A 63,656-nucleotide genomic window follows, 5' to 3' on the forward strand; every position below is an offset into this window, starting at 1 on the left:
TTAGTGGAATGAGACAGATCCACGTTGTCAGGTTTGTTTTAAATGTTTCTTTTGATTGTTGAACCCATATATAGACAAACTCCTAGCAACCAAGACTGACAGATTTGAATGACAAGAGGTCACTATGCTCCGAAAATGGCTGGAATGTTTAAATTAAGAAAATACAAGTTATCTATATTTTTGATGTGCTGAATGCATAATCTTGTTGGCTATGTATAATCATGGCATCATTCAATATCTATTAGCATATTGAAAATGCATGCAAAATGCATTTTGAATATGCCTAGGTTATATTTTATATTATGTGGAAAATATTATTTTGTTATACAGTCTGTCAGTTGGGTTTAGTATCATGGAGTATGACATATCTCGCTCCGTGTCTGCTGCAGGAAGATGATTAGCAGCAGGAACTCACTGTACAATTCTTGGCCTTTGTAGTATGTAAATAAAATGATTGACAGCAGCACTGAGATAGAGAGAGTGAAACTTTGTTACAAGTGCATTGCATTTCCCAAAAGTGTTGACACTTCAACATTACAAACAGTCATTTTACTTGTATTTTGTCTTCAAATAGACATAGATCGCATTTAATCACCAATGGGTTTAAGAAAATGTCACATATATGTTTTGTTGAATGATAGAAACTATTTGGGGGGAGCGGGGAATTTGACGTTTTAACAAAAAATTGTGTTGTGCCTGGCACTGGAATGTAAAGGGAGTTAAGCATGAATTTCTTGGGTCCGCTCATTTGCTTACTCATTAGAGTAGGCATTGGTGGGGCTCAGTGCCGTTTTTTTCATGAATGCCCCAAGATGTGGCATAACACAGGTGGAAAGAAGGAAAATCAACTAGAGACAGAAGCCCCATCTCTCCTGCTGCCACTTGCAAAGTTCAATGAGGAGTGCAGGAGAGTGTGCCCGGAACAGCACCAGGCATACCTAAAAATGAGGTGCCAACCTGGTGAAGCTACAACACAGGACTAGCTGCATGCTAAACAATGGAAGCAGCATGCAATGGACAGAGCTGAGCAATCTCTACACCAACGAATCAGATCAAAGCTCTGCAGTCCTGCCACATCCAGTAATGAGTGGTGGTGGACAATTAAACAACTAATGGGAGGAGGAGGCTCTACAAACATCCCATCCTCAATGATAGGGGAGCTCAGAAGGTCAATGCAAAAGACAAGGCTGAAGCATTTGCAACCATCTTCAGCCAGAAGTGCCAAGTGGATGATCCAACTAGGCCTCCTCCTGAGGTCCACAGCATCACAGATACCAGTCTTTAGGGGAGGTGATGGTGTAGTGGTAATGTCACTGGACAAGTAATCCAGAGGCTCTGGTTAATGTGCTGGGGACATGGGTTTGAATCCCACCATGGCAGATGATGAAATTTGAATTCAATTAATAAATCTGAAATTAAAACAGCCGGTCTAATGGTGACCATGAAACCATTGTTGATTGTTGTAAAAACCCATCCCGTTCACTAATGACCTTTAGGAAAGGAAATCTGCCACCCTTACCTGGTCTGGCCTACATGTGACTCCAGACCCACAGCAATGCGGTTCACTCATAAATGCCCTCTGAAATGGCCCAGCAAGGGATAGGAAATAAATGCTGGCCTTGCCAGCGATGCCCACATCCCACAAAGTAATTTTTAAAGAAGTCTATAGCCAACTCGATTCAATCCATGTGATAAGAAATGCTGAAGGCACTAGATACAGCAAAGTCTATGGGCCCTGACAATATCCTGGCTGTAGTACTGAAGACTTGTGCTCCAGAACTAGCCAAGCCCCTAGCATAGATCTTTCAGTGCAGATACTACACTGGCATCTACCCTGACAATGTGGAATTTTGCCCAGGTATGTCCTGTCCACAAAAAGCAGGACAAATCTGATCTGGCTAATTACTGCCCCATCAGTAGAAGGAGTCATTGACAGTCCTATCAAGCAGCAGTTATGCAGCAAAAACCTGCTCATTAGTGCTCAGTTTGGGTTCCACCAGGGCCATTTGGCTCCAGACCTCAGTATAGCTTTGGTCCAAACATGGACAAAAGAGTTGAATTCCAAAGATGAGATGAGAGTGACTGCCCTTGATATCAAAGCAGCATTTAACTGAATGTGGCATCAAGGAACCATGGCAAAATTGAAGTCATTGGAAATCAGGGACAAACTCTCCATTGGTTGGAGTCATACTTAGTTGAAAGGAAGATGGTTGTAGTTATTGGATATACATCTAAGCCCATCACTGCAGGAGTTCCTCAGGGTATTGTCCTAGGCTCAACCATCTTCAGCTGCTTCATCAATAGCCTTCCCTCTATCATAAGGTCAGAAGTGGGGATGTTCGCTGATGATTGTATGATGTTCAGTACCATTCACAACTCCTCAGATACTGAAGAAGCCCATGTCCACATGCAGCAAGACTTGGACAACATTCAGGCTTGGGCTAATAAGTGACAAATAACATTCGCACCACACAAGTGCCAGACAATGACCATCTCCAACAAGAGAGAATCTAATATGAACATACGAACATACAAACTTATGAATTAGAAGCAGGAGTAGGCCATTCACCCCTTGAGCCTGCTGCGCCATGCAACAAGATCATGGCTGATCTGATTGTAACCTCAACTCCACATTCTCACCGACCCCCAGTAACCTTTCACCCCCTTGCTTATCAAGAATCTATCTACCTCTGCCTTAAAAATGTTCAAAGACTCTGCTTCCACCGCCTTTTGAGGAAGAGAGTTCCAAAGACTCACGACCCTCTGAGAGAAAAAATTTCTCCTCATCTCTAAATTAAATGGGCAACGTCTTATACTTAAACCTTGACTGCTAGTTCTAGATTCTCCCACAAGAGGAAACATCCTTTCCACATCCACCTTGTCAAGAATCCTCAGGATCTTATATGTTTCAATCAAGTCACCTCTTGCTCTTTTAAACTCCAGCAGATACAAGCCTAGCCTGTCCAACCTTCCCTCATAAGACAATATGCCCCTCTCCCCTCAACGTTCAACAGCATTACCATCGCTGAATCCCCCACCATCAACATCCTGACTAGGCATCATTATCATTGACCAGAAACTGAACTGGACCAGCTATATAAATACTGTGGCTACAAGAGCAGGTCGAAGGCAAGGAATTCTGTGGTGTGTAACTCACTTTCTGACTCCTCAATGCCTGTCTATCATCTACAAGGCACAAGTGTGATGGAATACTCTTCACTTGTTTGAATTAGTGCGGCTCCAACAACACTCAGGAAGCTTGACACTATTCAGGGCAAAGCAGTCCGCTTGATCGGCACCCCATCCACCACCTTAAACATTCACTTCCACCACCACCAGTGCAAAGTGGCAGCAGTGTGTACCATCTACAAGATGCACTGCAGCAACTCACCAAGGCTCCTTCAACAACACCTTCCAAACCTGCGACCTCTACCACCTAGAAGGAAAAGGACAGCAGACGCATGGAAACACCACCACCTGCAAGTTCCCCTCCAAGCCACACACCATCCTGACTTGGAACTATATCACCCTTCCTTCAGTGTCACTGAGTCAAAAACCTGGAACTCCCTCCCTAACAGCACTGTGGTGTACTTATGCCAGATGGACTGCAGCAGTTCAAGAAGGCAGCTCACCACCACCTTCTCAAGGGCAACTAGGGATGGGCAATGAATGCTGGCCTTGCCAGTGACACTCACATCCCATGAAAGAATAAAAAAAAGCGGTGGCAATCCCAGTGAGAACTAGAAAAAGGAAATCCTGGTCAAGGCAGTGAGGCCATGGTAGGCCTTGTCTCCCCATTTTTGTTGCAATCTTTACTGATTTTGAGCAGGGTTGTGGAGAAAAATCATTCCACCCTGCCCACTCACCACCCCCAACCTAACCAGGGTCTAAATAGCTAATGTGCTAATGTAAGGACAAGTGATGTATTGTTCAGTATTTACCAATCTATGTAATGCTGTGATGTTATGTTCTCACTAATTGCACAGTATTTTGAAACAAGTCCAACATATTTCTGGAAAGTGTGGAAAGAATTTTGGTAAAATAAAAATGCTTACAGGGGAATTGACACAAAACATCATCACAGGAACCAGCTGAAAAATGTACCAAGTCAGGAAAGAGAGATGACTCCTTTTGATGACTGTTCTAACAGTAGATAATTATTAAACAATGATCAAGTAGTGATAACTATCAATTACTTTATACTTTACTAAGCAAAGCTTTTTTTACTTACTCCTGTTTGAACATGTTATCTCAAACAATATTTTGGGAACAAGCTTCATATGCAGTTGTTGGCTATTTACATATGGATTGCAGTAATCGGTTTCCTTGTCAAGTTAAAATACAGATGTGAGAATTGCATGAACGACGTGAACTCAGGAAGATGAATAAAAGCAAAGGGTCATTAGGCTAATCTGATATTCCTCTTTCTTCCATTTTAATGGAGACATTAACCCATTTCAAATAAATTGGCTAGAGTCTTCATTAAAATAATAGTGGAATGTCATATAAACATGTTAAGCCTTCGTCTACTGTTATTGCTAATAGTAATTTCAAGAGTTTTATTTTAATATTATGAGTGAACCTCTTTAAATGAACTATAGTGACTTGAGCCAATGATGAATAGGGGCAGAAATTCAAATTAACCCAATCTTTAAAAGTTAGGTTGGTGAACGGAAACATTTAACTTGAGCATGTTAACCAATTTGTTAAAAACTGTGTAGCATCATTTCTATCCCATAGTGGTTCAAATATATTAAACAATCTTTAAATACTTATTTTACTGAAATTAATTAACATCAAGGTAGTTTTTCCTCTGAATTATCAGGGTATAAGAGCTTAGCACGGTTGTAGCACTTACTGCAAGTACAGGTGCAAAATATCCACATTTACACCTACTCAGCCAAAGCCGATTGCTGAAGAGAAAAATAAGTCCAGCTAAATCAGAAGTAATGAGCAGGCAGACACTTAATCCAGTAATTTAAAACATATGCATGATTTCCTCAGCACTGCTTTCAAACTGCCTGTTCTTTATCTGGTTTGCTTCTTGCTCTGATTGCCCATTCCTTACTCGGGTAAAGTGATGAGCTAATAGTCTGGCTGGGATTAAGATGTTAGAAAATTCAGAGTGTTTACCTGTGTTCTATAGTAGGTGCCATTACATCAATGTATTGTGCCATTAGTTAATCCTAGCCTTCAAAATGGGTTTGCAACATCACTTCACAGTACAGTGACTAAATACAGGGAATGAAGTACTGAGCAAGATGAACTAAGTTCATTCTTTAGTCAATACAGAGTTCATTTGGAGGGGATAAATTCTACAATTGGCCTCAGTACCATGGGCTACAAAGGGCAAAATCAGGCATGATTTCTTTTCCAGATTGTTATCCTGTGATCCTTCCTAGAAATTCAATAGCACAGCGGCCGTTTCTCTGTAGGTTTCAATATGGCATCTGGCAAGTGTACGTTCAGTCCGTGATGGAAATGGGTCACATGCCGTATGGATTGGGATGCCCACCTGAAACAGGTGTTAGGTCCATTGCTTATGTAAATTGGGAGCCAAATATGGGTTTTAGGAACCCTATTTTAAAATTGGGTCTTGCTTACATACAGCGGGTGGAAAAGCAGTAGGCACTGCAGGCTGCCACATTGCGGGCAGAAGAAAATCACAAAAAAGGGTTTTGGATTAGCATGAAATGTGTGTTCATCCTCTCTGCTCCTTCACTGTTAATCCAGAATCTGCCACAAAATGGGAAACAAACAGGAGGGAATTTTATGCTTGTGTCTCTAGCCAGATCAATATTGTGTTTCACACTTCAAGCACTTCAGATCAACCTTATCTGTAAATATCGCCCACCTCCATTTCTACATCAGCCCACCTGTTGCTAAATCCCTCATTTACGCTTTTTTTCACTTCAAGACTCGGTTAATCCAGTTATGGCCTGACCTCAATCTGTCATAAACTTCAGTAGCTGTCTCATCTGCTTTTTACTTCAAGCCAAATATGATACAGACCAAGCTCTTTGAACACACTTTTCATATACCAGTAGCCTATCAAATTACAGAGAGGGAGTCCAATTGTAACATTTATTCACTCATGAGATGTGGGCGTCACTGGCCAGGCCAGCATTTATTGCTCATCCCTAATTGCCCTTGAGAAGGTGGTGGTGAGCTGCCTTCTTGAACCCTGCAGTCCATGTGGGGTAGGCATACCCATAGTGCTGTTAGGAAGGGAGTTCCAGGATTTTGACCCAGCGACAGTGAAGGAATGGCAATATAGTTCCAAGTCAGGATGGTGTGTGACTTGGACGGGAACTTGTAGGTGGTGATGTTCCCGTGCATCTGCTGCACTTGTCCTTCAAGGTGGTAGAGGTTGCGGGTTTGGAAGGTGCTGTCTAAGGAGCCTTGGTGCGTTGCTGCAGTGCATCTTGTAAATGGTACACACTGCTGCCACTGTGCGTCGGTGGTGGAGGGAGTGAATGTGGATGGTGTGCCAATCAAACAGGCTGCTTTATCCTGGATGGTGTCGAGCTTCTTGAGTGTTGTTGGAGCTGCACCCATCCAGGCAAGTGGAGACTATTCCATCACACTCCTGACTTGTGCCTTGTAGATGGTGGACAGGCTTTGGGTGTCAGGAGGTGAGTTACTAGCAGCAGGAGTCCAAGCCTCTGACCTGCTCTTGTAGCCACGGTATTTATATGGCTACTCCAGTTCAGTTTCTGGTCAATGGTGGCCCCTAGGATGTTGATAGTGGGGGATTCAGCAATGGTAATGCCGTTGAAAGTCAAGGGGAGATGGTTAGATTCTCTCTTGTTGGAGATAGTCATTGCCTGGCACTTGTGCGGCGCAAATGTCACTTGCCACTTATCAGCCCAAGCCTGGATATTGTCCAGGTCTTGCTGCTTTTCCACACGGGCTGCTTCAGTATTTGAGGAGTCGTGAATGGTGCTGAACATTGTGCAATCATTAGCAAACATCCCTACTTCTGACTTTATGATTGAAGGAAAGTCATTGATGAAGCAGCTGAAGATAGTTGGGCCTGGGACACTACCCTGAGGAACTCCTGCAGTGATGTCCTGGAGCTCAGATGATTGACCTCCAACCACCACAGCCATCTTCCTTTGCGCTAGGTATGACTCTAACCAGCAGAGAGTTTTCCCCCGATTCCCATTGACTCCAGTTTTGCTAGGGCTCCTTGATGCCATACTCAGTCAAATGCTGCCTTGATGTCAAGGGCAGTCACTCTCACCTCACCTCTTGAGTTCATCTCTTTTGTCCATGTTTGAACCAAGGCTATAATGAGGTCAGGAGCTGAGTGGCCCCGGCGGAACCCAAACTGGCATCACTGAGCAGGTTATTGCTGAGCAAGTGCTGCTTGATGGCACTGTTGATGACACCTTCCATCACTTTGCTAATGATTGAGAGTAGACTGATGGGGCAGTAACTAGCTGGGGTGGACTTGTCCTGCCTTTTGTGTAGAGGACATACCTGGGCAATTTTCCACATTGCCGGGTAGAAGCCAGTGTTGTAACTGTACCCAAACAGCTTGGTTAGGGGCGCAGCAAGTTCTGGAGCACAGGTCTTCAGTACTATTGCCGGAATATTGCCTGTCCCTTGAGTTGCCACATTCATGTATTCAAGACATTAGTCCAAGTCCAGCTCAATCACAATGTTGTCATTCTCACAAAATCTCGACTTTACTCCAGAAAGTTGGTTTATTCAGTTGGGCGTTCCCTTGCCACTAAGTAAGAAGTTTGTGGATTCAAGACCAATTCAGAATTTGATGCATTAGGTTGATACTTCAGTCTAGTTATAGGGAGTTTAGGGGCTGTCCTTCAGGTGACACATGAAACCAAGGAACTGTCTCCTAGTTTAGGTAGATGTTCAGGATTCCATGATACTTTTTGAAGACAAAGCAGAACATTTTCCCAGTGTCCTGGCTAAGATTCCTACCTCAATCAGCTGTTTTGTGATCCTGCTGTGCACAAAATGGTCACCATAGCTGTTGCATAACAACAGTAATTTATTTTTGGGACATTTGTGAATGATGCTGTAAAGTCTCAGATAAATGCAAATTTGTCCTTTCTTTTAACAAGGAGTGTGTCCTGGCAGAAGCTGGCCAAGTTTTAACCTCGCAGAAGGGTCAACTGCAATCATACCTACACATAACTTGATAAGTGAATTTAAGGCTTTAGTCATCTTGGATGGATAACCCCTTGAAAAATTCCTCTGTGTGTTTTGAATATTTCCTTGAAGTGATTACATGAGTGAATTATTAGGCTACATTATTCAGCCTCTGTCTTACGCCATATTCAATGCAACTCATTAAATAAACATTTTTGAAATATAATCTGGACATTTTTAAAATATAGTTAGATGTTTCAAAACACCAGCTACATCACCTAACTGCAGATGAGTCGAAAACATATTATGATTGTGAGTAAATTGGATCCAGGTGTGAGTATTATTCTATTCACTTCTTTGGCATCAAATTTCTACTTTTCATCTAGTTGAGTTGTTTTTGCAATAATTCTTGCACCGTATCCTTCAACTTAGTAGTTTGAACTTTTATTCACTCAGTATTAGCCAATGTTTATTTAACAGCATGAAATACTCAGTATATAGTATACAGTGAAAAGTTAAAAATACTTCTCACAAACATTTAGGTCTCCAACTTTCCGAATAAAGTGCCTGTCACAGATTTAATGAAGCTTTCTTTCATTCTGAACCGTTACTGTTCAGTATTGCATTCTGCCCTCCTTATGCACAAATACATGGGTGGTCATAACTAAGTCACTTAGCCTTGATAGCTAGATATTTATGAGGCCCTTACCCGATTCTGGTAAGTTTGTGCTTTACCTATACATACTTAGACATAGTCTAATTACTGCCCTATTTTTAAAGTCATGGGACAAACTGAACATGCAAATTGCCTCCAGTGATTGGCACTGCAACCTCTGAGGTTTTCTGCTCCCAAGCAACCAGTCTCTCTTCTCTTTTCCAACAAAATAGAGACTTCAAACCCCATAAAGTTGAAGGCTGTCTGTTTTGCTTTCTCGGCCATGGCTGCCACTTTTAGTTGTGTTCCTTCCTCCAGTGTTGTCAAGCAAACAGAAACAGGTTTCATATCATGCTGCTGCAGTGGGTCTCTATTTCTGTCATACTGATTGCCTGCCCTCCTTCCTTGTTCAGGACGCATCTATAACTTAAATCCCACCTCCCCAAGCTTTTTTGCCCCCTTCCCCCAAGACAATTCTAGCGTTACAAGCTGATTTACACAGGCTCACTCCACCAAATATTCAAATGAACTGACCCACAACTTCTGCACTGCAGCAGGTTAATGGGAAAAGTCCAGTTACACTGTATTTCTGGCAGCATGATGGCACCCCTGGCATTTCTTGATTATGTGTGTTTGACTGACTATAAGGCTAATGACTTCCTTGGAAGCATTCATTCCTAGTATATCATGTATTCAGTGGCACGACATGAAAGAAGGCATGCCAGGGTAATCCTTGGAAACAGCACCTGATTGAATGTATCTGCTAAGATACCACCAATAATATCTTTTTTTTTTAGTTTAGAGATACAGCACTGAAACAGGCCCTTCGGCCCACCGAGTCTGTGCCGACCATCAACCACCCATTTATACTAATCCTACACTAATCCCATATTCCTACCACATCCCCACCAGTCCCTATATTTCCCGACCACCTACCTATACTAGGGGCAATTTATAATGGCCAATTAACCTATCAACCTGCAAGTCTTTGGCATGTGGGAGGAAACCGGAGCACCCGGAGGAAACCCACGCAGACACAGGGAGAACTTGCAAACTCCACACAGGCAGTACCCAGAATTGAACCCGGGTCGCTGGAGCTGTGAGGCTGCAGTGCTAACCACTGTGCCGCCCTCTGTGGAGTTCTTGGCACCAATCTGGCGATGACTACAGGGATGCTGACTTTGCAGGTTTTGGGCAACATAGAACCAGACATAGAACTGTGCCATCTGGAACAAGGACACCTGCAGCCAACAGGCAGCATAGGCTGACACAGTCAGTGACAGCACTGGTCAGCAGAGGCCTCAAAACTGTCTCCACTTCCTTCCAGTCATGGTGCAATGCTGACCAATGGGAATGGTGCCATAGTGTGGCAAGTAGGAGCATCATCTTGAAACTGGCTTATGCAGTACAAGCTCTACTTCAACGATGATCAAACAAGGGTTAATTCTCCACCATTGTCAATGCAAGAACCACCTCTGTTTCATGGGTCAGATGTTCGGGCGCATAGCTGGTACCTGCCGACTTATGCTGCTGGAAATTCCAGTGTTCTGCTACGCTGGGAGCAGACAGAAGTGAGTGCTGCCTAGGCATACCTCTCCTTGACCCAGTCGTGAGCTTATTAGCTCCCTGAGCAAGAGGCCAATAAGTGAAAAAATGCTTTTAAAACTTTACTTCTTTGGAATTCTAGGCCATTTGCAGCATCCAATCATTTCCTAACTGATTCCAAGAATTTTGCATCCAGTACTCTATCCAGGAATCCATTTCAATTACTGATCACCCTTCGTGAACTTCCAGGAGAAACTATGAAATCAGAATAGCATAGATGTATTACAGAGCAAGCTAGGAGATGGTGGCACAGTGATAAGGTCACTGGACTAATAATCCAGAGGCCCAGGCTGATGCCCTGGGGACAGGGGTTCAAATCTCACCCTGGCAAATGGTGGAATTTAAATTTAACAAATTAATATAAATTCAATTAATTAGTTAATAAAACATCTGGAATTGAAAGCTAGTCTCAGTAATGGTGCCTTGAAACTATCATCGATTGTTCTAAAAACCAAACTGCATCACTAATGCCCTTTAGGGAAGAAAATCAGCCATCCTTTCCCGGTCTGGCTGACATGTGACTCCAGACCCACAGCAACATGGTTGACTCTTAACTGTGAAATGGCCTAGCAAGCCACTCAGTTGTCAAGGGCAATTAGGAATGTGCAACAAATGCTGGTCTTGCCTGTGACACCCATGTCCCATGAAAGAATAAATAAAATAGCTAAGTACATGAGGGAGAAAGGAACAGAAGTATATAGTGATAGGTTGAGATACAGTATTGTGGGAGGGGGCTCACCTGGAGCATATATACTGAATGGTGTGTTTCTGTGCTGTAGATTCTATTGAAAGAATCTCCTGTGGAGCTGCCCAACTCAGAACAAAGAAAATTTCCCTTAAGAGTGCAGTAGTAATGCTCTCGGTATAGGTATGGGAATCAGCAGCATCTGGACCTTATGAAGCTCTTCATAGTGATAAATGCATGCATGAATGTGTGTCAGATTGTTTATAAATTGGGAAAACTGCATTAAGATGTCACCAGGATACAAGATGGAACAATACTCCCCAAATAAGGAGTGCACAACAGACATAGCAAATGTAATATTTTATAGAGCTAATTAAAAGTGAAGGATGGATGGCCTGTGGCCAGCTGCTCTGTATTGAACAACAACAAATCAAATTGGCAAAGGTAGACATGAAGATGAGTTTGTAGAATGCTTTCGTGACAGTTTTCTAGAACAATATCTGGTGGCACCAACTAGGGATAAAGCTATTTTAGATCTAGTTTTGTGCAATGAAGCAGGTTTAATTAGTAATCTCAGCCTAAAAAATCCTTTGATCACTTTTTCCCAAAGTACAACTGAATTCCATATTAAGTTCGAAAGTGAAACTCCAGGCCAAAACAAGAACCTTAAAACCAATTACATAGGTATGAGTGGAAAGCTGGCTAAGGTTGATTGGGTAAATAGACTAAAAGATATGGTGGTAAATAAACAGTGGGAAATAATTAAAGAAATAATTCACAATGTTCAACAAAAATACATTCCAATAACAAAAACTCAGCAAGATCCACCTGTTAAGGATAGTATGAGTACAAAGTTAGGTGGGAATATTAGCTGTGAGGAGGACACAAAGAGGCTGCTAAGAGACATAGACAGGTTAAGTGAGTGGGCAATAAGATTGCAGGTGGAGTATAAAGTGGGGAAGTGTGAGGTTATTCACTTTGGTAGTAAGAACAGAAAAACAGATTTTTTTTTAAAAAGGTGTGTAACTTTTAAATGTTGATATTCAGTGAGACATGGGTGTACTCATACAAGGGACACAGGAAGTTAGCATGTAGGTACAGCAAGCAATTAGACTTTATTGTAAGGGGATTGGAGAACAAGAAGCAAGTCTTGCTACAATTGTAAAGGGCTTTGGTGAGACCACACCTGGAGTACTGTGCACAGTTTTGGTCTCCATATTTAAGGATGTACTTGCCCTGAAGCAAAGGTTCACTAGAGTAGCCCCTAGGATGAGAAGCTGAGTAAATTGAGTCTATACTTTGAGTTTAGAAGAGAGGTGATCTCATTGAAACATACCAGATTGTGGAGGGGCTTTACAGGGTAGACACTAAAAGGTTGTTTTCCCCCACGCCAGATGGGGAATTTAGAACACGGGCACAGCCTCAGGCTAAGGGATCAATCATTTAGGACTGAGATGAGGAGAAATTTCATCACTCAGAGGGTTGTGAATGTTTGGAAATGTTTACCCCAGAGTGTTGTGGATGCTCCATCATTGAGTATATTCAAGTCTGAGATTGGTACATTTTAGAACTCTCAGGAAATAAAGGGATATGGGGAACGCGCAGGAAAATGGTGTTGAGGTAGATCAGCCATGATCGTATTGAACGGCGGAGCAGTCCCAAGGGGCCAAATGGTCGTCTCCTGCTCCTATTTCTTATGTTCTTGATTAACAAACAGATGTGATAGGTCTATGCTGATTTATCTTCTCTATTCAGGCAATGTAATGCAGTATTCAAAGCCTGGTCGAGATTCAACACAACTTGCCAAAGGGAGTTGGAGAGTCTAAAATCAAAATTACATTAGAAGGTATTGTCTCGTCATGAGTATCCAATTCTCTACTGCTGCCAAGGCTGTTTATTATTTGTACAGCTAATGTTGCCTTATCCAAATTAATTGCTAATACTTTTAGATGTGATTCAATAACCAAGATTTCTATAAACATTCTTTGTTTGTAAACTGTTACAGCTCCTTCTGAGCAGAAAATGTCCTAAAGACACTTTTCAAACTAATACATAATAGATAATTTTGAACTAAACTTACAGCCACGTGGGTGACATTTATCAGAAAAGGGCAAGTTGTGAAATGGTGTTAACACTTTTCATTGGGTGAGCTCTATAGTGGTGGTCTGGAAACATTGTTTGAGATGTCTTTTAAACAAACAATCAACTGCTGAAGTTTACTGAACTTCATACTGAAGTGTTCCAGCAGCTGTATATTCCTGGTAGCGACATTTCAGAGGCAGAAACTGGTCTTTATCCCTTGCAGAAAAGTTAACTCTGCAAAAGGCTTGGGTCCAGAACATTCAGTGAAATAAATGAAGTTAACTAAAAAAAAAATCAAATGCCAAAGGAAATAATTTTGTAATGAAATGATTGCAGTCTTGTACACTAAAAATTATTTAAAAACTTTAAAAGGTGTTTAGATTTAAATGTTGCATACATGCATATAAGCATGTGTGAATGTGCCTGTGTCATGCACACATGGATGGTGGCCGAGGCGGAAGAGCGGGGATGCAACTCTTTGCCAGCAATAGTAGTTTGTTCTTGCTTCTAATTTCAGACAGAATTGAAATAAATGTTGCCATATAAGGCTCCCATCAGAACATTGAATTCACAGCAGTTAACTAGGACTGAGTCAGCAGTATAATGCTAGTTAAGAAATTACAGACACACTGAATATATACGAACAACAATGTGAAAACCTAGTAGCTAAATTGGAATTTGTTAGAAGGGGTACTGAGCCCCATAAGGCCCTGCATAATCTTTGACCTTGTCTTGGACCATTTTGCACCACCAATTTTGCATTGTGATCATTCAGTAAATTTCATCGGTTTTTTTTATCCCCTTTAAAAGCAGAGAAAGGCGTGAAAACACATGTGGAGATGCAGTTTGTGAAAGGGTAGGTCTAATTGATATTCACTAGAGTCAATGTGTTATGGCTCTTTGCTTTTCCTTTTGAAGTAATGAATAAAGCCCAAATCCTTTTAATTGGTGCCATGTTCTTCAAATTGCTGCCTTTTAAAATTAAAAGCAAACATTGAAGGAGTAATTAAGTCTATTGATGATCCTGGCAAAAGAAAAATGTATAAACAGATTGTCAAGGGACACAAGAGTTCAGCCCCTGCAGCATATGCTCCCCCTCGAATGACTACCAGCTCTTCCTGCTCCCATTACTTTCTTTACCCTTCACTCAGACTCTATATTTTATGAAAAATCATATTTCCCTCAAAAAACAGAAAACATTTAAATATAAATATGAAAGTAAAAGCCTGTGTATCTTCGCATGGCACTGTTGACCAGTAGTACCCTTGCAAGAAGTGGCATTATAAAGTACCCAGTCATTCAGAATCGTTTACCCTTTTATTAATAATTCTAAATACCTACAGGTCAAGAATCAGGTAGCAGTAATGTTGCTATCAATGGATCCAAAAATCCATGATCCCACTCCAGTAAGTGCAGTGAAGCAGGAGTGTAATCCACTGATCTAGAGATCCTGATTGTATCAGTTTCTAGTGTTAGGAAATTTATATAAAACAGGCACATTTTCAGCACCTACTAGAGGGGGGTACAAAATATTTAAGATTAGAAAAGCAAATGGAATCAACCCCCATTATGTGCTGATTTTTTGGAAGTTCCCAGGTCATTACTCCTGTATTTTTCTGGCATACAGTATGTTGGCTGCTCCAAAAGGTGGATTAACAGAAAATCTCCCTGGTGACACCATCCTGCCAGCTCCTTACATAGCATTCATCTAAGGTGCACATGGAACTTCTGCTACCTTGCTCCCAGCAGGAAATCTCTGGGTTCAATCTGCTGTGTTCAAGACAACCAGGCCTATATGTGGCCTGACCAGCAATCTTTAGAAAGGACCTCTGCAAGCCAACACCAAAATAGGAAGGAAAGTGCTCCTCCTGCTTCCACATTAAAACTACAGGCATCTGCTGTCATCCCTTGCCCCACTCCCCACTTAGCTGGTCGCTTCTTTAAAACGCTGTTTCTTTTTCTTAGTTATTTTTATGATCAGAAACATTTTTTCTTTCCCCTTACTTCCCAGTGGATTTTTGGTTTTGTGCTGCATCAATATCATTGGTGTATCACTCCCAAGCAAAGTACCCTTTCTCCACTGCTGAATTTCCAATTCTCAGCACTGGACCAGGTATAAGCATGTGGTTAATTAACTCTGACTCCAATGTCAGAGCTCACCAAAGCATCTCACAAACTTCCTCCCAGTGGTCCATTCAACACAGAAAAACTCATCCCCAACATCATAAAGTCAAAATTTTTATTCATGTAAAGTGTAAATGTTGAAAAAGTGACTTTAAATTGTTTTCTCCAATATTCACAACTCATTGTAACTTTTTTGCCTGGATCACACTATTCTGGGTAGTGGAAAAATGAGCAAAACTGCAAATTGCATGATGCTTCTTACACAAAAATTCTTTACAGAAACAAAAAAATTCCCTGGCTTTCACATCACACAGGTTATCCTGGTGGATCGTGTAGTTTCACAGGAGTAGGGGAGAAGAACTCTCATCATTCAATGAACAAGAAAAATTTGATAACAGGGCAGCTGGAAGTTTCAGGATTAAAGTACATTTCCAATTGAAACCCAAACCAGAAGAGGAGATCTAAATTCTTGGCAGTTTTTTTCTATCATTCAGTAACTACTTTTATGCACAATTTTACACACTTCTTTCAGAGTTGCATTTTTTTTATATGTTTGTTTTAAATATTATTGCCTGCTGCATATTGTCATCTGAATGAAGAAAAATGACAAAGATTGCCTGAAGTAACCTGAGCAATTTGGCCAATTTTGAGATACTTGTTGATAGTAAATGGCAGCTTTGGGAAAAATGATTAATTTTAATGTACTTAATTGTTTCCTGCTTATTCATTCTTCAGTGGTCCAAATTCACTGAAAATTTGTGACAAAATCAAAACAGGTCAATTACAATCAGTATAATATTTGGTAATTGAGCAGGTAGATAATTGCAACCAATCATTAATTTTTACCCTATTGATGCAAGCTCTTGACATGTGACAATTTTTCAGTGTGAAAGACGGCACTAGCCACAAAACCTTTGATACAGATAAGCTCTTAAATACATCTTTACTGCAGGGCATCTTCATATAGGGATGTGTCAGCAATATTACCCATGCAGTAGATTTGAAAAAACAGTTGGGATCAAGTCCCACTCAAGAACTTTGGCACATAATCATGACTGATATAATCTAGTACTGCATGGTTGGACGTGCTTTCAGATGAAAGATTAAACCAAGGGCCCTTCTGCCTGCTTAGGTGAATGTAAAGGATCCCATGGTATTATTCAAAGAAAAGCAGGAGCTCCACTAGTGTTCCACTAACATTTATTCCTTAACCAACACCAATGAAAAACAGATTTCTGCCAATTAGTTTAGTTTAGAGATACAGCACTGAAACAGGCCTTTCGGCCCACCGAGTCTGTGCTGACCATCAACCACCCATTTATACTAATGCTACACGAATCCCATATTCCTACCACATCCCCACCTGTCCCTATATTTCCCTACCACCTACCTACACTAGGGGCAATTGCTAATGGCCAATTTACCTATCAACCTGCAAGTCTTTGGCATGTGGGAGGAAACCAGAGCACCCGGAGGAACCCCACGCAAACACAGGGAGAACTTGCAAACTCCACACAGGCAGTACCCAGATTTGAACCCGGGTCACTGGAGCTGTGAGGCTGCGGTGCTAACCACTGCACCTCATTACTGTTTGTGGGATCTTGCTGTGTGCAAATTTACCACCAGGTTTGCCTATATAACAGTTACTGAACTGGGGCATCCTGAAGTTATGAAAGGTAGTATAGAATTGGAATTTATTCACTAATATTAATCAAAATAACTTATTTAGGGTTGTGTGGCAGCTTACACGTCAGAATCCCAATGTACTGTTCCACAGAGGAAAAAAGTATGGGTTTGTAGCAGTGATATCCTCACAGGATGGATAGCCAAGATACATCCGACAAAGAGAGATTAAACAAACTAGGGTTGCATCCCCTGGAATTTAGAAGGTTAAGGGATGATTTGATCAAAGTTTTCAAGATATTAAGGGGAACAGATAGAGAGAAACTATTTCCACTAGTTGGGGAGGCTAGGATTAAGGGACTTGGTCAAAAAATTAGAGCCAGACCTTTCAGGAGTGAAATCTGGAATCACTCCTTCTCGCAAATGGTGATAGAAGTTTGAAACTCTCTTCCGCAAACGGCAACTGAAGTTAGATCAATTGCTAATTTTAAAACGGAGATAGATTTTTGCTAGGCAAAGGTATAAAGGAATATGGGGAAAAGGGGTATATAGAGTTAGGTTGCAGATCAGCCATAATCTCATTGAATTGCAGAACAGGCTTGAGGAGTTAAATGGCCTCCTCCTGTTCCTATGTTCCTCCTTAAAAAGAAATTAGAAGGGAAGATGAAGAAATGCAAAAGAGAAAAGACCAATAAAACAAATACAACTAAAATAATACAAAAAAGTAGACATTTTAAGAGTTTCAGTTCTTACAGCTGGGCAGTATTATAAGCCTCTAATGAACTTATGTTTTTGTAATCACAGAGCTTACTAGGAAAGTAACAGTTTGGAGAGGATTAAAATTAGCTCACATCATTGTGGAAAAAGTGCTTTACAATCCTGCATGGGAACATCCTTTTAAAATCCCCTGCAACATACACAACTGGTTGACAATCCCGCAAAGGATGCAATCGTAACATGACAAGCAATCATGTACTTTTACTCTGGTGCTTCTATCTTCTGTAGCGATACCTTTTGAAGTGGAACCATAGTTGAAATATTCCATTGGCAAACTGACACCTGAAACCATGCCGGTGAGAGTACTCCCACTCACGGTTCACAATTTTAAAAGCAATATCTTCATACGGAGGGCCTGCATGGAAGCGGAGAATTGCAAAGTCTTTGTTGTCCACACATGGTTCAAGGAAATATTGTGGGGTTGCCCTCTTGTCAATAAGGTCTGGGTAAAATATGTTGAATTTGTAACCTTGGACAATTTTAGGAGGAGGGTTGTCAAAATCATAATGGGTTTGGTTGTACTTGTTCCACTCAAAGCCTGTATGGACACGGTTGAAGAACCGTGGCTTCCTTGGACGGTACTTGTCAGCCCAGAGGTACACTTTGCCAGTTAAGGGCATCTCCACACTGAACTGAGCTTCGTCGGTTCCCATCCCCTCCTTGGCTTTGCGTACAAATGCATCTTCAGCACTCTCACTGGCATCACCTACACAAAACAAAACAGACACTGAAAGCAGATGATAATTCAATCTGACAGAGAATACATTTCCTACTTGAAGAAACTATGGGCTGGTTTTTCAAATTCCGGTGGGGTCAGGACTGGGGTGCAGAAGAGATTTAAAAATTGCGGCCCCGGAGGGAGTCTCTGGATCCCAATGCCTTCGGGACAGACTACAATTTTTAAAAAGGGCGGGGGAGGATGGTGGGAACAAGGAACCTGCTCACCTCTAATTAACAGCCCGTTAAGCTCCTAGAGCAGCATGTTAAAGGGCTGGGGAGATCGGGACAGAAATTTTCAATTTGGATTCCGGAGAAGCTGAACAGTCTGGTGCACGTTTATGCACAGCTGTTGGGTTCACAGCGGGATGAAGGGAAACTTTTTCTTCCAGGTTAAAAATCAGGGGGTCCCTTGGGGATCTTGTGCTGGATCATGCACATCGCCTTAGATTTGGATGTTTTCACACTGTCTTGTGTTTTATGCTGCTGGCCCTCAAAGGAGCTTCCTGCTCTCTTCAGCAAGGCAGCAGCAGGTCCCAGCATGGCTGTTGTCTGCCTTTGCCTCTTGCGCTCTGCAGGCAGCTCCTGCCTCCTGGAAATGCTCGGCGCCACTAACTGGGTGCCGAGCTCGTCTTCTGCCCAATTAGGGCATTAACATTTCAAAATAACATTGCGTGACGATGCAGTTGAGGCAGGAGGACAGGACCCGGAAATTATCCAGGCGTCAGCTTCCTGACTCCGTTTTGAAAATCTGGCCCTATAGATCATAATTATAGCTAAAATTAATTTAAAGTACAGATTCTGAATATTTAATCTATCTATATAGTCATGACATGTAGCACATTAAAATATAACTGGATGCTTGGGGACAAAAGAACAGCTCGTGCATACATTAGTCAAATCATTGTTGGGCACGTCTTCGATCATTATTGTACTTTTCCTCTCGTTTCCCATTCAGAATTTGAGGGATACAGTTGGCATTGTAGTCAGTGAGAAATAAATTACTGGTAAACAAATGGGTTGGGAGGGCATCTTTACTAATGGGATTGCGCTGTAGGTGGTGGTCTGTAAATAGGGAGGCTGCTGGAGTGGAATGTGAGCACAAAGTTGACCCTGTTGTTGCTGTGAGAGCAGATGCGCTAAAAAATGGAATGGACAAAGTCAAGGGTCTTGTCATCCATTATCGAGGGAAAACCTTGGGCAAGGAAGAGGGACATTTCAGAAGCTCTCCTGCAGAAAGACAGAAATAAATAAATAAAAATTGAATTGCTGTTTGCAGTTATGAAAATTATTAGAGAATGGCTGTGGTGTGAAGTAACAGTTCACAAAAAAAACAAAAACTTTCAGAATTTGTAAGAATTCTTAGTCAACAGATCCTTCTCTTACCCGTCACTTGCAACTGTTGCCTTGCCATCATTAATTTTTGCAGATCCTCTTCAGCATCTACTATGTGGGTGTCCATAGGCAGTTCATGAGGGCTGAGTAACTTTGGACTGTATTTGCCAGCATCGTAATCATCCAAGCTCTGTTGGATAAGATCCTCCTCAGTGAGCACTGCTTCTCCTTCAGTTTCAGGCTCTGCATTCTCCTCCTCTTCATTTGGTTCAGAAGCTCCTGAAGCAGAAGTGCCTGGTACTTCCTTGTCTTCGCCTCCTGACCTACAGGATACAAATAATATCAGAACTTCACTCTTTAAAAGTGATGGTTAGTAGGCCTCAAAACTATAAAGTTGGAAAAATGTTCAAAATTATTATTGAACATGAGAGCACCATAATGATTTGGTTAATTAAGGAAACAATGTTATCCACATCTTTTCTAAAACAGGCTGAAACGGATTTGATTCTTCTTGTGGGATATTCTTGTCAATCTAGTTGACCTGTTACAGCTGTTGATACAAGTGTTATTCTACAGTGTGGAAGACTACCTCAAGGAGATACTCAACACAGAAGTAGCTGGGTCGCTGTGCTATTAATTATAAAAAGCCAGCTGTCTTGAATCCACTGGAGAATTACAGTACACATTTTAGCAGATCAAAGAGCATAAAATCCAAATATCAAGAAAATTTTTTATTTTCTAGAGGCAACCTGGGTGTTCCAATCTCGTCTTTCTGCAGGAGACAAAGCAGAGAGAGGCCAGAGGGAAGTGGCGAGGTTAGAGGGAGAGTACGCAGAGGAGACAGGACATGAAGCTAAGTGAAACAGTAAGTGAAGGAAAATATGTAAAGGGGAGAAAAAACAAAAGGGAATTACAAGGAAAGAGACTTTTCTGGGCCTCTGGAATAGCCACATACAGCACAATATCTCCAAGTGCAAGGATACATACTTGTCCTTAGGTAAATGTGGCTCTCTCTTTTGACCTGCAAAGAAGGGCTCACTTTCAACTCCTTGATTTTGCTTCAGTTTGCAGAGATTCTGATGTAATTCATTTTGGCTTGTTTCATCAATTCTAAATACAAAATAATATTTGGATAAATTGAAACTGCAGAGTATGAAGAAAACACATTTTAATTACAATTTGAGTTTTTGTTCATCTATTATGTTATATTCAGGATACATTAGCCACTTTCTATTACTAGTTGTAGATAGATGCTGCAATGATGGAGAGGCCAATATTTTTTCCATATAGCAAAAGTGAGATTCAACATCATGGGGAGGGTTTAAACTAGTTTGGCAGGGGGATGGGGACCTGAGGGTAGACTCAGTTGGGACAAAATCAGAAATGAAAATGGAAGGTAGAAAGTTATTGGATGAGTCTGGAAGGCAGAGGAAACAAAGGTTAGAAAATAAGAGTGTTTGGCTGTGCTCAATGCAAGGAATATAGCAAATAAAGCAGATGAGCTGAGGGCACAGATAGACACATGGCAGTATGATATCATAGCGATTACAGAAATATGGCTTATGGAGGGACAGGAATGGCAGCTCAACGTTCCTGGTTACAGGGTTTTCAGACACAATAGGGAGGGGGATAAGAAAGGAGAGGGAGTGGCAATTTTGGTCAAGAAAACTATTACAGCTGTGAAGAGGGATGATATGTTGGAAGGTTGATCAAATGAGGCCATATGGATTGAGCTAAGGAACAAAAAAGCGGCAATCACACTGCTGGGATTGTACTATAGACCCCCAAACAGTTAGAGAAAGATAGAACAGCAGATATGTAGGCAAATCGCTGAGAAGTGCAAGAACAATAGGGCAGTAATAGTAGGGGATTTTAGCTAGCCCAATATTAACTGGGATAGTTATAGTGTAAAAGGAATTGAGGGAGCAGAATTCTTGAGGTGCATTCAGGAGAACATTTTTGGCCAATATGTAGCAAGTCCAACAAGAAAGGGCTTAGTTCTAGGAAATGAAGATGGGCAGGTGGAAGGGATGGCAGTGGGAGAGCATTTTGGTGGTAGTGATCATAATTCTGTCAGTTGTAACATATTATGGGAAAGGACAGAGACAGGAGTTAGAGTTCTCAATTGGGGCAAGACCAATTTTACTAAACCGAGGAGTGATTTAGCAAAGTGGACTGGAAACAGCTACTTGAAGGTAAATCAGTGTCAGAACAGTGGGAGGCATTCAAAGGGGAGATTCAAGGGGTTCAGAGTAAACATGTTCCCACAAAGAAAAAGGGTGAGATGGCCAAATCTAGAGCCCCATAGATGTCAAGGAGCCTACAGGGCCACCCCTTCCATCTGCCCATCTTCATTTCCTAGAACTAAGCCCTTTCTTGTTGGACTTGCTACATACTGGCCAAAAATGTTCTCCTGAATGCACCTCAAGAATTCTGCTCCCTCAATACCTTTTACACTATAACTATCCCAGTTAATATTGGGCTAGTTAAAATCCGCTACTATTACTGCCCTATAAGGCAGAAAAGAAAAGCTTATGTCCGACGCAGAGAACTCAATACTACAGAAAGCTGAGAGGAGTATAGAAAGTGGAGGGGTGAAATCAAAAAGGAAATTAGGAAAGCAAAGAGAGGGTATGAAAGAATATTGGCAAGCAAAATCAAGGTGAACCCAAAGATGTTTTATCAATACATTAAGAGTAAGAAGATAACTAAGGAGAAAGTAGAGCCCATAAAAGACGAAAAAGGTAACCTATGTGTAGCGGCGGAAGATATTGGTATGGTTCTTAATGAATACTTTGCGTCTGTCTTCACAAAACAGGGGGGCCAATGCAGATATTGTAGTTAAGGAGGAAGAGTGTGAACTATTGGATGTGATAAACATAGGGAGAGAGGAAGTATTAATGGGACTAGCATCCTTGAAAGTTGATAAACCACCAGTGCCAGATGAAATATACCCTAGTCTGTTAAAGAAGCAAGAGAGGAAATAGCAGAAGATCTGACCATCATTTTCCAGTCCTCACTGGATATGGGTGTGGTGCTGGAGGATTAGAGAATTGCTAACGTTGTACCTCTGTTTAAAAAGGGAGGGACCGAATAATTACAGGCCTGTCAGTCTAACCTCAGTAGTGGGCAAATTGTTGGAATTTATTCTGAAAGACAGGATAAACTGTCACTTGGAAAGGCACAGTTTAATCAAGGATAGTCAGCATGGACTTGTTAAGGGAAGATCTTGTTTGATCAATTTGATCAAAGTTTTTTGAAGAATTAACAAAGATAGATGAGGATAGTGCAGTTGATGTGGTCTACATGGATTTTAGCAAGCCTTTTGACAGGTCCCACATGGCAGACTGATTGAAAAAATAAAATCCCATGGGATCCAGGGAAATACAGCAAGGTGGATAAATATTGGCTCAGTGGCAGGGAACAAAGGGTAATTGTTGACGGGTGTTTTAGCGACTGGAGGGCTGTTTCCAGTGGCATTCTACAGGGCTCAGTACTAGGTCCCCTGCTTTTTTTTTAGTATACATTAAAAATTTGGACATAAGTATAGGGGGCATGATCAATAAGTTTGCAGATGACACAAAGATTGGCCGTGTGGTAGATAACAAGGAGGATAGCTGTAGGCTGCAGGAAGATATTGAAGGTCTGGTCAGATAGGCAGAAAAATGGCAAATGGAGAAGTATGAGGTGATGCATTTGGGGAGGTCACACAAGGCAAAAGATTACACAATTAATGGGAGAATACTGAGAGGTGTAGAGGAAGTGAGGGACCTTGGAGTGAATGTCCACAGATCCCTGAGGTAGCAAGACAGGTCAATAAGGTGGTTAGGAAGGCATACGGAATTCTTTATTAGCTGAGGTATAGAATATAAGAGCAGGGAGGTTATGTTGGTCACCTCATTAAAGAAAGGATGTAATCGCACTAGAGAGGGTACAGAGGAGATTTACGAGGATGTTGCCAGGACTGGAAAAATGCAGCTATGAGGAAAGATTGGATAGGCTGAGGTTGCTCTCCTCGGAACAGAGAAGGTTGAGGGGAGATTTGATTGAGATGTACAAAATTGTGAGGGGCCTGGGTAGAGTGGAGGTGAAGGGTCTATTCACCTTAGCAGAGAGGTCAGTGACGAGGGGGCATAGATTTAAAGTGATTGGTAGAAAAATTAGAGGGGACGAATGAAGAAAAACTTTTCCACCCAGAGGGTGGTGGGGGTCTGGAACTCATTGCCTGAAAGGGTAGTTGAGGCAGAGACCCTCAACTCATTCAAAAGGAGTCTGAATATGCACCTCAAGTGCCGTAATCTGCAGGGCTACGGAACAAATGCTGGAAGGTGGGATTAGAATAGGTGGATCGTTTATCGGCTGGCACAGACACGATGGGCCAAGTGGCCTCTTTCTTTGCCTTAAACATTCTATGATTCTATGAACACTCCCAATACACAAAGCTTTCCCACAATGCGTCTCCACTTCAGTCTCAAAAGAACTCATGACAAGTTAATGGCCTTGAATGCCCTACAAAATGTGCGATAACCGATCCACACTACACTTGAATAGTCCATCATCCAGTGTTCAACTATTAGCCGGGTCATAGAGACGTTGCAGCGGTGCAAGGTCCTATTGTGCTGAAATAACATTTAATTTGGAATTAATGTTAAAGCAATTTAGTTGAAATCAGCATCAGGCATAGCCCTGTTATTGCATATCATTTCAGTTATTTTATGTTTTAATAGTCCAATCTCTGTACTCAATTGGTCACAGTGATTTGTAGACTTCTATGACACAGCACTCTAAAAATCACTGTGACCAATCCAATAGAGACTGCCAAAACATAAAATAACTTAAAGATATCATACAAAATGTAATTTTCCAGTCACAAGGAAGAGATTTAAAAAAATCCTCATCTCTACATGGAGTATTCCTTTAACCTTATCAAATATCCTTACCTGAGAGGAAGGCGCTCTGCATTAGAACTGCCAAATGAGGACAGGTTGCTGCTATCGTTACTGAAATATTACACAAGCAAAAATGATTAAGATACAATTTATAAAAACAAGTATTTTCTGCAAATACACCTGGTGAGATCATTCACCTGAAAATGGCCTATAGGTAACAGTTATGAAGCATAACAATTTCTGCAATATACATAATTAGAATAAAAGATCTTTACTAACATGAATTATCAAATCATCCTGCTGCTCCCTAAGCATCCTGAAGACTATTCTCCAGAATAATACACAGGCTGCAGGATGATACAAGGCAGTAAATAACACATTAGGTGGTTCAGCCGACATCACAAACCATGACAACAAAGCCTGATCAGTTCATCTACATCTGAAACCCAAGATGTTTTACTGCCATCAATACATTTTAAATTGTCTGTGGGAGGAGTTTATTCTTTTTCAGACACTTTTTGTGTTGAGTAGTATGCATAATTGACTGCAATGAATGACATGAAAATAGCATTTACAAGCATCACTGATATTTAACCACAAAATTGCAAACTGACTATTGTGTAACAATGCTAACATTTACAGTGTGACAGCTTCTAAAGAATGCTTCTATTTTAAGTAATCAGATTAGTGCATGATTCAAGATGGCAGAAAATAGGTGACATTAACAGCTCTCATCCTCTGTAATAACCACACGTCGGATAAAACCTCAAACTTCAAGTGCACATACTTGTCCTTGGGAGACTCCGGTTCTCTCTTTAGAATGGGAAACAAGGGTTCGCTTTCCACTCCCTGCTCTTGCTTCAGTTTGTAAAGTTTCTGCCGCAACACATCCTGGTGCCTTTCACGTAGCCTGAGGGAAACACCACAAATACAAACTAAGTATCAATTCATCCAAATAAAGTAACAACATAGAGGACGCAAACAAAAAAATCTGTAACCTGTTCATGTCTCACTGGGTAAAGAACATATTAAATAGGAGCAGCAGCAGGCCATACGGCCCTTTGTGGCTGCTCCACCATTCAATAAGTTCATGGCTGATCTTTAACCCCTGCTCCAATGACTCCCCACTCCCCCCACCATCTCCACATTTCTTGCTGCCTTTACAGTCCATTATGGATCTCTGCCCTGAATTTGCTTAATGACTGAGCATCCACAGCCCTATGGGATAGAGAAATCCAAAGATTCACAACCCTCTGAGTGAAGAAATTTCTCCTCATCTTAGTTTTAAATGGCTGACCCCTTATCCTGAGACTACGGCCTCTAGATCTAGACTCTATAGCCAGAGAACAAAATCCTTTCAGCAGCTATCCTGTCAAGTCCTCTCAGAATCTTATGCGTTTCAATGAGGTCACCTCTCATTCTCCTAAACTTCAGACAGTACAGGCCCATTACTTAATCTCTCTCAAAGGAAACCCGCTCATCCAGGAATCAATCTCTTGAACCTTCGCTGCATTCCTCGAAGGCAAGTACCTCCTTCCTTAGATACAGAGACCAAAACCGTACACAGTTAATCTCACCCAAGCCCAGTACAATTGCAGTAAGACGTCCTTACTCTTGTACTCCAACCCTCTTGGAATAAAGAGGAACATACTATTTTCCTTCCTAATTGCTTGCCACACCTGTATGCTAACGTTCTGACTTTTGTGTACAAGGACACCCAAATCCCTCAGATCACCAACATTAAGGACATTTAAAAAAAAACCCAATTTGCTATTCCTCCCACCAACATGAATAACCTCACATTTCCCCACATTTTAGTCCATTGGTCACCTTCTTGTCCACTTACTAATCTGTCTATATCCCTTTGCAGTCTTTGTGTCCTCCTCACAGCTTGCTTTCCCACCTAGCTCCGCATCATCAGCAAACTTGGGATACATTATACTTGGTCCCCTAAGTCATTAATGTAGATTGTACAATGTCCTAACGGCACCCCACTCATAACAGCCTTCCAACCTGAAAATGAGCTGGATATTCCTACGCTCCATTTTCTATCCTTGAACCAATCCTCTATCCATACGAATATAATACCCCCAAACCCACGAGCACTTACCTTGAGTAATAACCTTTCATGTGGCACCTTACCAAATGCCTTCTGAAATTCCAAATATACTACTTCCACTGGTTGCCCTTTATCTACCCAGGGGAGGCAGTGGCGTAGTGGTATTATCACTGGACTAGTAACCCAGATCTGGAGACATGGGTTTGAATCCCACCACAGCAGGTGGAATTTTAATTTAATTAATAAATCTGGAATTTGGGCGGCACAGTGGCGCAGTGGTTAGCACCGCAGCCTCACAGCTCCAGGGACCCGGGTTCAATTCTGGGTACTGCTTGTGCGGAGTTTGCAAGTTCTCCCTGTGACCGCGTGGGTTTTCGTCGGGTGCTCCGGTTTCCTCCCAACACCTTGCAGGTGATAGGTAAATTGGCCACTGTAAATTGCCCTAGTGTAGGTAGGTGGTAGGGAATATGGGATTACTGTAGGGTTAGTATAAATGGGCGATTCTTGGCCAGCACAGACTCGGTGGGCCAAAGGGCCTGTTTCAGTGCTGTATCTCTAAATAAAAATAAATAAACTAAATAAAAAAATAAATAAAATAAAAGCTAGTCTAATGATGGCCATGAAACCATGGTCAATTGTTGTAAAAACCCATCTGGTTCACTAATGTCCTTTGGGGAAAGAAATCTGCTGTCCTTACCTGATCTGGCCTACATGTGACTCCAGACCCACAGCAATGTGGTTAACTCTTACATGCCCTCTGAAATGGCCTAGCAAGCCACTCAGTTGTACCTAACCACTACAAAGTCAATAAAAAGGAATGAAACTGGACGGACCACACGGCATCGACCTAGGCACCAGAAACGACAACGGCAAACCCAGCACTAACGACCCTGCAAAGTCCTCCTTACTAACATCTGGGGGTTTATGCCAAAGTTGGGAGAGCTGTCCACAGACTAGTCAGGCAACAGCCTGACAGTCATACTCACTGAATAATACCTTACAGACAATGTCCCAGACACTGCAATCACTATCCCTGGGTATGTCCTGTCCCACAGATCCAGCAGAGGTGGCGGGACAGTGGTCTACAGTAGGGAGGGAGTTGCCCTGGGAGTCCTCAACATTGACTCCGGACCCCATGAAGTCTCATGGCATCAGGTCAAACATGGGCAAGGTAACCTCCTACTGATTACCACCTACCGCCCTCCCTCAGCTGATGAGTCAGTACTCCTCCATGTTGAACACCACTTGGAGGAAGCACTGAGGGTGGCAAGGGCACAAAATGTACTCTGGGTGGGGGACTTCAATGTCCATCGCCAAGAGTGGCTCAGTAGCACCACTACTGACCGAGCTGGCCGAGTAATAAAGGACATATCTGCTAGATTGGGTCTACGGCAGGTGGTGGGGGAACCAACACAAGGGAAAAACATACTTGACCTTGTCCTCACCAATCTGCCTGCCGCAGATGCTTCTGTCCATGACTGTATTGGTAGGGATGACCACCGCACAGTCCTTGTGGAGACGAAGTCCCACCTTCACATTGAGGATACTGTCCATCGTGTTGTGTGGCACTATCACCATGCTAAATGGGATAGATTTCGAACAGATCTAGCAATGCAAAACTGGGCATCCATGAGGTGCTGTGGGCCATCAGCAGAAGCAGAATTGTACTCGACCACAATCTGTAACCTCATGACCCGGCATACACACCACTCTACCATTACCATCAAGCCAGGAGACCAACCCTGGTTCAATGAAGAGTGCAGGAGGGCATGCCAGGAGCACCACCAGGCATACCGCAAAATGAAGTGTCAAACTGGTGAAGCTACAACACAGGACTATCTGCATGCCAAACTGCATAAGCAGCATGTAATAGACAGCGCTAAGCGATCCCATAACCAACTGATCAGATCTAAGCTCTGCAGTCCTGCCACATCCAGTTGTGAATGGTGGTGGACAATTAAACAAATAACTGGAGGAGGTGGCTCCACAAATATCCCCATCCTCAATGATGGGGGAGCCCAACACATCAGTGCGAAAGATAAGGCAGAATCATTTGCAACAATCTTCAGCCAGAAGTGCCGAGTTGATGATCCATCTCGGCCCCCTCCTGAAGTTCCCAGCACTACAGATGCCAGACTTCAGCCAATTCGATTCACTCCGCATGATATCAAGAAACGACTGAAGGCACTGGATACTGCAAAGGCTATGGGTCCTGACAATATTCCGGCAATAGTACAAAAGACCTGTGCTCCAGAACTTGCCGCGTCCCTAGCCAAGCTGTTCCAGTATAGCTACAACACTGGCATCTACCCAGCAATGTGGAAAATTGCCCAGGTATGTCCTCTACACAAAAAGCAGGACAAGTCCAACCCAGCGAATTACCCGCCCCATCAGTCTACTCTCAATCATCAGCAAAGTGATGGAAGGTGTCATCAACAGTGCCATCAAGCAGCACCTGCTTAGTAATAACCTGCTCAGTGATGCTCAGTTTGGGTTCCGCCAGGGCCACTCAGCTCCTGACCTCATTACAGCCTTGGTTCAAACATGGACAAAAGAGCTGAACTCAAGGTGAGGTGAGAGTGACTACCCTTGACATCAAGGCAGCATTTGACCGAGTATGGCATCAAGGAGCCCTAGCAAAACTGGAGTCAACGGGAATCAGGGGTAAAACTCTCCGCTGGTTGGAGTCATACCTAGTGCAAAGGAAGATGGTTGTGGTTGTTGGAGGTCAATCATCTGAGCTCCAGGACATCACTGCAGGAGTTCCTCAGGGTAGTGTCCTAGGCCCAACCACCTTCAGCTGCTTCATCAATAACTTTCCTTCAATCATAAGGTCAGAAGTGGGTATGTTCGCTGATGATTGCACATTGTTCAGCACCATTTGCGACTCCTCAAATACTGAAGCAGTCTGTGTAGAAATGCAGCAAGACCTGGACAATATCCAGGCTTGGGCTGATAAGTGGCAAGTAACATTCGCTCAGCATCAAACTGAGCATCACACGAGTGCCAGGCAATGATCATCTCCAACAAGAGAGAATCTAACCATCTCCCACTGACATTCGATGGCATTACCATCTCTGAATCCCCCACAATCAATATCCTAGGGGCTACCATTGACCACAAATTGAACTGGAGTAGCCATATAAATACCGTGGCTACAAGAGCAGGTCAGAGTCTAGGAATCTTGCGGCGAGTAACTCACCTCCTGACTCCCCAAAGCCTGTCCACCATCTACAAGGCACAAGTCAGGAGTGTGATGGAATAGCCTCCAGTTGCCTGGATGGATGCAGCTCCAACAACACTCAAGAAGCTCGACACCATCCAGAACAAAGAAGCCCACTTGATTGGCACCCCATCTACAAACATTCACTCCCTCCACCACCGACGCACAGTGGCAGCTGTGTGTACCATCTACAAGATGCAATGCAGCAACGCACCAAGGCTCCTCCTTCCAAACCCTCGACCTCTACCACCTCGAAGGACAACAGCAGCAGATGCATGGGAACACCATCACCTGCAAGTTCCTGTCCAAGTCACACACCATCCTGACTTGGAACTATATCGCCGTTCCTTCATTGTCGCTGGGTCAAAATCCTGGAACTCCCTTCCTAACAGCACTGTGGGTATACCTACCTCACATGGACTGCAGCGGTTCAAGAAGGCAGCTCACCACCACCTTCCCAAGGGCAATTAGGGATGGGTAATAAATGCTGGCATAGCCAGTGACCCCCACATCCCATGAATGAATTAAAAAAAAACCCTGCTAGTTTTATTCTCAAAAAACTCCTGATAGATTTGTCAACGACAATTTCCCTTTTGTAAAACCATGATGACCCTGTCTAATGATATTATCATTTTCTAAGTGCCTGTTATCACTCCCTTAATAAAAAATTCTAGCATTTTTTCTGATGACTGATGCCAGGCTAGCTGGCCTGTAACTCCCTGTTTTCTCTTTCCCTCCTTTTGTGAATAGCTGCATTACATTTGTTACATTCCAACTGTGGGACCATTCCAGAACCTAGAGAATTTTTGAAGGCCACAATCAGTGCCTCCACTTAAAGGCCTGCTACCCGACCCGAACCTGACGTTACCCAACGACACGTGACGGGTTTGGGTTGGGTCGGGTTGACTTACGGGTCCAGCATTCGGGCTCGGGTCGGACATGCTCTATCACAGGTAAGTAGCTCCATTGTTAATTTAATTTTTGGACTAGAAAGGTGGTTTTGTTACAGTTATTTTTCAGCAACAAAGTGAAAATCGGAAGGTAAGTTAACTGATGTTCAGGTCAAGTCGGGTGCGGGAAAAAAACAGAAGGACGGGCTCAGGTCAGATGTGGTTCTGTTGGGCTCGGGTCGGGTTTTTTTTTGCAGACCCGAGCAGGCCTTTATATCCACTATGTCTGCAGCCTATAAATACACAATTTAGTGCACACTGAGTAAAACCAAAGTAATTGGGGACAGGGCAGATAAATGCAATTAAAGGCTATTTACTTGCCTTCGGCCTGTAGAGGCTGAACGCCAACACAACAGGTTGGGCTGAATAGCAGGTTTTAACCTCCGTTTAGGACATCCAATGGTCAACTAGACTGTCGACCATTTCCGTCTAAGTTCACCTGTGAAAAGTGACGGCTTGGGCAACATTCCAGAAACATAAATTATTCATGGCAATTACACGTCAATGTGAATCCATATCTTTGGGGGTGGGGGATGTGGTAGGAGCTTCATTGCCTACATGCTCTTTCTATTCACATGATTACATGCTCCTATTATGCGCCATTCAATATTTTGGCAAATAGCAGCCAATGACATCAATACTCCAAGTACACAGAGCTCCCCCACAAGCACCTCCATTACCAGCATAGAAAAGCACATTTGAATGAACCAATGGGAAAGTTTCACATCCATAATCCATATTCCCTCTAAACTGCAAGTGTGCATGGCCACACAGCAATCCAGAAAATTATGCACGACGTAAATGGGCTGCACACAACAAAGAAGAATTAGAAAGAACATTTCTCATAATGAATTCCTTTTTACTGCCCACTACTCCTTGTGCTCAGTCTTACCTGGCTCTGGCCATATAGGCCTTGAGCTGTTGCAATAAAGATTCCCAATAGCCAATGTCCAGATTTGAACCACCGGTCTTGATCTTTGCTTCGATGTTCTGGTACAACGCTTGAAGCTGGTTGTAGGTTTTCCCTTTAAATACCGACTGGACATCAGTGCTCACAGAAGTGTTGATTCCCTCTCGTCTCTCTCCTTAACAAGAATTTAAAAAAAGACTATTTAAAAATAGAAACAGTATTCCTACAGTCACTCTTTGCTTTGATCAAAACTGCACACAGCCAATACTAAAGCAAGGAATATGTCTGCACATTACTATTAAAATTCCTAAACAGGTGCTTACTCAATGTGCTATTATCTATCAGTTTTCACATCACAAGGCCTTGCATAACATATCAAAACTAATTCTTTTGTTACTGCACTATTTGTTTTCAATCCTATGCTGAAGATGTTTCTATACCACAGGTGCAGGACAAAACTTGAGGACTCAATTATCTGTTAATTTTCAATATCCAACTGTCCTTGATGGCAGAGAGAGAGTCCACTGTATAAAATGAAGATGGCTTTCACATGACACTGCATCTTGCAAGGCCCATGAACACATTTAGAGAGAAGGGAGTATCATTGGATCAGTGACAGTAAACACCATCAATTGAATATTTTAAGTGCTGATACTATAGTATGCAGATACCTTGCGATTCATAAAACTGTTGTATCTGCTGCTTATTGCCCTATCAGCAGTTCAGCGTGCCCGAGCCAAAGAAAACCACAAATGTAATTAAGTACTGTGTGAGCTGTGGCGTCGTTCAGACAAAAAGCAAGAAAATGTCCACTCCTACTACTTCTCTTCTATTTTTATGCAAATCTCCTCTCAATTTATTTCACTAACATATGTATAATTTATCACAAGTTCTATTCCAATTTTTCATCTGTCTGTAAGTCTCACCCTCTCCATACGCCTCATGTTCTTTTATAAATTTAATTTGCATATCTTACCTTTATTTAAAGGCCAAGGAATGAACTAAGATTACATCCAATATTCAGCAGGTCAGAAGTGAGCATTGTAATCAGATAGGAGGCATGCAGGGACAAATTGAACAGTCAGTGTTTCCAAAAGTCGGTAACAGGCTGTAAACTCTTTGACTTGTCTTTAAAACACAGTGCTCTGGACAAACAGCAACTTCAGGGGGCTGCAGCTGAGATGGTGGCTCAAGAATTCACAGAGCTGAGATGTGAATTTTGCATGGAGCTGGAGTTCAGGAATGCAACTCAGGGTGGTCACTGCCATTCAGCCCCTATTGAAGGGGGTTCTGTTAGGCCAATTATGAAACGGGCTCAAACCTGCTAGGGTCTGGGTCCAGGAGCTCAGGCCTGCAGCCCTAGAGTTGCAGTACCTTATACTATGTTTCCCCTGCCAAAATTCTGGGGATGAGCTGTACTACTTACTACACCTTTCACAGCCAGCACATTGCAGTAGCAACAGTCTTGCTAGAGATTAAGATCAAGAGATAGTAAACAAATCCATTTGTATTAAGTTCCATTTTTACATTAACCTCTATTGCTGAAAACCTAAACCTGGAATTAACTTCTATTGCTGAAAACCTAAACCTGGAATTCAGCAAATGATTAATACAATTTCTGTCCAGAGGTCACAAGCAGCCTGCTCTGTGCCAGGTTAAACACTGTTTACATTTACAGCTCAAGTCATCCGTAACTAACCATATTACATTCTATGCATTGCTAACCCTAAATGCCAGTGTGTCAGTCTTGGAGCCATGGAAGTCAGAACAGAAAGATAAATGTTTAGATAGACTAGAATATGTTGATACACACTTATCTGGACTGTTACCGAAAGTAGATAAAGGAATATGGAATGCAGATGTCTATGGAGTAATGCAGCTAAAGGGATAAAATCCTAGCCATAAATTATAAGGAACAGGGGTAGGAGGAGGAGGGGGAAAGAGAGAGAGAGCGAGCAAGAGAAGGGAAGGTTGAGCTCAACAAAGCTCTGCGAAACATCACCATATGTTCTGGGGGTGTTGTCAGTGAATACATTAACAAACAGTGTTTGACTCTGTATCCAAGAACTCAGCCTTGGCATACAAGCACAGGACCAGGGCCTTTATATTACAACAAAAATACATATCCCAACAAGTGCTCAAAAAAAAAATCTGCCTGGCTTTTGCTGCCCAATTACAACAGAACCTTTCACTGAGTGAACACTGAACAGTACTGGAGGGTGACATTAAGTCTTTTTTTCTCTGTTTGTTTGGCTCTCTCCATCCTCAAGCTTTCTATTTATTCCTAGTAGTCTCTCTTGACTGTTTTGTACAGGCTCTTTCTTTTTGTAGCCATGCTTTGCGTAGCAGCTGTTGGCTGCTATACATGGTTTTTGCCATTTGAGTCTAAACTGGAAGCACTGATGTAGAGACAAATAAACAAACAAGAGCATGTACCTGGACGCTGGAAAGATAGACAAGAACAGGACCTGGACGCTGGAAAGATAGACAAGGGTAGGAACTGCAATTCTGACCCTGTTACCCTAACTTTGGTTCTACTTGGGCCAATCAGCTCCTAGTGCCAGTTTGATGCAGAAACCTCCACACATTCGACTCCAGCCTGAGAAACATCAAAAGCCCTGGGCATTAAACGGCATTTCTTGGTCTCAGAGTATCCTTGCCTCCGTTGGTCCTCATACTGTGCTATGCTGCCTGATCTTCCCACCTGTCACTTAGTATCCAGGTCACTCTAGGTTTTTTATTAACTTTTTGGCTCAAGTACCTTAGGCTTTTCCTTTCTTGAGTTCCAAAGATTCAGGATTTGGGGTACAGTTTCTCTGGATGCAGGAGTGCAAGAGATAGAAAGATCAGAGTTGTAAAATGGAGAGTAAATGCGTCAGGAACTTCATATAGATGAGATGAGATATAGGTTGGGGCAGGCAGACAGTTTGAGCTGGGAGTTCACCATGTGGCTGTAGTTGGGCAAGATACAGGTTGGAGAGAGCAAAGAGGGAGAGAGTGAGGGGCTAGGAGCTCATATATATTGAAGAAAGATTCCACAGCATGAGTATGTAAATCCAAATTGGGGAAAATGGCAGATTTTTAAATGTAAAATATGCTTACTCTGAAGGGGCAAATAATTACTAACAGAAAAATTAGTGTAAACTTTCATAAAGCAACAATGCATGGTCAAGGAATAAAAAACTACTTTGGGAGCTGCTCGACAGGAATTGGGTTTTGCTGATGGACAAATAAGATCACAGAAACTGAGATTTAGTTAACAGACCGAATTACACAGAAGTATTTCTTTATAAAAAAAGATTTTCATTTTGGTAGAAGAAAAGCAAATGGAATTTTTCTTTTATTGCAAGAAATGTTTGACAGCAATCCTACGCTGCAGAGGGAAATGCCTCAGACAGACTGGGCTGCCATCACCCTGGAATACATAACTTGTCCTGTGGATAATTCTTAATTTGTTCAATAAACGTGTTACAGCCTTACTTGCTATAGGTTTCAACTGGCTTTAAAGCCAACTTTTGAAGCTGGATGTCAAGCAATTGGAGTTAGTTTGCAGCCAATTAAGGCTTTTTTTTCCACTTGGATCCCAAAATGAGTGGTGGGACTTGCAGTGCAGAAGCAAACAAACAATAAGCAAGTTAAAGTCACTTTTAAGGAAAAACATTAAAAATAGCATAAGGTTTGAGATAAATATTGAAAATAAAGTTATAATGAGAGAATGAGAAGAGTGAAACTATTTAAGTTTTAAAAAAAAACAAACAATCTTGTCTAGGTGGCTTTTCACACAAGCGTTTAGAATACAAGTGCTGTGACACAAATGAATAATAAAATTCTTAACTGTCCCTCTTTTGAATATTCTCTACTACTTTTCAATTACCTGGCCCTTTTCCTGAAGCTTCCAGCTTTTTCAAGTTACTTATTTCATCCTCAGTAATGGTAGTCATATCTCTCCAAAAGTCAGCATTCTTCCCCTGTTCCAACTCCATGTAAACCTTAGCAGAAAGAAAAAAAAGTCACGATCCCTCAAGAATCTTCAACTTATTCATTGTTAGACCGTGCATAATGTTAATGTTTCTATTTCTAAATGATACAATAGTTTAATTACTGGAGCTTTTTCCTTTGAGATTTGTTGATACAAAATGTTCAAAACATTAACACACAACAGATAGTCTATTTAGTATTTCCACAGCAGCCAAACCACAAAGGGATACAGCCATCATTAAAACCATTTATGTTACCACTTTACGCAATAAATCTGTCCATATTTTCCTTATCAATTTTCTCATCTTGCCTAAAAGTCCTGGCTTTTTGTTGGGAGTACAGTTCCACTGGCATTGGTCAGTTTCCAGTTCCTGGCACAAGCAATTAATATTAATGTGTAAGCCCTGGTGAGGAATGTTAAATGGCAGCCAACCACAGCACACCTCTCAACTGAACTGAAACCTGCCTTTGTTAATGTTTACACACTTTCACTTCCAACAGGAAATGCCAGACAATGATTCTGGTTAATCTTCCTCTCAAACTTTCTCCAACCTGAGCACAGCACAGGGGTAGAACCTGGAATCTTCCAAATGTAAGGCTCAGCAACTCTCGATAAACTTACAGCAACCAGGAGGGGAGACCAATTTGCCTTTATTGCACATTGTGAACATGGTTCATTAGAAAGGCATGTGAGACATCATTTATATCTTGGCTGTGGCACTGACTATAGTTCATATATAAAGCTAGTCCAACAGTAAATACAAATCATATCCTGTAAGTCTCCATTAAAAAAAATGCCTTTGCCATTATAGTTTGACAAACTTTAGATATGGGTTGTGCAAGAACACAATATTGTACTAATTCTGGCTTCAAGATTAACAACTTGCTTTAATACAACCTTTAACATAGAAAAACATCCTGAGGCACTTCATTCATTTCTGATTATGTCTCTGGACACCAAGCCAAAGGAAGTGGGGTTATCAAAAGCTTGGTTAAAGAGGTAGTTTTAAGGAGGTCTCAAAGCAGGAGAGAGTGAGAAAAGCATGGAAATCCTAGGTGGCTGAAGGCATGACTGTCAATGGCAGGGCAAAGAGTGGAGGGATGCACCAAAATTTAAAAAGAGAATAGATCCATCTTTTAGAATCATAAAATCTTACAGCACAGAAGGATCCCATTCAGTCCATTGTGCCTGTGTTGCCTCTGAAAGAGTGGTCCGATTTAGTTCCACATCCCAGCTTCCCCCACCCCTCCCACCCCCCACCGCAAAACCCTGCATTAATTAGTTCTCTTCAAGTACATATCCGATTGCCTTTTGAAAGTTCCTATAGAATCTGCTTCATCACTCTTTCAGGTAGTGTTCCAGATCATCATAATCCACGGCGCAAAATAATTTCTCATTTCTGTCTAGTTATATTGTCAATTATTCTAAATCTGTGACCCCTGGTTATTGAACCACTTGCTACAGGAAACACTTTCTCCCTATCAAAATCCCTCAATTTTGTGCACCTCTATTAGGTCTCGCTTTAACCCTCTCTGGTGTAGGGAGAGCAATCCCAGCTTCTCCAATCGCTCCACATAACTGAAGTCCCTAAACCCTAGTATCATCTCGGTAAACTTCTTCTGTACGGCTTGACATTCTTCCTAAAATGTGGTGCCCAGAGATGGATGCTTCAGCTGAGGCTAATCAGTGATTTGTAAAGGTTTAGCATGACTTCCTTATTTTTGTATTCAGTATCCCTATCTACAAAGCCAAATAAACCATATGCTTTCTTAACTGCCATATCAACTTGCTGTACCACTTTCATATACATCCCAGGATGCTCTTCTCCTGCACTCACTCAAAATAGTACCATTTAGATTATACTGTCTCTCTACGTTGTTCCTTTCAAAGTGGATCACTTCACCCTTACCCACATTAAATTGTTATGTGTCTGCCAATTTCAATAGTCTATGTCCTCCGAAGTCCACTACTGTCCTGCTCACTATTTACTATATTGCCAAGTTTGTACCTGTTGCAAGGTTCAAAACTGTACTCCCTATACCCAAGTATAGGCCATTTATATATAAATTAATTGCATGTGCTTCTATTTTTCAAATAAGGCTGTTATGTGATACTTCATCAAATGCTCTATGAAAGTTCATACACCTTGACAGTGGTCATCTGCCTTCATCAACCCTTTCTTTTACTTCACAGAACTCAAGCAGAACTCCTCGACAGTGGTCTCTAGTGGTTTTCTATTTTTTTAAAAATTCATTCATGGTATGTGGGTGTCGCTGGCCAGGCCAGCATTTATTGCCCATCCCTAACTGCCCTTGAGAAGGTGGTGGTGAGCTGCCTTCTTGAACCGCTGCAGTCCACGTGGGGTAGGTACACCCACAGTGCTGTTAGGAAGGGAGATCCAGGATTTAGACCCAGCGACAGTGAAGGAATGGCGATATAGTTCCAAGTCAGGATGGTGTGTGACTTGGAGGGAACTTGCAGGTGGTGGTGTTCCCATGCATTTGCTGCCCTTGTCCTTCTAGTTGGTAGAGGTCGCGGGTTTGGAAGGTGTCGTCTAAGCAGCGTTGGTGCGTTGCTGCAGTGCATCTTGAAGATAGTACACACTGCTGCCACTGTGCGTCAGTGGTGGAGGGAGTGAATGTTTGTAGATGGGGTGCCAATCAAGCGGGCTGCTTTGTCCTGGATGGTGTCGAGCTTCTTGAGTGTTGTTGGAGCTGCACCCACCCAGGCAGATGGAGGCTATTCCATCACACTCCTGACTTGTGCCTTGTAGATGGTGGACAGTCTTTGGGGAGTCAGGAGGTGAGTTACTCGGCACAGGATTCCTAGCCTCTGACCTGCTCTTGTAGCCACGGTATTTATATAGCTACTCCAGTTCAATTTCTGGTCAATGGTAGCCCCTAGGATGTTGATAGTGGGGGATTCAGCAATGGTAATGCCATTGAATGTCAAGGGGAGATGATTAGATTCTCTCTTGTTGGAGATGGTCATTGCCTGGCACTTGTGTGGTGCGAACGTTACTTGCCACTTATCAGCCCAAGCCTGAATATTGTTCAAGTTTTGCTGCATTTCTACACTGACTGCTTTAGTATCTGAGGAGTCACGAATGGTGAATATTATGCAATCATTAGCGAACATCCCCACTTCTGACCTAATGACTGAAGGAAAATCATTGATGAAGCAGCTGAAGATTGTTGGGCTGAGGACACTACCCTGAGGAACTCCTGCAGTGATGTCCTGGAGCTCAGGTGATTGACCTCCAACAACCACAACCATCTTCCTTTGCACTAGGTATGACTCCAACCAGCGGAGAGTTTTACCCCTGATTCCCATTGACTCCAGTTTTGCTAGGGCTCCTTGATGCCATACTCGGTCAAATGCTGCCTTGATGTCAAGGGCAGTCACTCTCACCTCACCTCTGGAGTTCAGCTCTTTTGTCCAGGTTTAAACCAAGGCTGTAATGAGGTCAGGAGCTGAGTGGCCCTGGCAGAACCCAAACTGAGCATCACTGAGCAGGTTATTGCTAAGCAAGTGCTGCCTGATGGCACTGTTGATGACATCTTCCATCACTTTACTGATGATCGAGAGTAGGCTGATGGGGCGGTAATTGGCCGGGTTGGACTTATCCTGCTTTTTGCGTACAGGGCATACCTGGGCAATTTTCCACATTGCTGGGTAGATGCCAGTGTTGTAGCTCAACTGGAACAGCTTGGCTAGGGACGCGGCAAGTTCTGGAGCACAGGTCTTCAGTATTATTGCCGGAATATTGTCAGGGCCCATAGCTCCTTTGCAGTATCCAGTGCCTTCAGTCGTTTCTTGATATCTCGCAGAGTGAATCAAATTGGCTGAAGTCTGGCATCTGTGATGCTGGGGACTTCAGGAGGAGGCCGAGATCGATCATCAACTCGACACTTCTGGCTGAAGATTGCTGCAAATGATTCTGCCTTATCTTTCGCACTGATGTGTTGGGCTCCCCCATCATTGAGGATGGGGATATTTGTGGAGCCACCTCCTCCAGTTAGTTGTTTAATTGTCCACCACCATTCATGGCTGGATGTGACAAGACTGCAGAGCTTAGATCTGATCAGTTGGTTATGGGATCGCTTAGCTCTGTCTATTGCATGCTGCTTATGCAGTTTGGCACACAGACAGTCCTGTGTTGTAGCTTCACCAGGTTGACACCTCATTTTGAGGTATGCCTGGTGTTGTTCCTGGCATGCTCTCCTGCACTCTTCACTGAACCAGGGTTATCTCCTGTCTTGATAGTAATGGTACAGCAGGGGATATGCCGGGTCATGAGGTTAGATTGTGGTTGAGTACAATTTTGCTGCTGCTGATGGCTCACAGCGCCTCATGGATGCTTAGTTTTGCACTGTTAGATCTGTTCGAAATCTATCCCATTTAGCACGGTGGTAGTGCCACACAACACGAAGGAGGGTATCCTCAATGTGAAGGCGGGACTTTGTCTCCACAAGCACTGTGCAGTGGTCACTCCTACCAATACTGTCATGGACAGATGCATCTGCCGCAGGCAGACTGGTGAGGATGAGGTCAAGTATTTTTTCCCCTCTTGTTGGTTCTCTCACTACCTGCCGCATACCCAGTCTAGCAGATATGTCCTTTAGGATTCGGCCAGCTCGGTCAGTAGTGGTGCTACCAAGCCACTCTTGGTGATGGACATTGAAGTCCCCCATCCAGAGTGCATTCTGTGCCCTTGCCACCCTCAGTGCTTCCTCCAAGTGCTGTTCAACATGGAGGAGTACTGACTTATCACTGACATTAGACTGATTGGCCTGTAGTTAACAGGTTTATCCCTCTCCCCTTTTTTGAATCGGTGTCAACCGTGGCTCAGTTAGCAGCACTCTTGGCGCTGAGTCACAAGCTTCAGGTTCAAGTCCCATTCCAAAGTTTGAGCACAAAAATCAAGGCTAACACTCCAATGCAGTACTGAGGGAGCACTGCAATGTTCAAAGTGCCATCTTTTAGATTAGACATTGAACCAAGGCCCCATCTGCTTGCTCAGGAGACTGTAAAAGATCCCATTTCGAAGGAGAGCACGTGAATTATCCCCAGTGTCCTGGCCAATATTTAACGTCACAAAAATAGACTAGCTGGTCATTATCACATTGCTGTTTGAGAGAGTTTGTGCATGCATACTAGCTGCTATGTTTCCTGTATTACAACAACGACTACACTTCAAAAAGTACTTCATTGGCAGTAAAGCACCTTGAGATGTCTGGTGGTCGTGAAAGGCACTATATAAAAGCAAGTCTTTCTTTCTATTTCCAATCCTCCAGTCCCCTGGCAGCATTCCCATATTCAAAGAAAATTGAAAGAATGTGGTCAGAGCTTCTGCTTGCTCCACCCTACCCACGTGGTACACATCCTATCTGGATCAGGTGACCTGTAAACTCTGAGTCTTACCAACCTATATAGCACCTCCTTTCTATACTGCCTCCTCCGAGATTAACTTTGTGCTCTTCTTTTGGTGAAGACAGGTGCAAAGTACTCATTTAGTACCTCAGGTCACATCATCTGCCTTCACAAGACGATTCACTTTTTTGTCCCAAATCAGTCCCATGATTCCTTTAACTATCCCTTTACTATTTATATATTTATAGAAGATTTCTGGGCTCCCTTTTATGTTGCTGCTCATCTTTCCTCATACTCTCTCTTTTCCCTTCTTGTATCCTTTTACAATTACCCCTGCACTCTCTGTATTCTGCCTGGTTTTTAATTGCATTTCGTTCCTGACATTTGTATAAACCTGCTTTTTCATTTTATTTCAACTTCTATTTCTTTTGTCATCCAGGGAACTCTAGATTCTGGATGCCCTATCTTTCCTCCTTACGTGAATATTCTTGGTTTGTATCTGAACTCAGCCCTGAAGGCCTGCCATTGCTCATTTAATGTTTTTCTGGCTAATCATTGTTTCCGGTCCATCTGTACTAGATCCCTTCCTAAATCAGTGAAATTGGCTTTCTTCCAATTGGGTATTGTCACCATTCATATTTTTCTTTGTCTCTTTTTGTAACTACTTTAAAACAAATTATATTATGATCACTATTACCCACATATTTCCCTCTGAAACACACTACAATTTCCTCACTTCTTTCCCTAAAACTAGATCCAGCACTGCTTCCTTCCTCATTGGGCTAGAAACATACTGATTGAGGATGTCCTCCTGTACATATTTTAGGAATTCTTCACCCTCCTTGCCCTTTACACTGTTTTTCCCCCTAGTCTGGATTAGGGTAGTTGAAGTCCCTACTAGTACTGTTCTATTTCTCTGACATTTCCCTACAGGATTTTCTCCTCTATCATCTTCTCACTATTTGGGGAGGTCTATAATAAACAGCCAGCAAAGTAACAGCTCTTTTTCTATTCCTTAGCTTGAACCAAATAGATTAATAGCAAAACACTGCAGAAGCTGGATACCTGAAATAAAAACAAGAAATGCTGGAAATACTGATGAAATTCTGATGAAGGGTCACTGACCTGAAACATTAACTCTGCTTCTCTCTTGAACCAAATAGATTCAGTCTTTGAACCCCTCTACTAGATTGTCCCTTGTAGAACTGGATTATCCTTGATAAATAACTATCCCTCCTGAATACATTGCAACCCGGAAAGTTTAGTTCCCGTTCCTGCCCATTTTTAAGTCAGGCCTTCATAGCCAGTATATCATAACTCCACATGGCAACTTCTATCTGTAGATCAACCTTATTTGTAATACTCCACGCAATAACATACAGGCATTCCAACACCATGACAATCAGCTTTGCTTTCTTTCTCCATCTAATTCTTGTGCTTTCTACACTATTCTTTATTCTGTTGCTGTACATCCCTCCTAGTTTTTTTTTTAAATGCACCTTGTCTGTCCTCTCTCCTGCCAAGTCCTGATGTCCCCTCTCCCACCATTGCAAAATTAGTTTAAAATCTCCCCCCATCGGACTAGTTAACCTCCCTGTGAGGACATTGGTCCCAGGCCTATTCAGGTGCAATGCGTCCAGCTTCTACAAGTCCCTCCTGACTCAGAACTAGTCCCAATGCCACACGAGTCTGAAGCCCTCTCTCCTGTACCACTTCTCCAGCCATGCATTCACCTGCACCATTCTCTTGTTTCTGTACTCACTTGCACCTTGCAGAGGGAGTAATCAGAGATTATCACCTTTGAAACCCTTTTTTAAAAACTTTCTTCCTAGCTCCTGAAACTCTGCCTTTAGGAGTGCAATCCTTTTCCTCTTTGTCATTGGTTCCAACATGGACCACAATTTCTGGCTGTTTCCCTTCCCCTTGCTGAATGTCATGCACCAGTTCAGTGATTTCCTTTACCCTGGCACTAGGGAGGCAAAACACTCACATCTGAAGTTACAGAAACATGTGTCTATCCCCGATTATTGAATCCCTTATAAAAACAATCTCTACACCTTCTTGTGATCCCTGTGCAGCTGAGCTTCCAATGGTACAATGGCTTTGCTTGTTACACTGCCCCATTCTATACAAAAAAGTCTTCCTCTCTTACCATGTCTTGCTCCCTTCTCACACTGACAGCACAAAAGTAACATTCAGTTTCAAACAGATTTCATAGTAGTTCCCCCCCCCCACCCACTCAAGGCACAGTTCATCACTGGGGTGGGAAAGAGGTAGGGGAATGCTGGGGATGAGAGGGATTGGAAACATCTTTTGTATAAAGCCATTGTACCTCAGGCTGTCTTTGTTATACTTGCAAAACTTTCAGCCATTACTCCCTCTGTCCCTCCATACCTTCAAAAGCCTTCTAAAAATATTTTGAGCTAGCTATAGAGCAATTTTCCCCACAAGTGTCCTCCCAGCTTTTCCCCAGTTTGTAAAGTCTTCTGAACAGTTTACAAAAGTTCTGTGAAAATTCAGAGTTAGTGCAACATTGACATCTAGTGGCAGTACCTTTTAAAAAGTCTGAGAATCAATTACTTAACAGAAAATATCTGAAATTTACAAGAAATGTGAAACATCCTTGCAATCAAATCTTGACACTGTAAGCTAGTTAAGGGGCAAGACAATTAAATACTTTCATCTTGACTACTTGGCGGTATACAAGTCATCTCCCAACTGTGCTGGTGGGACTGTCAATGATGAGGCAATTACGATCTAATTTTAATTAAAAATAAATATTTAAATTATGGTAATTTGAATTTAAATTGTTAAAAAAACCTCCTGCTCCATTTCATTAAAATTGCTTACTGAGTACTATTGCAAAATTTGAACATTCCCCCCAGCAATAAAACTAAATGAACAGGACCAGACTCAAAGTTACAAAGCAGTCATTGTATGTAATTCATGGAACCTATAACTACCTTATGATTGTTACAGTTGGAAGCAGCTGTGAGAAACTTTCTTTGTTTTTGGTGCTCACAGTATGTCAGTATCAAAATCAAAAATTGCCAGAATGGAAGGAGCATGAAACTAAGGTTTTTTTAATTCAAATTTCATTCTCAGGTTGTGTGCATCACTGGCAAGGCTGACATTTATTGCCCATCCCTAGTTACCTGAGGTGGTGGTGGGTGAACCTTCTGCAGTTTGATACAACTGAGAACTATGGGAGAAACTTGGTGAATGTGAATCTCCAATAACAAAAACCATAAGACATCACAGAAGAGGGCACAATATTGTACATACTCTGATATCCTCAAGAAGATCTTCCAAATCTGATGCAGTCAGCCCATTTAGAAATGTGTAAGGTTCATGCATTTCTACAGCTAGATCATCATCCTCGGCACTGATGTATTTAGCAAGAAGGTCAATCGGCTTGGCTCGGCCTCCCAGGATGCGGATCTTTGATCTAAAACAAACAAAAGAGCGAATAGAAAGCTATCTTCTCACTAACAGATACACGTCAACATAATGTACACTGTTACTCAAACATTTTTTTCTCTCATACAGTGTCATTTACTGAGTTCTAATGAAAGGGCATCAACTTCAAATGTTATGTCGGTTTCTCTCTCCAGATACTGCCTGACCTGCTGAGTATTGCCAGAATTTCTGTTTTTATATTAAATACTTCAGGCAGATTAAACAGTAAATTTATCAACTAAGCATCAGAATTGATTATTCAAATACCCTAATTTTCCAAATAATACAGACCTAGACTTTTGCAATACTGCCATCAAAATATCGTTATTCTCGGGGCATGATAGGTCAGTTGCAAGTGATGAGTGTCAGCTGCAGGAGGCTAAGGGGGCCTGTTTGAGAGCGCCATACTCCCAGAGGACTCCTACACTGCTGCTTCGTACATGTTTTATTATAACATACCAACTAACATACCTGAACCATGAATATCAAAATAGTCATCCCATAAAGGTTTTGGATGACTTCCTGCTGATTATGATGCCAGTTGAGTCCTTTGTTGTATTAAAGCCGTGCAATCCTAGATGGTTTGCCTCAGAGAGAACAGTCACCTAGCTGATCTCGAAAGAAACGCTACAGAATGCATTGTTTAACCCTCTTGCAGGCAGCAATTTTATTTTGTAGCCTCCCTGTTTCTTTGAGAGAGTTTCCATCCTTCTTCCCTCATATAATCTCAGACAGGGAAATGGAGATCTGACCTGAATTCCTCTATGGACCTAAACTTTTGTTCGGGAAAGACAATTGATCCCAAACAAGACCGACTGCATTCCCCGTATGGTCCACTCACTGGCTGCTACCACGTATAATATGCACCCTAAATTCCAGATTAATATTTAGGGGAGAAAATGCATAGTATATTTTCAAAATTCTAGTAACCAAGCTAAACAGCAAACCACCACTTAGCCATTGTTCTGAATGGTTCAGCAGCTAAGCTGCCTATAATTAATAGTATTTTAAAAACCATGCATCTTGTGCACAATCTGCAAATGTTTAACTTCCATCCTCAAACATTGCTGATAGCACCTCATTGTAACAAAACAGCATATCCTCCAACTCGCTAGGGGCAACGTCATTGAAGATCTGCTAGTTATAAAGTATAAATTACAGCTTATGCTTTCCCCTCTAGAAACACAGGAATGTAGGCTGTAGTACCCAGTATTGAACTGATATGACATTCTAATAGAGATTTAACTGCATTCTTTTCAACACAGAGAATATGAAAAAGTTTGTCTCCTGCCAAAAAAAAAAATCTGTTCCCATTTACCTCAATTTAGCTTGCTGTAAATGGAAATAATCCTCTTGTTCTGCCCAGGTCTTAAAGTGCTCCGCTTCCTTCTCCCGCTGTAACATCTCCAACTCCTGTTCCCGCAGGCCTTTTTCCCGCTCTCGTTCCAAGCGCAGCTGTTTCACCTACAGCCACAGCAGCATGAGTAAGAACTCTACTTAAATTAACATGAACAGCAAAAAGCACACTAGGCAACTTCCACCGGTTACATTAAAGATAGTTTTGTCGTACGAGGGCAAGCAAAATTACTGATCCCAATATGGTTCATAAATTACCTCAGCTTTTTTTTTCCAATTTGCTCACGAGTACTTTCTTGAATTTTAGTTATTCTGTGATAGGAAAGTGGCTTACTAATTTTAGATTCATTAGGAAAAGTGCAAACATTCTCCATGGATCAGTCTATCTTTGTGTTTCCATTTACTGTTATCACTCATTGGAGTGGTTTCAACAAATTCGATACCAATATGTCAGCAGTTTAATTTTGATAAAGAAAACAAGTCAGTAGCTTCTATATTCATCAATACTTTGTTAACAATCCTGAAATCTGTAAAATATTACTGACAAAACTGAGATTTATCAACAAGCCTATTTTTTTCTGACATTTGGTCTACATATGAAACTGGAAAAGTGATCAAGAAACTTTCCATTTCTACTCATCCACTGCCCCTCACATTCGCAAACAAGATCTATTCCAAACAAATCTCTAATTAGTGACCAGTTTCCAAGATTTATCAACTGCGCAAACACAAACAATTTTACTTTACTCAAGAAGTTCATGACTAGATCATTAACTGAGAAATGTGTCCAAAAATTATCTGACATAGATAATGATTAAATAAGCCTCAAGTGTTGTCTTAACCCATTCGGACCAAATAAAAGAAAATGTAGTAAAAATTACAACAAATGTGTGACTTTAATCAATTCTTAATTCCCTGGAAATACCTTCAATTAAAATAGTAACTTAAATGATAGACTAACAAGAGCTATTTAAAAATACACAGATATACGTACATATGGGTTTATGGTTACCAAAGGCTATTGACAACTGCACTTCCTTGCATACCTGCAGTGTGAGCCTTCTACTCCAACACTACTGGGAAAGGACTAGTTTTACCAGATTGCAGTTAATGTGCTCACAGACTGCATTACTGTCACTCCAATAAATTGCACAGTTTCTAAACTTAATATTTCCTCTGAAATTAATAAAGTGTTACAGCAAAAGGGTTAACCTTTAACAGCTATTAAAGTGTAGAACCAAACTTTGGAGCTGTCATTTAATAGGAACCATTGCTTAGCATGAGAGGAGTCAGCCTTGAGCAAACACAATGGACTATATATTGAATTAACTACTCCCTTTTCAATAAAAAAAAATAGTTGAACTTTCTAACTGTCAGACCCTAACTCATCAGTTTCAACTAACTTAGGCCATTATGGGAAGATGGCTTGAAAATCCATTAAAATCAGATTTGCAGCACTTTCTGAACACAAGGGACAGTAGCCATAGAAGGTATGTGGAAAATTAAGAGATATTAATCCATACTTTTTGCAGTTCCAAGCGATTATCCTCTTGAATTCGCTTGTTTCTGTCCTTTAAATCCTTTTCAGCAAGGTGGCTAATTCCTTTCTTTTCCAGAGCCTAAAAAGGAAAAATAAAATGTCATGACACACAGGAAAATCTGTAAAATCATATCACTGACTTCAGCCAATTAGAGATCAAAGGAAACAGAGGAGGCAGAGGGGTTTAAGGAAGGACCTCGACAGCTGAAGCCACGGCCGCCAATGGCAGAGTAAAGGAATTTATGGATGTGCATGACGCCAGAATTCAAGGCGCGCAGAGATTTCAAAAGGTTGTAGGGTTGAAGAAGGTTACAGTTATGGAGGAATTTATGCATTGAGGGATTTGACCACAAGGGTGAGAATTTTATCTGTAAGTTTAACTTTGATAAAGAACCATAAAAGATTCATTAGCCACAGAATCACTAACAGTCATTTCAGTGCAGGTACTAATCCATTGACGAAGGTGCCATTAAACCTAGCTTTCACCTGCCTCTTCAGGTGGGTGTGACGGATCCCATGGAAGATAAGTTGCCCTGGGTAACATTTATCTCTCAACCAACACCAAATCAAATTAACTGATACGTGGTATATTAAATTTTGAGAGTATAACCAAGTACAGGTAATTGCTTGTACAAAAATGCTAAGGAAGAAATCTCTGCGATTGACAAAGAGGGCAGTGTGGAATTTGGAAAAAAGTTAAAGGTCCACGGAAAAAGTCAACAGAAAACAACAGCTCCACGCAACTATTTTCAAAACGAATTTCCCAATCATATAATGTCTTTCAGACGAGATTTTAGGAATAGAGGTCCTATCTCTCCTCTTGGGAGGAAGTAAAAAAACCCACAACACTTTTCAAAGAGGAGCAGGGGATTTCTCCAAGCCAATATTTCTCTCTCAACCATCAATACAACAGATTGTCACATTGCTGCTTGTCGGACCTTGCGCAACGTGGTTGTTGCAATGTTAGAAATGCAGCAATACAAAAGCTTCAAAAGTACTTCATTGGATGTAAAGCACTTTGGAAAGCTGGGAGGTCGTAAAAGGCGCTATATAAATCCAAATTCCTTTATTCCATGAATACTGAGCATTATTGAAGTATATTACTGAAACGAAGAGCAGAACAGCTTTAGGATGAGTGTCAACTCAGAACCGAGGGCCACTGGAGTTGAGACGACATTTAGCAGTAAATGGGTTTGCAACATTTCAACCTTGTGCCAGATAAAGGTTCCCAGCAGGTTATTGTCTCCAAAGGGATTGTCTGCGTTTGTGTAGCCCATGTACTCCTCGCTCCAACCCATCTTCTCCCTCTTCTTCCTTTCTTTGGCCTCTTTTCTAGCCAGGCGGCGGGCCCGCTTCTCCTCGGGGGTCTCGATGGCCTTGGCCAATTCTCGCTGCCTTTTCTTCTCCGCTTTCTGCTTCAACTTCTCCTGGAGGGTCAACAGGCGGCTGACGCTGCTTGGGCTGCCGGAGCGGGACGACGACGAAGACGACGACGACGGCGACGAGCGCCCGGATCTGCTAGGGGAGCGGGAGGAGCTCCTGGAGCGGGCCGGAGAGGAGCGTCTGGAGCGGGCCGGCGGCGAGCGAGAACTCGGCCTTGTTCTTCTGTCGCCTTTCGGCGGCCGCTGGGCCGGGCTCCGGTCCCGGCTGCCGCTCCTCCTCCTCCATCTCCTGTCCTGCGAAGGAGACCTGGAGCGGCTGCGGTGCCGCTTCTCCTTCCTCTTGCTGTGCTGATGCTCCTGCTCCCTCTCCCGCCTCCCGCAACCCTCCAACCTCCAGCTCATCTCCAACTAGTCGTCAACACAACACTCGGGGCCTGTCTCACCCTCCGACGCGTCTGATTGTAACCTACCTCTCCGCCAGATTTATTAAATCAACAGTTCCATCACTCACTAGGAATGAATACTGCCCAATTTTGCAAATTAAAAGAAATGACGAACGAAAAATATATTGTAACTTACCACGCAAGTAAAAAAAAAATCACAAATGGATCAGGCAATTTGTAGGGCACCGATACACTCGAGGTCCTTTCCTGGATCCCGTCTCGTAGAAAGTGCGACACAGGTGGAGAGAGTGAGGGGAATGTTGTGGCAGTCGATCTGAGGGTTTAAACACAGAAAACTCTGGATTGATATTTTAGGGTACTTACATGTTAAACAAGGTGATGTCTATCTCAGCCAGAAACAAGCCCAGCTCTTTCATGAAGGAATACAGTGAATCACCATTCCCTGGGAAACCCACCTAACGTCCAACCTAAAATAAAAGCAAAATATTGCAGATGCTGGAAATCTGAAATAAAAACAAGAAAAGCTGGAAATACTCAGCAGGTCTGGCAGCATTTGTGGAGAGGTCTAATGAAGGGTCACTGACCTGAAACGTTAACTCTGCTTCTCTCTCCACAGATGGTGCCAGACCTGCTGAGTACTTTTTTTATTCATTCATGGGAAGTGGGTGTCACTGGCCAGGCCAGCAGTTATTACCCATCCCTAACTGCCGTTGAGAAGGTGGTGGTGAGCTGCCTTCTTGAACCGCTGCAGTCCACCTGGGGTAGGTACACCCACAGTGCTGTTAGGAAGGGAGTTCCAGGAATTTTACCCAGCGACAGTGAAGGAATGGCGATATGGTTCCCAGTCAGGATGGTGTGTGACTTGGATGGGAACTTGCAGGTGGTGATGTTCCCATGCATCTGCTGCACTTATTTCCAGCATTTCTTGTTTTTATTAACGTCCAACCTAGTTCTGCTGTTGTATAGCTTGTAAATGTGACCCCAATTCTCCAAAACTATCCATTTGAAATAATTGGTCTGCATAACCACAGTCCAGTTCCTTCATTATAATCCTGGGATCAAATCTCTCCTGAATCAATGCTTTTCTGAAGAATACAGATCCAGCTCTTTGAATCTTTCTGGCTAGCCAAGGTGTTTTAACTAGGTATAATCTTGTGGCCCTCCTCTATACCCTTTTTAGATCTTTGACATCCTCTACTATGTGAGGAGACCAGTATTCTAACCATGCCTTGTACAAGGAGAAAATGGTGCGCTTTGTTTTATAGTGAATTTTCCTGCGAATACAATTAAGAAAGCAGTTTGCTTAAGATATAGTTCCACAGCAATGGCCATCAACCTTTAAAGAGTGTTGCACTAAAACACTCAGATCCTCTTTTCCAACTGGCTTTATTTCTGTTCCTTGTAGAGTGTATGTATATTCAGCATACAGGACACCATGTTAATCCAAATCCATTGACTACTGCCTCCAGGCATTCAGCCAGTTCTGAATCCACCACGGCAAATTACCACTAAGTCCACAGGATCCTATCTTGTAGAGATACCTTATCAAGTACTTGGACTTTCTGAAAAAGATAGACAAGTTAAACCGGGTTGTCCTTATCCATTAACCTGGTAACTTCAAAAATTCAATCAAATTCAAAAGACATGACCTTTTCTGGAAGCCATATGAGCCATATTGGTTTCTGATAAGGCCTTCTCCATCTGTGGTCATATAGGGCACCCTATTGGTTCCTTCGAGCATCTTACCTGAAGTGAAGCTAACGGTTCTGCCTTATAATCCTTTTTAAAAATTTGAATTATGTTGGCATCCTTGCAGCCTAGGGAAACAGCAACTGACTCCACCAAACGACTAAAGATACGGATAAGGGGCTCGCATATCACCTGTCCCATTTCCCTAAGGATCCTTCAATGGATATCTGGGTTGGTAGCGCGATCCATTTTAAGGTTTCTTATTCTAACCAAGACAATAACCTCATCTCTCTTAATATTCACAATTGTATTGTGAACAGTTCAGCATCGTCTTCAGGTGTAAAAACTGTTGCAGAGTAAACATCTAGTATCTCTGACATACTTTGAGAGTCATAGGAACATAGGAGCAGGAGTAGGCCATTCAGCCCATTGAACCTGACCCACCATTCAATATGATCATGGCTGATCATCCACTTCAATGACTTTTTCCCACATTATCCTCATATCCCCTTATGTCATTTAAATTTAGAAATCTCTGCTTTAAACGTACTCAATGACTGAGCTCCAACAGCCTTCTGCGTTAGAGAATCCCAAAGATTCACAACCCTCTGAGCAAAGAAAGTTCTCCTCATCTCTGTCTTAAATGGCTTCCTGCTTATTCTGAAATTGTGTCTCCTGGTTCTAGACTCCCCAACATCTTAGCTGCATCTACCCTGTCTATCCCTTTAAGTATTTTGTAGGTTTCAATGAGATCACCTCTCATTCTTTGAAACAGAGGAGGTTTACCAGGATGTTGCCTGGTCTGCAGGGCATTAGCTATGAGGAGAGGTTGGAAAAGCTCGGATTGTTTTCACTGGAACGACGGAGGTGGAGGGGCGACATGATAGAGGTTTACAAAGTTATGAGCGGCATGGACAGAGTGGATAGTCAGAAGCTTTTTCCCAGGGTGGAAGAGTCAGTTACTAGGGGACATAGGTTTAAGGTGCGAGGGGCAAAGTTTAGAGGGGATGTGCGAGGCAAGTTTTTTACACAGAGCGTGGTGAGTGCCTGGAACTTGCTGCCAGGGGAGGTGGTGGAAGCAGATACGATAGCGACGTTTAAGAGACATCTTGACAAATATATGAATAGGACGAAAATAGAGGGATATGGCCCTGGAAGTGCAGAAGGTGTTAGTTTAGGCAGGCATCAAGATCGGCGCAGGCTTGGAGGGCCGAATGGCCTGTTCCTGTGCTGTACTGTTCTTTGTTCTTTGTTCTAGAGAATACAGGTCCAGTTTCCTCAATCTCTCTTCATAGGACAGTACCGCCATCCCAGAAACAAGTCTGGTGAACCTTCGTTGCACTCCCTCTATGGCAATAATATCCTTCCTAAGATAAGGGGACCAAAACGGCACACAGTACTCCAAGTGGGGTCGAACCAAGGTTCTATACAATTGAAGCAAGACTTCACTACCCCTGTACTCAAATCCTCTTGCGATAAAGGCTAACATACCTTTAGCCTTCCTAATTGCTTGCTGCACCTGCATGTTAGCTTTCAGTGACTTAAGAGTCCTCTCTAACCTATTCCTGAGCATCTTTCTGTGGCCTAATACTGTCCTCTGACTCCTGACTTTGCTGAAAAAGCTTTTCCCATTACTACCACAGTTGGCCACTATCATCTTTTCCAAAAATCTTTTAGCTAGTTTAATAATTCTTAATTTCCTTTAATTATTCACAGTACTTATCTTTATTTTGCTGAGTATTAAATACTTCCAATTTTCAAAAGCATTTTTGTTTACACCTTATTTGTTTTAGACATGGACATTATGGACGTGGTACAAAGTTGTGTCAGAGTAAATGGAAATAATCTGTACCAAACAGAACATTTTCTTATTATCCAACTGATGTTCTCGTTAAAATCACCAAGATACTACGTAAAATTGTTCTGAATTATGGAATTAAAACTTCACCTAGAATAATTGAGCTAGGTAATGTATCAGAACTGATTCGAAGTCACCTTCTAAAATTAATTATGTCAGGAAAATGGCAAAGTTAAGACTTAAAAAACAAGCTTCAAATGTGCTTTCACACAAGTATTTAATGAACATCCAACTTTGTGGTTTACTTTGAGTATGCACAATAGCTCCACTTGACAGTTTCCTTGCACATAATAATCACATACAATTATTCTGTAAGGTATTTCATAAAAGTACAGAAGAAAATTATCCTACATTCAATATTGTAAAACAATTATGAATTTGGTGAGTTAAGTACTTTGTCAGTTAGTATTGGTATTATGTGATAATTTATACATAGTGTTTGATGACTGTGAGTGACACAAACTACATATCCTCTGACACACAAGGTATTATTTTTACTTTAAACTTGACTTTGATAAGTCATTGGTAGTACAGTCATGACATATGGTTGAACAAGGAGTCATTGACCATTATACAGGTTTGTTTTCTAACCCTAATTTTTTATATTTTTTCTTGGGATGTGAGTGTTGCTGGCATGGCCAGCATTCGCTGTCCATTGCTAATTGCCCTTGAGCGGGTGGCAGTGAGCCACAATTGAGTGGCTTGCAAGGCCATTTCAGAGGGCAATTAAAAGTCAACAACATTGCTGCGGGTCTAGAGTCACATGTAGGCCAGACTGGGATAGGATGGTAGAATTGCTCTCCTGACAGGCATTAGTGAACCAGATTTTTTTATGACAATCTGGTAGGGTCTTGATCATTATTAATAAGACTAGCATTTTATTCCGGATTTATTAATGAATTGAAATTAAATTTCCCAGCTGCCATGGTGGGATTTGAACTCATGTCTCCAAAGCATTCGTCCAGTAGCATTACCACTCTACTACTGTTCCCCCCCCCACCCCACCAACAATACAACAGATAATATCAGATAATCAGAATTATCTTGTGGTTTTAGATTGTCCTGGCAGCAGCTGTGACTACAGGTCCAGGACCTCAACAGCCTTTGAATAAAGGAATGAGCTATTAATGAATAATGTTCGAGAGGGACAATTACACAATAACAATTATTTTTTATGAGGTTACATAAAGTATAATTATTCAATTGGACTAAAGTGTGTATAGATAACAAGTTAATGGATTTAATAACTAACTTGGTAAATATGATCATTTGAAAATGTGGACCCTGGTGTTTTGACTTAATTTAAAAGGAACAAATAATCAAAGAACAACTCCACTAATTTGGCTCAATTTCCAAGGTGATATACATTGATTCTCTTCCACACTTTTCCCTCAACCCTTTTGGATGAGATGAGAGAAATGAGAGCTAAATGTTTTTTCTTTCCTTGTTTTAATTTACATTCAACGTTATGTCACAATCTTGCACAGATTATTCACTCTAGGTATTGTTTTATATAACTTTGTTGCACACCCGTTACAAGCGCCACACTTTCTTCATGTATGCCTCTTTAAAACCATAGTCACTGATGTAGTACCCCACATCTGGATGGCTCTTCAGGCTACAAGCAATAGAGGTTGTCTTAAAATATTCCAGAAACTGATGTGTTATATTCCGAATGTTAATAATTGTGTCCTCTAATGCAGGCAATATCCGACTGACATACTGCATCCAATCTGGAAGATTTATTTTCCACCATTCCTGGTCAGGATCAGGCAGAACTGTTGCATTTGATTCCAGCACATTGACAGAGTTCTTGTATAGTTCCTCAGAGAGCTCCAAAACATCTTTGCAGAACATTTCCAAACAGACCAGTGATTCTGGAAATACGCAGAATAAGGACTCTTCTAAAAAACAGAAAGGACATTTTGATATATATCTATTACATATTGAAATCGTGGAGTGGTTTGAGATTCCATTTCAACATGCATTGAAAACACCTCTGTAAGGCTCTTGTCTATTGCAAATCTATTAAAAAACTGTTAACATTTAACTACAAGGATCTGTTACGCCTGGAAATGGTGCTGTGAAAGGGTTCTTCAATGTTACATGTCACATAACATTGCTAAAACAATAACTGTCAATAAGGGTGTTGAGAGTTAATACTAAAAAAAATGTTTTAATCTGCAGGCTCTGGCCACTGATTGTTGATGGGGAGTAACCAAAACTCCCTTGTGATAGCCAGCAGTCATTGGGTATGGACAAGTATAGAAGGTAATAAATTATGTTTGAAACCAAACGTAATTTATTTTTGTAAAATTTATTGCTTACAGCTCCCCCAACTCTTCTTCCACCTCACCCTGATAGCTGATTCTTCCTTGTGCCCCATGATGCATTAAACACAGATAATCTACTTTGTCCTGATTCCCAATACTCGTTTGTTCAGCCTTCCCATTACACCTCACCTCCAACATGCATATGCTACCACCCCCACCCCAACTGGATTCTTTGAACTCCCAACTGTTGGGTAACATGCTCTCTTGCCTTACCCGCTGGACAGATAGTGTCGGACTCACACAATACCTAGATGGGCAACTCCCCAGCCTTATGTCAACAAAATTACCCACTCCAGTGTACCACCTTTCTGAAATTCTCTTTTCTTCGGTAGGCGATCAGCAACATATGAACACCCTCCCTACTGAGCAACATGCACTCACTCCTCCTGAGCAGCATTCTGGTTCTTTTCACAAGCAATCCCACCAACTCCCGACCGAATGGTATTACCTGCATCATTCCTACCTCACTGAGCCTCCAGCTTTCTCAACTCCCTACTGAACAGCATATAGTTATTAGATTTTCTCTACTAATAAGCATCTTGGCTCCTCAGAGTAGTTCGTAGTCCTTTCTCCCCCTTCCTGATTCCCATTCGCCAACCTCCCCTTTCTTCCCCATTCCAAACCCCACCTCTATCCACCTCCCCCTCTTCTCCACTTTACTCTCCCCATCTCTGCCTCTTCTGACCCACAACTTCTAACCCTATCCCCTCCCCCTTCTCCATTGACTCCTGTAACAAAGTTCACATATGACCTTCCGGTGAGTCTAGGCTTGTGATGCTTCTCATAAGACTGATCACTGTTTGGCTCCCACATAAAGAATAGACACTTTGGTGATGTATCTGAAGGTTGCTGGTGCACTGAGAGTCATATTACATCATGAGTCAGAACCTTCAGAAGAAAAAAAAACTGAAAAAAGAGCTTCCATCATTCAAGAGAATGGTGCAGCAACCAATGATCTGAACTCGACCAGAACAAAGTATGCTCGGTGATCTGAAATTACACACCACTGGTTTGACGTGGCCGATGAGGGTGGCCACTCTGTCTACCTGCCTCTCTTCTGTGGCTTTGTCTGGACGTGGCAGGCTCTGGAGCAGGAGCACGCGGTGCCCACCAGTAAGCTTGAGGCCTTCTGCAACTGGTAGGCACCACCAGGACTGGAGTGTTTGGTGGATAGGGTAAATACTATTATTGTTTAAGTTTTCTATTAGTTGTGCCCCTCCAAATTGGGGGAATTTTTATTAGTTTACTTTGTTTAATCACTCTGGGGCAACTCTTCATCATTCATTTAAAGAAAAGTCATACCACTATAAAGGAAAATAAAACAAATGAGCGTACCAGCATTGGATTCGGAAATACAGCTCCCAACAGTCCGGCTTTCTTTGTTATGCATATGTATCAATTCCTGTTGTAAATAAAGGAGGAGAGATGCAAATTGTTTGTTCCATTCCTGTTTATTTGTTTGTCAGATTGCTGAAAATAAAACCCTCAGTTTCATTAGTTTGCAGTTCAAAGGATTCTTCTTCTTTCAGCTGAGCACTAGTTTGCTAGATGCATAGGAACCTCTTTATAATATAATGGGATAAGTGCTTCAGTTTCATCATGAGCAGTTAAAAGGGGAAAATTATCCAGCTACTGAAGACTGTTGGTTTATTAGTCCTGATTTTAACCACCCTGAAAATGGGACATGTGGGGTGTTAAAATCATGGCAGCATATGCTAATTTTACTGGTGTTATTCAGTCAATGCTGCAGGCCCTTGTCCCAGGCAAACATGGGCTGACCCGAAATGCAAAAGTTGGCATCTGAAGATATCTTCAACTCTTGATGCCATTTTAACACATTTTCAGTGAGGTCAATGTCTGGTACCCACATCAACAGCAACTACAGACGCCAAAAAGCAGCAAGTCACTAAAGCTTAATTTTAAAAAGCTCTTCCAGGCTCTACAAGGAAAGCTCCCCTACCCCAGGCTTTCCTCCTCCTGTGATTTACTTCAGACATGCCCCCCCCCCAACCTAGATATACTTTTATTGTGGACTGTTCATGTGGACTCTGGCAGCAGCCGCCTGCCACGCTTGCCTGCTCCCACCCGCCGGAGCCTCATTGATATCAGGTTTGGTGGGAGTCAGCCCTAACTTATTTAAATAAGGAAGTAAAGCCAGCGAGTTAAAAAGACCTGAGTCTCATGTCGGTAAGCAAGGTGAGCTTGACACTTGTCCCCACTTACATCTGGGCTATTGAAACTAAACAATGTCTTATTATGGCAAGTTCATAATCTCAGCCAGGCTATCGAGTAAAGGGAGTGGGGCTAGGTGAGTTGCTCTTGCAGAGAGCCAGCACGGACACGATGGGGTGAATGGCCTCCTTCTGTGCTGTAACCATTCTATTATTCTCTGATTCTACGATGGATGACTAACTCCCCATGGGGAGTGAGAGAAAATAGGCAGAAATCAACATCATGCAGCTCTAGTGCACCTCCTCATGGTTTGTTATAGAGTGGTATTGGTAGAAGAATGGAAGCAAGCTGGCTGGCTTGGAACGGGATGTGGCAGGACAAAATGGCAGCATCACAAACAAATTGGAGAGCGATCTACTCAAAATATGACCTTGACTCTGATGAAGAGAGGATCCTGGAGATTCTAAATATGTATGCAATAGAGGGAATGAGGCCAGAGGCCTACCAAGCCTTTGGGTAGTGCCATGCTTTGTTTTATCACTTATTTCCTTAATCACAGTCACTCTTTCACATTTAGGTAGGACCACAGCATAATATAGCGGTTGTATGCAGTTTTTCAAGGGGTTTTACACCCAACATTCTGAACTTGTTCTACTCACATAAATTCCCAATAGAAGAAAGTGGCTGAGTTCAATGTCTAGACTGAACACCCACATCATGCATTCCTACAATGGGTCAATTAAACACAGATACATCCACTCCTTGGAGTAATTGAAACAAGTGCGTACACAGTAATTCACTCAGAACAGTTGCAGTACTGACATCAATATCCTTCAAAGTGAATATCACCACATGTTGACTACAAGCTGCTGTTATCCAAAATAAACTGACTTCGATAACAAATGAAAACATCAAGACAGGAAAAGACCAGCTGGTCCATCTAGCCTATCCCATACAGTTGTGATGCCTGATGCATCAGATCAAGAGACTCCCTACCCATTAGGTTAGTGAATTACAGGTCAGAGCACTTGGTGAACAGCATGGGTCAGGCAGAGCAAATACTGGTGGAATTCAAGGAGCCACAACCTGCTTGTTGGAGAGACAACTTGAAGACTCCAGTCACTTCGAAGCCCTTGTATTTGTAGCTGATGGGCCTGTCAAGACATGCCATTTGGTAGCTCAACATCAGTAGTTCAAGCAGTCATTTGAGAATGCACTAAGCATTCTATACATTATATGAAGGAATTCACAACCCACATCTCTGTAGCAGTGGATGACCATCTGACAAGCTACAGAAATGGTGGCTACTCCAGGGTTCGTTGTAGTGAGGTGCCTCTGCTGCGATCCTAAGTTCAACCATAGCTTTGTTAATGAATGCCATGGTTAAGACCTTGAACTCTAATCTAGAGTGAATTGTCTTTTATGCATTCACCATGTCAGGAAACAGATATTAATTAAATCCTTGGATGTTGTACTGGCTCCAGTTGTCAGACATGATGAATAGAATTGGAATTTATAGAAGGGAATGTGTATATCATAAACAAAGAGTTTTGACAGTGATAGTTTCTTACCTCAGTGGTGATTGCTGCATGCCGTAGATTTTTTTTTTGCAAATATATAAATTCTGATATAAACTTCACATGCTGCTGCTCAATGGAATTCAGCTCAATAACAGTAACACCTTTTCGATGGAGCTCGTATACTTTTCCACTCCAGTTCTGTCGAAGAGTGGTGATGCTGTTGGTGGCTTCTGCAGACTCTGTACCATTCCATCTACAGCACAGTAACAGAGAACGGTTTCCAATTTCAGAAAAATTAACAGTTGTATGGTTGAACATTTATATCCTATTTCATTGATGCAGTGGTAACTTTGCTGTTTCAGCCACACAGCATATTCTTTATTCGCAATGTTAATTGACATGAAGAATTTTCAAATGAATGATTGAACAACATTTTCAGTCAATATGCTTACTAGACCATGCAATCACATGAAAATGTTGGACAGGAAAACAGCCACTGTTCCACAACATCAAATTGAAAAGGGCCTTTCCTAAAATATTGGCCCTTTTCTCTCCACAGATGCGGACCAACTTTCTGTAAACTTTCAGCAATTTTTATTTTATTTCGATTCAGATTTCCAGAGAATGGGCTGGAAACCGGCAGCAAGATTTTCATGGGACTCCGAGAAGAATTTCTGCTCCTCCCGGTCCCACAAGTATTTTTTTGAACTCTTTTGGGACAGGCTTTCAGTCGTTCCCTTAAGGACTGCTGGTTAGGCCTCTCAATGTCTGGAGAAATGAGAGTGGGATGCTTTATGCATATTTTGCACACTTCTTCTGGAAAGTTGCAATTGGAAGATTCTAAAACAAGTCGAGGACCCGATTTGGGCTCTAACCAGTCTCCCCAGTGTTTTGAGCAGGAATGCTGGGCACCCATTTAAAGGCCTGCCTGAAAGTTGCTTCAGGTGGACAATTGATCCCCTCCAGAGTTTCAACTGCCAGTCACTCATTTTTTAGTTGAGAACACAAGAAACAAGAACACAAGAAATAGGAGCAGATGTAGACCATATGGCCCATCGAGCCTGCTCCGCCATTCAATACAATCACGGCTGATCTTGGGCTTCAATTCCACTTTCCTGCCCGCTCCCCATATCCCTTGATTCCCTGCGAGACCAAAAATCTATCTATCCCAGCCTTAAATGTATTCAATGATGGAGCATCCACAACCCTCTGGGGTAGCGAATTCCAAAGATTTGAGTGAAGTAATTTCTCCTCATCTCAGTCCTGAATGATTGACCATCTTCCCAATGACTGATGTTAGGCTAACTGGCCTGTAGTTCCCCATTTTATCTCTACCTCCTTTCTTGAAAAGGGTGAGAAATGGGTGCCTGGCAATTGGCAGTTTTCTGACACTTTAGTGCAGAATTGAGGGAAAGTGCCTTACTGGAATTGCCATTTTCAGATGAGACAAAGTCTAATCAATGTATACAGGTGGATGGAAAGAATCTTATGGCACAAATTGAAGAAGAACAGGACAGTTATCCTGGCATTGTGACCAGCATTTATTCCTCACTCAACACAGAGCCCCACGAAAATCTTGCTGGCCATTATACCATTGCTATTTATGAGACCTTGCATGACAGCAGTAATGTAATTCAAAATTAATTATTTGGCTGTGAATAATTTTGGGATGTGGTTGAGAGCACGAAAGATGTTACATCAATGTAAGTTATTTATTATTAAAAACAAATAAAGCATGAGACAAACTTTTAAATCCAAACAAGACAAATTATAACAAAAGCAAAATACTGCAGATGCTGGAAATCTGAAATAAAAACAAGAAATACTCAGCAGGTCTGGCAGCATTTGTGGAGAGAGAAGCAAAGTTTCAGGTCAGTGACCCTTCATCAGAACTAACAAATATTAGAAATGTCAAAGATTTTAAGCAAGTAAAGCGGGGGGTGGGGCAAGAGATAACAAAGGAGAAGGTGTTGATAGGACAAGGTCACAGAGAATAACTGACCAGAAGGTTCTGGAACAAAGGCAAATGGTATGTTAATGGTGTGCTGAAAGACAAAGCGTTAGTACAGAGAGGGTGTGTATAGACTGTAAAGCACAAAGCACTCCAAGCACAATTATTTAAAAAAAAATTAAAAACAGAAACAGTGGGTAAGCACAGTAGAAACAAACTAAACACATTAAAAAAACATAAACTAAAATAACCAAATAAAAAAGAAAAACGCAAAAAAGAAAAAATAACTAAACATAAAAGGGGGGAAGGGTGCCATCATGCCCTGAAATTATTGAATTCAATGTTCAGTCCGGCAGGCTGTAGCGTGCCTAATCAATAAATGAGATGCTGTTCCTCGAGCTTGCACTGATGTTCGCTGGAACACTGCAGCAATCCCAGGATAGAGATGTGAGCATGAGAGCAGGGGGAGGGGGTTTGGGGGGGGGGGGGGGTGTTGAAATGGCCAGTAACCAGAAGCTCGGGGTCATGCTTACAGACTGAATACATTTAAGGCTGAGATGTTCCACAAGTGCAAAGACAAATTATACCCTTATTTCAGAAGAGGTCTATCAGAGAACAATGTGGGCATAGTATATGAAAATAGTAATCATTTACTTTAACATCAAATAATTTAAAAATGTACTATTATAAAGAAGTGGACACTATGTGGTGAATCAAATATTTCCCTACTTAGTGAAGCTTGGAGACCTTGATTAAGTTCTACCATTTTAATACCATTTATATTTGTGTGCTACTCTATCTTCCATTGTATTGTATTTTACAATCAAAATTATTATTATATCATCTTTTGATATGTTCAAGAAATTGATGCAGGAGAAGACCATAAGACCCCTCAAGCCCGTTACACCATTCAATAAGATCGTAGCTGATCTTTGACCTCAACTCCACTTTCCTGCATGATTCCCACATTCCTTGGTTCCCTTAGAGTCCAAAAATCTATTGATCCAATTGGACACTGGACAATGTCATGCTCCTTTTTGATTCAAAGGCATTATAATCTTAACTTATAATGATGTCATTCCAATTCTTGCTTAGTGATGTAATGAAATATAGCTTTATGTGTGCATTATAATCATGCCTGGTTGATTGTTGCTGTAACAAATTACTACAGACTATAAATAAAGATGTGGCTACATAAAACGCTTAAGAAATCCGTGCAAAGTTTGAAAAGGTGCTTGGAAAGTAACTCTAGTGAACTAAAACAATTTAATTCCATCTAAGTGTATTGAATAACTTTTATTTTATTAAAATATGATACAGATCAGAAGTGGAAAAACATAGCGACAATACACTGCGTTAATAACAAATAGGATTGTGTCAGATGGGTGGAGAAGACTATTCAAGCCGCTTGCGGAGCTCATGTTACAAAACAGGAATTGTATCTAGGCCATTGCCTTGGGGACATTGAATCAACCTGAATCAGTTGGGTTAAATGGAGAAACAGCTCATCAGCAAGTAAAGAGATTGGGATATTATTGTAAGGTCCAATGAAATGTCAAAAAATTCAGCCTGGATTGTTAAAATCATTAATCCTTTAAATAAATGCATTGCAGCCAATGGTAAAGTAGCTTCAGAGAAAAAAATGGTGTGTTGAGATAAACCAGAAAGAAATTGATAAACATGAATAATAAAATTCATTATATTTGTTGTGTTGTTGTTAACATGGGGACACAGTCTCAGGATAAGGGGCCAATCATTCAGGACTGAGATGAGGAGAAAGTACTACACTCAAAGGGTTGTGAACCTTTGAATTCTCTATCCCAGAGGGTTGTGGATGTTCCATCATTGAATACATTTAAGGCTGGGATAAACAGATTTTTGGTCTCGCAGGGAATCAATGGATATGGGGAGTGGGCAGGAAAGTGGAATTGAAGCCCAAGATCAGCCATGATCGTATTGAATGGTGGAGCAGGCTCGATGGGCCCTATGGTCTACTCCTGCTCCTATTTGTTGTTGTTACATTCCAAACAAGAATTGCAATGACTTTACCTTGAAGAAGTTCTGCTCTTCTCTCAACTCTGCTTCTCTTTCCACAGATGCTGCCAGACCTGCTGAGTGGTTCCAGCATTTCTTGTTTTTATTTCAGAAGGGTCACTGACCTGAAATGTTAACTCTGCTTCTCTTTCCACAGATGCTGCCAGACCTGCTGAGTGGTTCCAGCATTTCTTGTTTTTATTGCACTGACTTTGTTGTACGGTAAGATTATAATACCTTCAGATGAAGCCGAAGAACGACATTTTTGATGTACAATATAAATAAATAGTCTCAAGGGAAAAGATCAAAAGATAAGATAAAGCTAATTGTAGTTGGAAGCTGCAATACCATGGAAGGTAGTCTAGCACAGAGGTTTCCAAAACCCAAATATTAACATGGAAGAAATTAATTAATGGTGTTACGATTGACAGAATTAATTCCAAAAACCTAGAACAAAGAAGTTATTTATGACTTACTACATAGTATTCACTTCTTATTTTAGTACTTTTTTGAAAGCACCTGTTAGAACAATTACCATTTTGATAAAATACTCCCATATTGTTTTCTCTGGTACTCAAGGGGTTAACATGAAAATAATTCAATTGAATGACTTTTGCCATTTTCAGTAAGGAATGCAAGTTCTAAGCAAAAAGTATAACAACTAAAATATTGCCTCCCTGGAAGTCTATCTTATATTAATATTTAATATATAATTTGTTGCATATATAGATTGATAAAATTATTTGCATTGCAGTATTCTCTCCTTCAAGTCAATTTTAATTTGTTAAAGATTAATTTAAATGGATGATAGGAGAAGTGATTTCCTGACCAGCATTCCCTGTGAACGCGAA

General features: G+C 41.7%; 1 protein-coding gene across 1 annotated transcript; it reads right to left on the reverse strand.

Moving 5' to 3' along the window:
* Positions 1-15,373: 15,373 nt before the first annotated feature.
* Positions 15,374-49,287, reverse strand: cactin. Its single transcript, XM_068016349.1, has 11 exons — positions 48,671-49,287; positions 47,446-47,541; positions 45,885-46,030; positions 44,393-44,555; positions 35,630-35,744; positions 31,738-31,930; positions 25,401-25,523; positions 24,665-24,724; positions 20,712-20,834; positions 19,776-20,047; positions 15,374-18,378 (listed from the first exon to the last, which is right to left on the reverse strand). Exons 1-11 carry the CDS (start codon positions 49,244-49,246, stop codon positions 17,888-17,890), a joined length of 2,358 nt encoding a protein of 785 aa, XP_067872450.1. The 5' UTR covers positions 49,247-49,287; the 3' UTR covers positions 15,374-17,887.
* Between the last annotated feature and the right edge of the window lie 14,369 nt (positions 49,288-63,656).

Source organism: Heterodontus francisci, chromosome 36 (genome assembly GCF_036365525.1).
Source record: "Heterodontus francisci isolate sHetFra1 chromosome 36, sHetFra1.hap1, whole genome shotgun sequence".
In the NCBI taxonomy this organism is placed as follows: Eukaryota; Metazoa; Chordata; class Chondrichthyes; order Heterodontiformes; family Heterodontidae; genus Heterodontus; species Heterodontus francisci.

Excerpts from the sequence above, each read along its gene's own strand:
- cactin (XM_068016349.1), bottom strand. The coding sequence starts at position 49,246 with ATGAGCTGGAGGTTGGAGGGTTGCGGGAGGCGGGAGAGGGAGCAGGAG. Across the intron at positions 47,542-48,670 it reads GAACCTTTATCTGGCACAAG|GCTCTGGAAAAGAAAGGAAT; the intron begins GTTGAAATGTTG and ends TTTCCTTTTTAG. Across the intron at positions 18,379-19,775 it reads GCAACAGTTGCAAGTGACGG|GTGATGCCAGTGAGAGTGCT; the intron begins GTAAGAGAAGGA and ends TGTTTTGTGTAG.